The sequence below is a fragment of the Salvelinus sp. IW2-2015 genome, linkage group LG7 (assembly GCF_002910315.2).
Source record: "Salvelinus sp. IW2-2015 linkage group LG7, ASM291031v2, whole genome shotgun sequence".
Lineage (NCBI taxonomy): Eukaryota > Metazoa > Chordata > Actinopteri > Salmoniformes > Salmonidae > Salvelinus > Salvelinus sp. IW2-2015.
Window position 1 is genome coordinate 12,996,848 of NC_036847.1, and position 72,089 is coordinate 13,068,936.

Genomic DNA, 72,089 nt, shown 5'->3' on the forward strand with positions numbered 1-72,089 from the left:
AGCAGCAGATGATTTAACCTGTAAAGTGGCACTCAGGGAAAATCAGGCAAAACCTGAAAGGATATCTTAAAGGTGATGATGGAAAGGGTGTATTTGTTTGTGTGTGTATTTTAGCGAGGGAGAGAGAGAGAGAAACACCACACAAACACACACAACACTGTGATAATTCACTCCAGAAGAGCTGAAATGCTATTCAGTTCACTGTTAGGATAACGTTTCCCTATATACTGGTCCTGAAACGACCCCACACAAACAATGGCTGTGTGGCTGGCGGTCAGACTAGGCTATTTCATTCTCCTATTCACACACAACATTCACATTCATTTATTCATTTGCTGCTCTAGGGAATATCTGTTCAAATAATGAGTTTGCATTTACAGTAGTTACCGTTGTTTACAATTCACCCTTTGAGCTATAACCACAGAAATGTGTGATCTAAAATGAGATTATACTGCAGTTATTATATTATATCATATATATTATGTTATACTGTATTCTACAGCGGTGGTGTGTGTGTAGCTGTGTGCGTGTCTGGGTTGGGTAGGGTGGTCAGTGGGAGGTGGTGGTAAGCCCTAGCCAATTATCCAGGTGGATTAGGCACTGGAGTGGTGGGCTGTCCCACATGGCTGTCATCAGCAGGATCTGTACGTCAGGATTGGGCGTTGTGCTGTCTCAGTGTTAGCCTTTAAGAGGCTTGGAGAGACTGGGTTAGAACCTGGGATACCTCCGTCTCTATCTCTCTCCCTGACTCAGTTTCCCTTACCCTGTGAGGAAGAGTGGAGGTAGGATGCAAATAATGCTTAATATTTCGCTTTCTACTTCGTATTTATTGTAATGCTTCATTATTGGTATTGAGGAGTAGTTGAGAAAAAAGTATGGTCAATCTGAGGATTTTATTTTATTCTGTGTGAGTTTATTCTTCAATCTGATTATATTGTTAACTAAATGGTGTTGTACTGAGGAGAGGAGGGTTAGCATATTATGTGAAAAGGTGGTAAATAGTCTACAGGTCCTGCGTAGCTTCCAAAGCTGAGGAAGAAAGGATTTTCTCCAGTCTCAAACAGAAAACGGATAACAGCAATATGTTTAATTGCATACTTGAAACGGTTGTTAGCTTTTCTTTACTAGTACTTGCTCACCAAACATTAAGAAAAGGAGGAGCCAAAAAAATTATAATGGTTTAGTTGATCATTCAACAAAGCATCACATGTTTATGGTTCTGAAGAATGTTGGTAGACCAAACTGTTTCTGCAGGTATCCTGAAAGTTCTAAAGCAGTTGGATTGTGTGGAATAGAATGTTTTCAAAAATGTAAACCAAAAATGGTCTGTACAAACCAAGCAACAAGGAGTATGTTTAATAAGGTATGTTTTATGTTTGAAATAATGATTTGGTCATAGAAATATCCAAGTGCTATCTGACTAAAGGCTCTCAGTTCTTTTTCGTTGCTGTTGGAATAGGTTTAATGAGATGGAGTCTGAGCTGTATAATTTGATTTAAGCAGTAATACATGAGAGGTCATGTGTTATGACAATTGTATCATGGCTGTGACAGCCACGAGGCGAAGCCTAGTGGTTTAGCCGTAGACCACCACAGCCATGATAAAAATGTCATAACACATGGCCTCTCATATATTATTGCTTTTATACAACAGGTTACCAGCATTAAAAAMCAAGATTCTTTCCCAAACCATACAGTTTCTACAAAATGTGATGCTACATTCACTAACATTGGTTGTCAAGTGCAATTGTAGGCACTTTCTGGCCATTAGTTCTATTCGTATTGGCTGCCATGTAAAGCAAAATGACCCAAGCGCTGGTTGATAGTTCCAGAACATTGCAGGTTGCTATGGCAAGCAAAAATGGTTGCTATGGAGGCTCTTCCCCCTTGCTAGATAGCCAACTACACAGCTACCACACAATCACTGAAGCTGGAAAGACAGCAAACTAGCTGCATTTTGTTTCGTTTTACCAGTTTTTCTATAGAAAATTCTTTGTATCCATAAAAATTATGCTGATACATGATTTTGACTGGCTGAGAAAAGCTGCCCGTCTGTCTGGCCTCGACTCCCAACACATTCATTATTATGGGACGCAGTGGAGATCGAATTTCAATATTGCAACCATGTTACAAATGTTGGACATAATGTCTAGATGCTTTTTACAGTGGACAAGTTTATAAATTGCATGGCTTGGCAGATGAGACAGTGGATCTGTAAAGGTAGTAGTGTGTTGCTAGGTAATGACGTAACCAATGGCACTTCTTATGAATGTACTGGCCATGTGTATATTGTCTCATGAAATTGGTTGTTTGGATTCTGAATGCTAATTGGTTGATACAGTATACGGGAGTTAACATACCATGACATACCATGACGTGTTAATGTCATCATTCCACTGTCCTGTAGCCCAAGTATAAAATTCATAAAATATTTTGGTTTATAAAAGTCTGGGATTGTATAAACTTACCTGTCTGCCCATGACCAGTGCAACAATGTATCATTTTACAAATGCGATCTCTCCTGTTCCAAGAATATATCTGATGCGGGACTGGAGGCAAGGGAAATAATGGCTGTGAATGGTCATCGATGTGAGAGCTCACTCAATAGTTATTGGCTGCACCATGGAGAACAGAAAGTGCTGGAATACCATTTTAGCTGGCGACGATGTGAGTGGGGCGTCCCAACCAGCGCCAGTACCATGGACAGTTCTTCCGCTCGTGTGCCATCAACGGAAACATCACTATTAATATTACCAACTAGCTTGGTTAGGTCAGACTTGCCAACCCTAATAGTTGTTGCTTATGTAGGCCTTTATTAAATCATTATTTATTGAAGTTCTTGTCTCATCATCATTGAATCTCTGCTAGCTATCAAAATTCCAATGATTTGTTTAGCTTAGCAACGTCTAATGAATAGAATTATTAGAATTAATGACTGGGTCAAAACAGCCCTTAGTCGTGAGTTATTTAAGCATAAGGCACGAGGGGGTGTGGTATATGGCCAATATACCAAGGCTAAGGGCTGTTCTTAAGCACGACGCAACGRGGAGTGCCTGTATAGTCCTTAGCCATGGTTTATTGGCCATATACCACAAATCCTGAGGTGCCTTATTGCTATTACAAACGGGTTCTACTTCATACCTTTCAGACCAWCAGTACAGTTGAAAGTATGGATTATATTCATCGCGCTCCACGCAGGTCAAGTAATAATAACAACAAAGTCACAGCGTGGGAGGACATCAGACCACACACTGTTTCTTCTCGTAAAGTTACCTTAGCCGTTTTGCATAAGTTGAATGCTCCGCTGCTTCCGTTTTTCGGATTGCATCTTCCCATGTCCCGAGAGGGTAAGCTAAATTCTGMGTGAGTTGTGTGTACTGTCACCAACATCCTGTGACCTCTGGGTCAGAGCACGAAATTCGCTCCCCAAGGCTGTGTGACAGCTCCCTTTTATTGGAGGATATCGGGCGTCCTTGTCTTGTGCTGACTTAGCCCAACAGCAAGTGTGTGTGTTTGCCACAGTACTCCGGTGCTAACCTTGTCAAGATATCCTCCACTGCTGTGCTTGTTATCGAGGCCACCGGGCACTAGTCGTCCTTCGACTATTTAAAACTTGAACGGGTCACTTCCCTAAATACCCACATCTAGGAAGATTGTTAGCTTAGCCAGCTATATGACGTAAGATTCGGATTGCCTCCCGTAGGCATCCCTCTCCCCTGGTATTACTAGTATGCTACAAGCAAGCTAGCTAGCCAGTTTACTAACTCAACCTAGCTGCCACTGTGTGTCGTCAGCTAGCTTACCAACTTCATATAGCTGCCACTGTGTGTTGTCAACTTGGCTTACCAAATGACGGCCATTTGTGTGTGTTTCAGATAAATAAGRCTACATTTAAAAATGTTACCTCTCCTGCTCCAGCCCTGTGGTCATAGCTAGGCTCACTCAAAATTGTTTTTAAGGCTGCTGTACTGCTTCCGCCAGATTATTGTCGCTGTTGTATACAGTCTTCGGTTACTATTATATTAGTTAGTTTGATGAGTTTGCATGAGAAATATTTAATATTTAGAATTTATTGTCTTCACYTTCTGAGCTGAGAGAACAGCGCATCACCATGATGCTGGGCATGCATGGCTGCTCCTCTTGTGGAGCTGAACTACAACTTGAAGATGGTTTGGCGTTGTCCACCTGCGTGTGGCCTTTTCTGACCTCTGCGTTAACTGTGCCGTCCTGCCTGTGAAGGTAAGGCAAGCGCGGCTAGCCAGAGTTGAGTGCCTGGTTTTCAAAGATAATTTACCAGCGTCCGGCGTTGTTCGCAAGGTCCCACCCAGGGCCACCAAAAGAGGGAAAGCACACGAAACTGATGCCCCCCCCGTAAAAAAAATAAAAAAATAAGAGCCTCACTCGGAAGGTCGATTCCTTATCCTCTGAGATAGAGCAGCTACAAACGCTTTTGCATTCCTTCAAGCCCCCTGAGTTGGGTCCCTCTAGCACACCCTCCAGCATGGGMAATGCKACATAGGGCTCAGATAGCCGGGATGATGACCTGCTGTCCACTCGGGGATCCAGTGTTGTGGACCCATTAAGTCTCAAAGCTAAAGATGGGACAGAGGAGTCATTCTGAGGCTCTGATCACACGGAGTCAGAAGGAAGCTCTGCCTCACTATGCGCGGTCCTGCGTGCGGCCTTAGCTAGGCTAGATCTTGATGACCCTCAAGCCACAGCCCCTGCCGCTAACCTGTTCTTTAAGAAGTCCCCGGCAGCTACACCGTTCAGTGTGCCACGTTCACAGGCTTTTCTTACGGAGCTTCAGAGATGCTGGGTGACCCGCGGGCACTTGCCCACCACGGCAAGGACAGTAGGATGCTATCTGCCATATGCGACGCAAAACAACATGGGCTGGACCATATGCCTGATGTGGATGAATGCATAGGGGAGCTAATGCTCTCCGCAGATGAAGCCTTGAAAGATGACGCCCGCTGCCCAAGACCTCAGTGCAGGGCCACAGAGGTCCATATGGCCCTCATTGGGAAGTCATTCTCAGTGCTCATGCTAGCAAAGAACAGGATGCTCCAGCCAGAGCACGCAGACCTGGACCTCTGCAACCTGGATGACACATCTCTTCAAGCGTTTGCGTTCATGACCAGAGAGCTAGGCAGACTGCTGTCCACACTCGTTGTGACTCGTCGCCAGGTCTGGCTCGCCTAAGCCCCAATGTCTGATGACTCCAGACGCACGCTGAGAAAGCTCCCAGTGTTCCCCGGACTGCTTTTTGGCCCTGCGGCTGAGCGGGCCATCGAACATAGAAAACATATGACTTAGGCTACACCACTGTGGAACCCACAGGCCACAGGCATCACAGTCGTGGCAGAGGGAGGCGTGACGCACGTGAACCTCGCCGTTCTCACTTGGCACAGCCGTACACATACCCTTGGTCCTACCACCAGCCTAACACAGGTGCTCGCCAGCCCCAGACGGCGAGGCAGCCACCCCCCAACCCCCAAGAGGCCGGGGCCGTTGTCAGTGCCCCCACAAACAGGCGTGGAGGCAGAAACTGAATGGCGGGGCTCGGTCGTAAGCCGATTTACCCAGCAGCACCTGACCTACTGGGCATCCCACTCCTCAAACCCATGGGTGGGGATGACCCTCTCACAGGGGTACAGGCTGCATTTCCGACGCCAACCCCCACCATTCTCAGGGATCAGAATGACTTGAGTCACAGAACCCCTGAAAGCTTGCACCCTCAACCAGGAGATTAWAAGCATCAGAACAGCAAGATGGCTTTTACTCAACCTATTTCCTGGTTCCGAAGAAAGATGGAGGCTTCTGTCCAGTTCTGGATTTTAAATGGTTCAATGTTTTCCAAAAAATACTCCCCTTCCACATGTTGTGGACGGTCGACATTCTCCAGACCTTAGCCGTGGACAATGGTTCATGTCCCTGGACTTACTATCACATTCCGGTGTTACCGGAACACAGGCGTTTTCTGCGGTTCGCATTCCAGGGCCAGGCATACCAGTTTCCTGTATTACCCTTCGGTCTCTCCCTGGCTCCTCGTMTCTTCACAAGATGCGTGAGCGCAGCCTTGAGCTCCCTCCACCTACAAGGGATCAAGATCCTTCCTTACCTCAACAACTGGCTCATCTGCGCCGCCTTTCGCGAGTGTGCGGCCGAGGGSACAGCGCTGACTTTGAACCACGTTATTGGCATGGCTCTGAACTCCGCACATTCTTCTTCTTCTGCAACAATTTCAATTGATTGCATTGGTGAAGGTACGAACGTTCCAACAKCAGATGGGCATGCTCACGGAGGCCTCTGCGGTGACACCGTTAGGCCAGCTGTCTTTCAGTCCACTACAAGGGTGGTTCAACAACCTCCGCTTGGACCCCAAGTGGGACAYAAACACCAAAATACGGYTGACAAGGGCGTGCTACTCTACTCTACGGCRGTGGAGGAAGAGAGCCTACCTAACTACAGGTGTCCCTCTCGGATCAATTCCGGCAAGGCGGGAGGTAGTGACAACCGCCGCTTTGCTAACAGGCTGGGGAGCAGTGTGGCAACACAGGTCTGTATGGGGAGAGAGGTGCCCCCGCTGGAGGAAAGAGCATATCTACGTGCTAGAACTTCAGACAATTTACCTAGCATTGAATCACTTTCTGACGGTTCTCAAACACAAACATGTCCTGATACAATCAGAAAATACAGTGGCATGAGAAAGTATTCACACCCTTTGCATTTTTCCTATTTTGTTGCCTTATAACCTGGAATTAAAATAGATTTTTTGGGGGGGTTGTATCATGTGAGTTACACAACATGTCAACCAGTTTGAAGATGCAAAATATTTTCTTCTTGCGAGACAAGACAAAAATAAGACAAAAAAACGGAAAACTTGAGCGTACATAACTATTCACCCCCCAAAGTCAATACTTTGTATAGCCACCTTTTGCAGGAATTACAGCTGCAAGTCTTCTGGGGTATGTCTCTATAAGCTTGGCACATCTAGCCACTGGGATTTTTGCCCATTCTTCAAGGCAAAACTGCTCCAGCTTCTTCAAGTTGGTTGGGTTCCGCTGGTGTACAGCAATCTTTAAGTCATACCACAGATTCTCAATTGGCTTGAGGCCATTCCAAGACATTTAAATGTTTCCCCTTAAACCACTCAAGTATTGCTTTAGCAGTATGCTTAGGGTCATTGTCATGCTGGAAGGTGAACCTCCGTCCCGGTCTCAAATATCTGGAAGACTGAAACAGGTTTCCCTCAATAATTTCCCTCTATTTAGCGCCATCCATCATTCCTTCAATTCTGACCATTTTCCTAGTCCCTGCCYATGAAAAACATCCCCAAAGCATGATGCTGCCACCACCATGCTTCACTGTGGGGATGGTGTTCTCGGGGTGAGGTGTTGGGTTTGCACCAGACATAGCGTTTCCCTTGATGGCCAAAAGCTACATTTTTGTCTCAGCTGACCAGAGTACCTTCTTCCATATGTTTGGGGAGTCTCCCACATGCCTTTTGGCGAACACCAAACATGTTTGCTTATTTTGTTTTCTAAGCAATAGCTTTTTTCTGGCCACTCTTCCATAAAGCCCAGCTCTGTGGAGTGTACGGCTTAAAGTGGTCCTATGGACAGATACTCCAATCTCCGCTGTGGAGCTTTGCAGCTCCTTCAGGGTTATCTTTGGTCTCTTTGTTGCCTCTCTGATCAATGCCCTCCTTGCCTGGTCAMTGAGTTTTGGTGCGCGGCCCTCTCTTGGCAGGTTTGTTGTGGTGCCATTGTCACGATCTTGGAAATGAGCGGACCAAGGSGCAGCGTGAGTATAGTTCCACATATTTATTTCAGTGAAACTAACAAAACAAAATAACAAACTTAAAGACCGTGAGGACGTAGTGCCCAAAAACACTAACAAACAATCAATATTCCACAAACTCAGGTYGGAAAAATGCTACCTAAATATGATCCCCAATTAGAGGCAACGATTACCAGCTGCCTCTAATTGGGAACCAAAGCAAAACACCAACATAGAAATGTTAAACTAGAACACCCCCTCGTCACGCCCTGACCTACTACACCATAGAGAAACAAGGGCTTTCTATGGTCAGGTCATGACAGCCATATTCTTTACATTTTTTAATAATGGATTTAATGGTGCTCTGTGGGATGTTTAAAGTTTCAGATATTTTTTATAACCCAACCCTGATCTGTACTTCTCCACAACTCTTGTCCCTGACCTGTTTGGAGAGCTCCTTGGTCTTGCTTGGTGCTACCCCTTGCTTAGTGGTGTTGCAGACTCTGGGGCCTTTCAGAACAGGTGTATACATTCTGAGATCATGTGACAGATCATGTGACTCTTAGATTGCGCACAGCTGGACTTTATTTCACTAACTATGTGACTTCTGAAGMTAATTGGTTGCACCATATCTTATTTAGGGGCTTCATAGCGAAYGGGTGAATAAATATGTACGCACCACTTTTCCTGGGTTTTTTTTAGAATTTTTTGAAACAAGTTATTTTTTTCATTTCACTTCACCAATTTGGACTATTTTGTGTATATCCATTACATGAAATCCAAATAAAAATCCATTTAAATTACAGGTTGTAATGAAACAAAATAGGAAAAACGCCAAGGGGGATAAATACTTTTGCAAGGCACTGTACATCAACGGTGTTCCACATCAACCATCAATGGGGGAACAAGGTCTGTACAGTCCCTACAGGTGGCCCAACAACTCTTGATATGGGCCCTACCACATCTGGCCTTCCTACGAGCCATTCATCTCCCCAGCAAGGTGGACGAGGTAACAGACTTCTTGTCGCGACAGAAACCGCCCCGGGGGAATGGAGATTTCACCCACAAGTAGTGAAGATGATATGGCAGAGGTTTGGAACAGCACATGTGGACCTGTTCACCTCAGCGAAAACATCCTACTGCTCCCTCTGGTTCTCCAGGGCATGGACGCCTTAGCCCACACATGGCCAGGGCGTTCTGTATGCTTTCCCATCCGATCTTAGCAATGCTGCACAGGGTCTCTCAGGCTCATGCTGCTGCTTGTAGCCCCCAGATGGCCAGTGAGGCCCTGTTTTCCAACCCTCCTCAAGCTTCTGGAGGGAGTGCCATGGCAGCTGCCTCACAGACAGGACCTGCTTTCAAAGTTGGAATGCAGTATATGACATTCCAGCAAAGAGAAACTTCAGCTACGGGTGTGGCCTCTGAAGAGCCCGTCCCTCTACTGAATGGCTGCGATCCTGCTATTATCGGACGAAACCTCCTTTCGAGCATACGGAGGAGCCGGACATGAAATGGTTCTCTCTGAAAATGGCTTTCCTCTTAGCTATTTCATCAACGAAATGTGTGAGTGAGCTCCACACGGTCTCTATSAGCCCGGTCTGCCTACGATGGAAGGCAGATGACCTAGGTGTGACCTTATGGCCCTATCCAGCCTTTTTGCCTWAGGGGTTTATCACCCCTTCACATCAATCAAGCCATCGAACTGGTGGCCTACTGCCCTCCTCCTTTCCAGAATGCGGAGGAGGAGCGAGCAAATCTCTTGTGTCCAGTCCATTCCATCAAACACTATATGCAAGCCTCGGAACACTACAGAAAGTCAGAGCAGCTGTTTCTGTGCTTTGGTGGGAAGTTAATAGGCCTTGCATTATCCAAGCAGAGGCTTTCACACTGGGTTGTGGATGTCATCACCCAGGCCTACAAGGGAGTAGGGCTCCCTGTCCCAGAAGCTGTGATATGTCACTCGACCAGAAGTGTCCTGGGCTGCGACCAGAAGTGMCCTGGGCTGCGTTGAGAGGCATCCCCCAGAATGAGATATGCGCTGCTGCTATCTGGTCGTCGCCCTGCACGTTCTCAAGATTTTCAAAGTTCACATCGCATCCTTCCACACCATGGGCTCTGCCATTCTTCCAGTGGTACTGGTGCATTAATCAGAGGTTCGTAGTGCTATTCCTTGTGACCTTGTTGGTATGAGTCATCCATACTTTCAACCGTACTGACGGTCTGAAAGGTATGAAGTAGAATGGAAGTTCCGAATGTAACTATGGTCCTACGAATACCTGGAAGACCGTCAGTACTTTCCTGTCACTCGGAATCTTTTGGGCAAGAAGATCCTCTGAGAAAGTGTGTGGTTTGATGTACGGTTGTATATGAACCGCGGGGGCAGGTCCTCCCATGCTGTCACGTCACCATCGTGACTTTGTTGTTATTATTACTTGACCTGCGCGGAATGCGAGGGATATAATCCATACTTTCAACCATACTGACGGTCTTCCAGGTATTCGTAGAACCATAGTTACATTTGTAACTTCCGCTACTAACGTAATTAGAACAGTAAAAATAAATGTTTTGWCATACCCGTGGTATACGGTCTGATATAACCAAWRAGCATTCCGGGCTTGAACCACCCAGTTTATAATGCACTTTAATCCTTGGGTTCTCATGATTTATTGCTTAATTCTACAACAGYTGGATCTAATCCTGGATGCTTATCGCATTCTAGCCGGTGTATATTCCACAAGTTACCACCGGCAAAACTATGACGTTGAAATGCCTATTTACTCTGTTCCATCTCAATGCTCAATCCACTGTCTCATCAGCCCAGCCAGGCAATTTATAAACTTGATCTCCACTATAAAAAGCATCTTGACATTATCTCCCATTTATTTTTGATTTTCAAAAGCGGAGATTTGTATAAACCTAGCTGTCTATTTCAATATTGAAATTCGATCTCCAGGTGTCCCATAGTAATTCACTTRWCAGGAGTCGGYATGAMACAGACAGGCAGGAAACTTTTCTCAGCCAGTCGAAATAATAAAWCAGCTGGCATCATTTGTATGGATATATACAAAGAAATGTCAAMAGAAAACAGGTCAAACGAAACGAAATGCAGCTAGTTTGCTGTCTTTCCAGCTTCAATTTGAAGTGATTGTGTTAGATATGCTGTTGGCTAGCTCCTCTGAACAATAGTGTCCTGACAACAGAGTACATTTTCTATGCCAGGCGAAATTGTGCATCATTAGCTCATTGTTATGGATGTATCCAAATAAATGTCACTAGAAAACTGCTTAAACAAACGCAAATGCAGCTACCTTGCTGTTATTCTGGCTGCACTGTTTGARGTTACTGTAAGTTAGTTGGCTAGCTAGCAAGCAAGGGATAAGAACGTTGCTAGCCAGTATGGCAATGGAACATTTAGAACAAACGACTGGGTCGCGTCCATAGAAACAGAACAAAAAGACTGAATGACTGGGTCGCGTCTCTGGCAACCAAACTGATAGAACGAACGACCAGCCGGCTTGGGTAGCCACCCTAGATTTGTATCGGGACTATATCTTGTGGAAGGATGAAATAGTATGAATAAATTAATAAAAATAAAGATTTTGATGAAAATATGTCAATCATTATTTCAATATGTTGGTAACCCGTTGTATAAAAGTGTTAATACCCTCTAAGCCGGTGTTTGGAGGATATATTGGCACGGGACCCGTGCCAATATATCCTCAGAACACCAGCTTCTCGGGCATTGCCACTTAAGTATATCATGGGCAGGATAGGACATAACAATGGGAATTCCAAACCACCCGTTGTATAATAGCTAGTAAGCTCATAGTCCGTGTTGGTATTAGATAGAACGGCGCGGCCCCGCCCGCCTGTGAGGAAAACAACCTGTAGTTATCTAGGTTACCTCATTGGCTCACAGCAAAATCTTTTTCAAACGAAATGTTCTTGTTGTGTGCTTGTTTTAGTAAATRACAAAACTACATTTAAGAAAAGTACAACATGTCTTAAGATTGCATTTCAACATTGTCTGCTCCAGAGCGTTTTCACTACTTWGAATTTTTCTCATAACAGCACTAGCAGCCACGTGAGTGAGTGCCAGCTACCTACCTACCGGAACATTAAGCTAGCCAAGACCAGCAACACAAATTAACAGACTATACAGCTACAAGTAGTGAGTGGAGTTACAAACGGACTATACCTAACAAGTTAAATGGTAATTGCTGTGACATCTGTTGCACAGACAGCTTCTCCAACTCTCATTTAGGCCAGAATTGAGGGGGYAAAGTTGCTAAATCCTATTAAAACCCTTGGTGGTAAAACCAAGGCAGCCTGAAAAGTAGGCGGATTTGTCGTTTTTTACCAAAACTGGACAGGTCTGAAAACTCGCTAAATAGAGAAACAAAGTTGCTAAATTGGCAACACTGTGCTTAATGTCAATCACTCCTATGCCTAGGGTATAAGGGCACTGTGTTTCTGTTTTATGTTTTAGTGTTTGCATTGTTTAACAGTGTCATGTAAGCATAGGGCTATTGATGCAGAAACCTATTGTGGCTGTGGTCAGCTGTCTGAACCATGGACACACACATACACACTCAGCCCTTCACGAGTTAGGCATACATTTCAGTACTTCTCTCTGCTTTACCATCCCTTTTAATTTGTTTACTCGAAGTGGGGAAGTGGAGTAGAGGCGAGGTAAGGTGGGTTAAGAGATCGAGGGGTCAGACGATGCTCTGATGGGTGACCTTGGGTTTACCTGTTAGCCTGTGCTCTCTACCTTCTGTTCCACAGCACCATATGCAATCACTGGGTTTATTTGTATACATTATTACCCTCATATGGTACCATTGTTTAATCCGAGATATTATTCAAAGTGTTTCCACTGTCATTCATTGAGCAAATGAGAGTCAGTAGAGTACAGTATATAGGGAACAGTCACTGACTAGAAATGTCTTCATGTAAAATGGGGGATTTTGATTTACACATGGTTGAGTTATCAACTAATGTGAATTTCAACATGAAATCAGCAAAATATTGCACCCTGTCATTGGATTTAGGTTAAAAGTTATAAAAAATTATGAATTCCCTTAGAAATCAAATCAKATTTTATTTGTCTCATGCTTTGTAAACAAAAGGTATAGACTAACAGTGAAATGCTTACTTAGGGGCCCTTCCCAACAATGCAGAGAGAAATAATAGAAAAGTAAAACACGTAATATTAAATGTAATAGTAGATACACAATGAGTAACGATAACTTGGCTARATACAAGAGGTACCAGTATTGAGTCAATGTGCAGGGGTACGAGGTAATTAGGAGTAAAGGAGTAAAGTGACAGTTAATAAACAGAAGCAGCCGCATATGTGGCAAGTCAAAAAATATAATGCAAAAGGGGTCAATGCAGATAGTCCGGGTAGCTAATTGGTTAACTATTTAGAAGTTTTATGGCTTGGGAGGTAGAAGCTATTCAGGGTCCTGTTGGTTCCAGTGCATCGGCGCTGCTTACTGTGCGGTAGCAGAGAGAACAGTCTATGACTTTGACAATTTTTAGGGGCTTCCTCTGACACCGCCTGGAATAGAGGTCCTGGATGGCCTCCCTAGTGGCGCAGTGGTCTAAGGCACGGCATCGCAGTGCTAGCTGTGCCACTAGAGATTCTGGCTTTGAGTCCAGGCTCTGTCGCAGCCGGCCGCGACCGGGAGACCCATTGCGCGGCGCACAATTGGCCCTGCGTCGTCCAGGTTAGGCCGGCAGAGATGTCCTTGTCCCATCGCGCACTAGCYACTCCTGTGGCGGGCCAGGCGCAGTGCACGCTGACACGCTCGACCTACACCTCTCCCGAGTCCYTACGGGAGTTGCAGCGATGAGACAAGACTGTAACTACCAATTGGATACTACGAAATTGACGAGAAAACGAGGTAAAAATAAAATGTTAAAAAAAGAGGTCCTGGATGGCAGGGAGCTCGGCCCCATTGATGTACTGGGCTGTACGCACTACCCTCTGTAGCACCTTGCAGTCGGATGCCAAGCTGTTGCCATACCAAGCAGTGATGGACCAGTCAAGATGCTCTCAAAGGTGCAGTTGTTTAACTTTTTAAGGATCTGAGGGCCCATGCCAAATCTTTTCAGCCTCTTGAGGGGAAGAGGCATTGTTGTGCACTCTTCACAATTATGTTGGTGTGTGTGGACCAGTGGTGTAAAGTACTTAAGTCAAAAATATTTTAAAAGTACTACTTAAGAAGATTTTTGGGTTATCTGTACTTTATTATTTATATTTTTGACAACTTTTACTTTTTCTTCACTAKGTTCCTAAAGACAAAAAATAAATTATTTAAATTATTTATACTTTTACTTTTGATACTTAAGTATATTTAAAACCAAATACCTTTAAAAACTTTTTCTCAAGTACTATTTTACTGGGTGACTAACTTTTACTTGAGTCATTTTCTATGAAGGTATCTTTACTTTTACTCAAGTATGATAATACGGTACTTTTTCCACCACTGGTGTGGACAATGATAGATCCTTAGTGATGTGGACACTGAGGAACTTGAAGCTCTCGACCCGCTCCACTACAGCCCTATCGATGTGAATGGGGGCGTGCTCCCCTCCGTTTCCTTTAGTTCACAATCACCTCCTTTGTCTTGCTGACATTGAGGGAGAAGTTGTTTTTCTGGCATCACATTGTGTGTTCTCTGACAGTCTCCTCCCAATAGACTGGCTCATCGTCATCGGTGATCAGGTCAACCACCGTCGTCGGCAAACTTAATGATGGAATCGTGCAAGGCCGCGCAGTCGTAGGTAAACGGGGAGTACAAGAGGGGACTTAACAGTACACCTGAGGGGCCCCCATGTTGAGGGTCAGCATGGCGGATGTGTTGTTGCCTACCCTCACCACCTGTGGGGGGCCTGTCAGGATGTCCTTTGCTTAGTGATGAGCTTGGGGGGCACTATGGTGTTGAACGCTGAGTGTAGCCAATGAACAGAGTTCTCACATAGGTATTCCTCTTGTCCAGGTGGGCAGAGCAGTGTGGAGTGTAATAATCAAACTTTATTTGTCACATGCGCCGAATACAACAGGTGTAGACCTTAACGTGAAATGCTTACTTACAAGCCCTTAACCAACAGTGCAGTTCAAGAACAGTTAAGAAAATATTTACTAAATAAACTAAAGTAAAAACACAATATATTTTCATGAGGTATTCTACCTCAGGCGAGCAATACCTCGAGACTTTAATATTTAATATTAGACATTGCGCACCAGCAGTTATTGACAAATAGACACAGACCCCCGCCCCTCATCTTACCAGACTTCGCCACCCAGCTCTTTATTATCCGTGTCGTCGTTCAACCACGTCTCAMTGAAACATAAGATATTACCGTTATTTTTTTCTACCCTTTGTAATCCGTGATAGCAAGCTCTGCCAGATCCGACGAGCATCAGAGCCGGTGTAGTAGGATTAGACCTGTATTCGATCTTAGTCCTGCTTTGCCTGTTTGATCATTCGTCGGAGGGCATAGCGAAATTTCTTATCAGTGTCTGGATTAGTGTGGCGCTCCTTGAAAGCAGAAGCTCTAGCCTTTAGCTCAGTGAGGATGTTTCCTGTAATCCATTGCTTCTGGTTGGGATATGTACGTAAGGTCACTATGGAGACATAGTCATTGTTGTGCTTATTAATGAAGCCGGTGACTGATGAGGTAAACTCCMCAATGCCATCGGATAACAAAGAGACACACACCTCCTCCCTTGAGCTTACCTGATGTTGCCGTTCTGGCCTGCCGATGAATAGATAACATAGCTTGATGTATATTATCCATGCCCTTGTTCCACCACTGTACCGTTGATAGGATAGTCCTGAACAGCTCTCATCCAGTTTGTTGTCCAGTGATTGTACATACGCCAATAGAATGGAGGGTAGAGGCGGTTTATGTACTCACCAATGTAGTTCCGTCAGTGTGCCCGCAAGTTGGCCTCTCTTATGCAATTATTTCATTTTCTGTGTCTCTGGGATTAGGGCCTTTCCAGGGTGAGCAGTATGTCCTGCGCCTCCGACTCGTTGAAGTAGAAATCTTCATCCAAATCGAGGTTAGTGATCACTGTTTTGATGTCCAGAAGCTCTTTTCGGTCATAGCGGAAACATTATGTACCAGAAAAAACACTCAAAATAGCAGAATTGGTCAGTAGCCTGTACAACGAATGCTATCCAATGCAGCGCCATTACTCATATGTTGATGACTTTTGGCAAATTCAATCAGTTTTCTACGATGATTCAACGGCAACACATACAAAAATGTGTTGATATGACGTGGAAAAAGCATTGATTCAACCAGTTTTAGCCCACTGGGCTGTGTTTGTTGGGGGAAACCTGTGGTTCTGGACAGATAAGAGAAAGCAGTAATAGTTGTGCTAAAGCTACCAGCTAATCCCGTTAGTGTTTTGTTCTGGTCCTCTGGACCACTCCAGTGCCCTGGCACCATCACAGGAGGATAATAGTCAGTATAGTACAGTACCATGAGACCTGGCTAAACCCAACCAGAGACAGATGTCCTCTGTCAGCAGGCACTAGACAAAGGAATTGTATTAAATTAATGTGTTGTATTAGAATCATGATTTCTTTTATCCCAACATTTTCATATTTTCCAAAATATGTTCTGTTCTCTCCTCTRTTTAGGATGAAGTTTCCCAGAGGCTCCAGAATGGCACGTCCTGTCTATTCCCCGATATAGTGGACCTCTTGCAGAGCTGTGCTTTCCACATGCAGAGACTTTGACAGCTCAATGGCATAGGCACATACTGGGTACAGACAGTAGCCTACAGGAGAACAGCATCCTTATCTTTTAGCAGTCTCTCCCTCCCCCAAAATACTACCCTGTCTCCCAGGCCCCTCTCTCCCTCTCAAAGAGCCTCTCCCTGGGGCCATGCCCATCCTACTTAATGCCGACACCTCCTTCAGCTCCAAGCAGGAGCTCCTGGACCTCCAGAACGGCCCCATAGGCCCCTCCCTGGATACACCCAGCCCCTTGAACTCTCACGAGGATAGCCCAGTGGGCTCAGGCCCCGGCAGCCCTGCTGGAGAAGGCCCTGCTGGCCACCTCATCTTCACCAGGGCTTCTGCCCCTCTGCCTGGACAGCTTTACGGGGTTGAGGTGGCCACAGAGACCCCCCTGGGCCTCAAATTCATCCCCACGGACTCAGAAGGGCTGTGTGGCTGGGGGGCCCTGACGCCCCGAGCCATCCAGACCTTCAACACCCCTCGCTGGGTGCTCTTCTTCCTCTGTGTGGCTTCCTTCCTCCAGGGCATGATCATCAATGGCTTCATCAACACCGTGGTGACCTCCATAGAGAGGCGCTTTGACCTGCGTAGCTACCAGGCCGGGCTCATCGCCAGCTCCTACGACATCGCTGCCTGTGTGTGCCTGGCCTTCGTCAGTTACTTTGGTGGGACTGGGCACAAGCCTCGTTGGCTAGGCTGGGGGGTGCTAGTCATGGCGCTAGGCTCTCTGGTGTTCGCCCTGCCTCACTTCACCACTCCCCCATACCATGTCAGCATTCCTGAGCGGACAGGGGTGTGCACAGGAAACCGTACCAGCCCCTGCCATGATAGCGAGGGTGGGGGCCTGTCCAGCTACCGCTTTGTCTTCATGCTGGGCCAGTTCCTGCACGGGGTGGGAGCCACTCCCCTGTACACTCTGGGGGTCACCTACCTGGACGAGAACGTCAAGTCCAGCTATGCTCCAGTGTACATTGGTGAGTCACTAAGCACAACGCTGACTGTAGTACCATTGTTCTATCTAATCTTTTTAGGAATGTGTATTTTCTCAGGTGTACTTTTCAGATTTGATGTGGTGCATATATTTGTCATCCATCAGAGAATAGTTTTAATTGTGTTTAATAATGTTACAATATTTGATTTTAACGTAACTAAAAACAGGTCTAGACTCGCGTCATGCTACTCTTGAAGTGTGCTGCCAGTATTTGTGGCTGCTGTGATGACTGATATCCTGTGTGATCTATAACCCTGTGGTCACTTCTCCATTAGGTGTGTCCACAGAATGACCCACGCTGCACAGAAGCAGTAACCAGGATGCTGTGAGACTTGTCAGACAAGTTATAATGACAGAAAAGTAGTCAGGATGAGAGCAGAGCCTGCTTCACTGATGTAATAGGTGAATAGATTAGACCTTCGAGATGTCACACATCGGAGAAAGACTCAGTAAAAAATAGGTCTTAGATGTGAAAGTGAGGGTTGTATATCTAATGGCTCGGAAAGGCAGTATTTAACTCTAAAACAATAACAGACTGTTACATCCCTGTTGATTGAGCTTGATTGTAGGTGAAAGTTGTTGAAATTGGATGTGTGCGACGTTATGTCTCCACCTGAGGTTCAGCAGACAAGCCACAGAAACCCCCGCCACATCTGACGTTCCCTATTGACCTACCATCAAGGAGGATCAATGTCACACCCWGAATGAGGCCTACAGTTTTGACCCTTTCAGGCTCCCTTAGACTTCCCATCTTTCCATTCAGCAGTTTCACCACAGACATCAATAATATGCCCTTGAATTGGGCCTCTCCCCCSCTATCCTAATTTCAAAGGCAACAGAGGCAATCAAAGACATTCTCCACCTTGCTGACCCCAGTGAGGATTCAGTGAACGCACTCTGTTTCTGCGAGCTTATCTATCACAATAAAACAACACAGATGAAAACCAAACCATCAAAGCAGGAACAATTAGGTATTTTTACTCAGTTGAAAGGAAGTAGGAAGTCCCTAACTGACGCACGCAGCTCTCCTCTGGTCTCTGTTTCCTTAGGGATCTTCTATACAGCAGCCATCGTGGGTCCAGCAGCAGGGTACCTTCTAGGAGGACACTTTCTCAACATCTATACAGAGGTTCACATGACGTGAGTACCTCAGTTATTCTGTCTCCACCTACCATACACCTGGACTAACCTCAGGGAGTTAGCTACTTAACYTAGATCAGTTAGACCCATAGACTGTGTAAAAATGGTTCACCTTAAAATTGGAGATGGCAGCAGAGCAAAATCTTTCTACAGATAAAGAGTAGTGCCATCTAGTGGCCATTTGTAGTGTAACCTTTGCTCAAATCCCCCACAAAAAGCTCTCAACTTAATTATTGCCCCTAGCACACTCTTTCTCCCTCTTTGTCRCTTTCTCATCTTCTTCATTCCTTCTTCTGTGCCCCTTCCCTGTGTGTAGGACGGAGCTGACTCCAGAGAACCCTCTGTGGGTGGGGGCCTGGTGGATTGGCTTCCTAGCAGGAGGAGCAGCAGCGCTGGTCATCGCCCTGCCCATCCTGGGCTACCCACGCCAACTACCAGGTTACTTACCAATTTATTGTCACTTCACCAGCACCACAGAACACAGAACACTAAACAATCAGATCAGCAACTAACCCAATCTTTCCCATCAACATGAATATCTCTATTTTCCCCCTTCTCTCTCTAGGCTCTCAGAAGTATGTGGCCATGCGTGTGTCTGAGGCCCACCAGCTGAAAGATGGCAGTCAGGCCAGTGCATCAGACCCTCAGTTTGGGAAGTCAGTGAAGGACATGCCTAGGTAGGAGACCATACACTCTAGGGCACAAGAGGGACCGCCAGAAAGCCCTACACTCTTACTTCATAACTCTCACACAGATATAAGACTTATATACTATAGTGTAATCCCTTCATGCATAGCTACAGTGTTTATTATGTGTCCTGTACCCCACTTGGGCTCAGAAAGCCAGCTGGTTCTCCATGGCAACAGGGGATTACTGAGAGGAAACAGGACAGTGATTACATCGTATAACATGGTAGTAAAGTATTTATTTTCACTGTGGCTGTCTTTTCCAGGGTCAGGGATGGACCTTTAATTAAGAAGATAAYGTCTTACTAAAGAGATCTCTCTTGCGTGCTCTCTCTCACTCGCTCTCTCTCTCTCCAGGTCAGTGTTGCTCCTGCTGAAGAACCCTCCCTTCCTCTTCCTGTGTCTGGCGGGGGCCACGGAGGCCACCCTCATCGCTGGCATGTCCACCTTTGGCCCAAAGTTCCTGGAGTCTCAGTTCAGCTTGAGTGCATCTGAGGCAGCCACATGGTTCGGTGAGAGACTACTGAACCAGACAACTAACATTACCCCATACACAAACATGCACTTCTAGCACATTGTATATTTGAAACACCACCTACCCCCTCCACTATATTAGGACCCTACCTCATCTACTTCTCTTCTTTAAGTCACAGTACTACCATTTAGCTAGTTATGCTTCCATCCTCTTCCATCCTCATCCATCCTCGTCCCTCACATACACATGGGTATTAACCTTCCCTTTCCTRCCACCAGGCTACATGGTGGTGCCCGCGGGCGGAGGTGGCACCTTCCTGGGCGGCTACATRGTGAAGAAGCTGAACCTACGTTGCCGTGGCATCATCCGTTTCTGCATGGTGTGTGCCCTCGTCAGTCTACTGGCCATATTCATCTTCCTCATCCACTGTCCCAATGCCCCTATGGCCGGGGTGACTGCTCCCTACCGCAGCAACTTGCCACCGGGCRATCAGTACAACAAGAAGTACAATGAACAGTACTATGAGCAAGCCAACAACCTCCGCAACAGGTAAACCCAGACCAGGCGCAATGAACAGACAGACCAGCGGTGTCCTTTAGAAGGATTATTTGACATTATTTCTGTAATGTTACGTTATCATATGGTAAGGATATTTAGGTGAAAATCAGGACGAGCTCAATTGAATTATGAAAWTCTTAAGAGACTAAAAAAAGCATACAGAGTAGCCCACAGTAAACAACACCAATGACTCAACATTAAAGCAGCACACATTAACACTGAGTTGATTACACATGAGTTGATGCCCTCTGGCTGTGGAATACTAATAAACAGAGAGGAAGCAGAGGGATTGTACAACCCACCAGGGGAGGAGAGGAGGGTATGCTGTTTGACAAGTATTTTACAGTTTAAAACTTTTAGTTTGTCAGCTGCATGTCTATGCACAATGTGATAGACAAGACATTCCCCCTCAAGCAAATTAATATATTTAGCTAGTCAACAACTAGACCAGCTCCTTATTGTCCTATTCCAGTTCCYTTCCACGAAACGATCAACAGTTAGCCATGGTACAAGTCTGTTTAGGTTACATACCGACYAATAGTTTTGCAATGACACAGAGTTTAAGGAGTGGAGCCTTAGCTAAACAGACTGGTTTGCAGGCTAATTAACGTTAATAACACAGTAGAATAAATACTACTGCATACAGAGCAACACATATTAATCATGGATGTCATAGAAAATAACCATTCAACTCTATTTCTCTCTCCCTCTCTCAGCTCTTTGTTGGGGGGCAACCTGACGGTGGGGTGTAATGCAGATTGCCACTGTTTACGAGAGCTCTATAACCCAGTCTGTGGAGCCGACGGTGTGATGTATTACTCCCCTTGCCATGCAGGCTGCAGCACAATCAACCACACAGAGATCTCAACAGGCAGACAGGTAATGAACCAAACCTTCAGCAAAGATCTCACTTTGGTTAGAACTCTAATTGTAAAAATCGATGGGCAGGGTCTGTGTAACAGGTCTTTGTTAGATGAAGATGAATGAATGAAGATACATTACATAAATTAGTTCAATTAGATACATGAGTTAATGAAGATGAATGATAGCCAGTATACAGTTGAAGTCGGAAGTTTACATACACCGTAGCCAAATACATTTAAACTCAGGTTTTCACAATTCCTGACATTTAATCCTAGTAAAAATTCCCTGTCTTAGATCAACTTTGGAAGTATGCTTGGGGTCATTGTCCATTTGGAAGACCCATTTGCAACCTAGCTTTAACTTCCTGACTGATGTCTTAAATGTTGCTTCAATATATCCACATAATTTTCCTCCCTCATGATGCCATCTATTTTGTGAAGTGCACCAGTCCCTCCTGCAGCAAAGCACCCCCACAACATGATGCTGCTAACCCCGTGCTTCACGGTTGGGATGGTGTTCTTCGGCTTGCAAGCCTCCCCCTTTTTCCTCCAAACATAACGATGGTCATTATGGCCAAACAGTTCTATTTTTATTTCARCAGACCAGAGGACATTTCTCCAAAAGTATAATCTTTGTCCCCATGTGCAGTTTCAAACCGTAGTCTGTTTTTTTTATGGTGGTTTTGGAGCAGTGACTTCTTCCTTGCTGAGCGGCCTATCAGGTTATGTCGATATAGGACTCATTTTACTGTGGATATAGATACTTTTGTACCTGTTTCCTCCAGCATCTTCACAAGGTCCTTTGCTGTTGTTCTGGGATTGATTTGCACTTTTCGCACCAAAGTACGTTCATCTCTGGGAGACAGAACGCATCTCCTTCCTGAGTGGTATGACGGCTGCGTGGTCCCATGGTGTTTATACTTGCGTACGATTGTTTGTACAGATGAACGTGGTACCTTCAGGCGTTTGGAAATTGCRCCCAAGGATGAACCAGACTTGTGGAGGTCTACATTTCTTTTTCTGAGGTCTTGGCTGATTTCTTTTGATTTTCCCATGATTTCAAGCAAAGAGGCACTGGGTTTGAAGGTAGGCCTTGAAATACATCCACAGCTACACCTCCAATTGACTCAAATGATGTCAATTAGCCTATCAGAAGCTTCTAAAGCTGTAACATAATTTTCTGGAATTTTCCAAGCTGTTTAAAGGCACAGTCAACTTAGTGTATGTAAACTTCTGACCCACTGGAATTGTGATACAGTGAATTATAAGTGAAATAATCTGTCTGTTAACAATTGTTGGAAAGATTATCCGTGTCATGCACAAAGTAGATGTCCTAACCAACTTGTGTATGTAAACTTCCGACTTCAACTGTACGTGTTTACTCTGTCTGGTGTGTCCCTGTGCAGGTGTACTCGGGCTGCAGCTGTGTGGTGGGTGGGAATGTGACATCGGGGCAGGAGGGCCTGGCATTGGATGGGAAATGCACTAGCTCCTGTAGCCACATGCCAGCCTTCCTCACCTTCCTCTTCATCATCATCTCCTTCACCTTCCTGTGTAGTATACCAGCCCTCACTGCTACCCTCAGGTGGGTACGGATCAGACAGACTAAAGAGAGAGAGAGAGAACTCAGTGGTATAGTCCTGTTATAACAAGGCATGAGAGAGAAACCTGTGTGTGAACTCTGTCTCTAAACTGCTCTCCCCCTCCAGGTGTGTTCCAGACAACCAGAGGTCCTTTGGACTGGGGATCCAATGGATTGTGGTGCGAAGTCTAGGTACTGTATGCGCTTGCTGAATTTGATTTGATTTGATTAATGGCCTTGTAGCCTGACATTCCCAACAACAAGCATTATATGATGTGATATGTTCTTCCTGAAGGTGGGATCCCAGGCCCGATAGCATTTGGCTCTGTGATCGACATCTCATGCCTGCTGTGGGAGGACCAGTGTGGAGAGCAGGGCTCCTGCCATCTCTACCAGAACTCTGCCATGAGCCGCTACACCCTTATCGCTGGCATCATCTACAAGGTAACTCAAGGCCTACAAGTTGTCTGGGCTGTTATCTAAGCCTGTTGCAGGTGGAGGATTATGTTCAAGGATTTTCTTTATACTCGTAACCATATCAAATGTTTGTTTAACTGAGAGAGAATTCTATTCTCCCTACTTTAACTATAGTGCATGTCTCATTCCCTCCCTCCCTCTTTCTGTCAGGTTCTCGGCACGCTGTTCTTCCTGCTGGCCAGTGTTTTGTACAAGCCCCCTCCAGAGTCGCCCCAGAGCAGCTGTGAGAGCACCGACCATGGGCCGGGGGACAGCGGGGGCGAGACGGGGGACCTCCCCATCAAGGACCTTCCACCAGAGATCATCGCCAATGTACACACCAGGTTATGATGACTTCAGACCCCACCCACCCTGCACTACAGTGTGTATCACCCCACATCTCACCGCACGTGTATGTTGGTGTGTGTGGCGTACTACTGCTTCCCCCATCACTGCCAGCCTATGCCCGTCTCATAGCCACTCCCAACACATAGACACATCACCCCAGGGCATGTCTCACCTACTGACCCCACGTTCATCCCATCGGCCTGCCCTCCACTACCAGCCCACTGAACTTGGGGTGTGTGTTATGTGATGTGATGAAAGACTAGGGTCACAGATAGGGTCAGAGGTTAATCTGAGAAGTAGCTAAGAGGTTTCTCCTGATGGCTTTTGGGATTTAAACCAGTCCAAAATCACATTTTTAAATGAAGATTTTGTTTTGTTTCCCAGTAGGGTCTAAAGGATGTGACATAGGGGTTGTTTGTATAGCTTATGTCATGCCATGAGTATGAAGCATTCCTTCTGAGTGTTGAAAGAGGCATTTACACCCGTAAAACAACCCTGTTGTCTTGCCCTATCACAGATACATATTTTTTATCTACACCGAAACAGAATTGAAATACAAAGAAAAACAGAATTTTCATATCATATAAAAACTATAGACCAAGAGTATTTAAAGGCACTTATTGTTATTATAACTATACCTATTGAAAAAAATAACACACATATATTTTAACAAATGGAAGAGCACACACCTATTTATGACAGCCTTTAGCACATGTATGACATTGAATGACCTGTAGCAGGCTGCCATTTAACAGAAGTGAAGACAAAACCCAAGAGAGGCCATGAAGATGATGATGCTATATCATCCTGTCCACGTGTCATACAACAAGACAAACTATTTTGTATGAAGGGGTAATACCAAGACCCTTTTTCACAACCAGACACATTGCTGCACTTTAAAACTAATCAGCTCTGATGAATTTAGACAATGGTATTATATGAGAGTTATTCCGGCAGTGTATGCTGGTTGTAATAAATTGTAGGAACAATGCACTAATGGAATGAGTTGCCATAAAAACAAGAACAACAAGCCTCTTATCCAAACCTACAAGTGTGCCAAAGTAGCATTTCCCCAATCTCTCTTCTGTTTTGTGATCTAGATAATTTATGTATGATGGAAATTAAAAGCACAGATTGCTCAATGTCCAGACATATTTGTATAAAGAGGCTGTAGTTAATGATTTATACTGACAAACAATCTCCCCTAGAACTACCCTGTTCTATAAAGTGTTAAAATATAGTCTTTGTTGTTTAATGTAACAGTAATGACACTTTACAACTTGTGTTGGTAATTTGCATTTCTCATGTTTTTGTTTTACATGTATTCATTTGTTATGGACCCAAATGCCTCCAGATCAGCTCTCCCCCTTTCTCCAATTGGGGAGAGCGGGGCTTGACCGCCATTAGAGAGTATGTGTAATCACAAACATTCCTAGTCTTATTGTTATGCCTCCTCACTCCCTAGCACTTCGTAAAATTTGACTTTTGGATTTTGTTTTGGTACTTTTGTAAATGAAATGGAAACGTATGAATTTTATTAAAATGTTTCTTAAGATGTCATGTTTTTTTAAACAACAGGTGAACAACGGAATCATTTGTTTTGTTTAGATGTTTTATCAGTGTTTGAAAGTATTGGATGTGTCTGCTCACTTCAAACTCTCTCGCATGTACCACATACAGTACCAGTCAAAAGTTTGGACACAGCCACTCTTTACAGGGTTATTCTTTATTTTTACTATTTTCTACTTTGTAGAATAATAGTGAAGACATCAAAACTATGAAATAACACATATGGAATCATGTAGTAACCAAAAAAGTGTTATATTTTTTATTTTTCAAAGTAGCCACCCTTTGCCTTGATGACAACTTTGCACACTCTTGTCATTCTCTCAACCAGCTTCATGAGGTAGTCACCTGGAATACTTTTCAATTAACAGGTGTGCCTTGTTAAAAATTAATTTGTGGAATTTCTTTCCTTCTTAACGCATTTGAGCCAATCATTTGTGTTGTGACAAGGTAGAGGTGGTATACAGAAGATGGCCCTATTTGGTAAAAGACCAAGTCCATGTTATGGCAAGAACAGCTCAAATAAGCAAAGAGAAACGACAGTCCATCATTACTTTAAGACATGAAGGTCAGTCAATACGGAACATTTCAAGAACTTTGAAAGTTTCTTCAAGTGTTGTCGCAAAAACCATCAAGGGCTATGATGAAACTGGCTCTCATGAGGACCGCCACAGGAAAGGAAGACCCAGAGTGACCTCTGTTCAAGTAACAGACACATCTCAACATCAACTGTTCAGAGGAGACTGTGAATCAGGCCGTGGTCGAATTGCTGCAAAGAAATCACTACTAAAGCACACCAATAATAAGAAGAGACTTGCTTGTGCCAAAAAACACGAGGAATGGACATTAGAKCGGTGGAAATCTGTCCTTTGGTCTCATGAGTCCAAATTTGAGATTTTTGGTTCCAACTGCTGTGTCTTTGTGAGATGCAGAGTAGGTGAACGAATGATCTCCGCATGTGTCGTTCCCACCGTGATGCATAGAGGATGAGGTGTGATTGTGTGGGGGTGCTTTTCTGGTAACACTGTCGTGATTTATTTAGAATTAAAGGCGCACTTAACCAGCACGGCTACCACAGCATTCTGCAGCGATACGCCATCCCATCTGGTTTGCACTCAGTGGAACTATCATTTGTTTTTCAACAGGGGGGCTACTTTGAAAAATCTCAAATATAAAATATATTTTGATTTGTTTAACACTTATTTGCTTACTACATGATTCCATATGTGTTATTTCATAGTGTTGATGTCTTCACTACTATTCTTTATGGTAGAAAATAGTAAAAATAAAGATAAACCCTTGAATGAGTAGGTTTGTCTAAACTTTTGACTGGTACTGTATATACACATAACCAAACAAATGACAAATGCATGTGACATGTGACACAGTTCTCTCTTACTCTCTGTATCTCTGTATCTTCTTGTGTCTTCCTCAAACAAACAAACACATTCTCTCATCCTCTTACTCAGCCAGCAGAACCCACAACTATATGGGGACAGCCAAATATTTCAGCTTTTTTTAATTCCAGGGGATTCAATGAATATGACTGAAACAAGGTTTTTCTCCACAGCTCAAAACACAGACACGGGCACAGGGAACATTAAGCCAACAAACATGGGCACTTTTGTACCCAACACATTGATGGATTTAATAGTCACCGGGTTCTTCATAGAACAGTATTAAAGAAATGAGCAAGGTCACGCAAAAAGAGACAGGATTAAAAGACAAACTATGTAGGAGGATTGTGGGACAAATGATCAGTTTCCATGGATACTGGGTGAGTCATAACTCAGCAGCGCTGCTGTCTGTCTTGTCTGGTTTGTGTGCAGACATTACATTTATGACCCGTGGCAAATAAACGCAGGGACACATTAATGAACATTAAATACTCATAAAGATATCACGCTCAAATACACATACTTACAGAAAACCAAACACAGTATGAATCAATGTACTGACAGAAACAACAGTGGATTTTGTGACCATAATGATAATATATAAAAAATATATATATATATGATGACCCATTAGTAGCTATGATATCGAACATTATCAGTAGCCATTTTAATCTACATTGACGGATCTCATAACGGTACATCCATTAGGATCACCTTCTCTTTCCATGACATAGACTGACCAGGTGAATCCACGTGAAGGCTATGATCCCTTATTGATGTAACCTGTTAAATCCACTTCAATCAGTGTAGATGATGGGGAGGAGACAGGTTAAAGAAGGATTTTTAAGCCTTGAGACAACTGAGACATGGATTGTGTATGTGTGCCATTCAGAGGGTGAATGGGCAAGACAAAATATTTAAGTGCCTTTGAATGGGGTATGGTAGTAGGTGCCAGGTGCACCGGTTTGAGTGTGTCAAGAACTGGGTTTTTCACCCTCAACAGTATTCCCATGTGTATCAAGAATGGTCCACCACCCAAAGGACATTCAGCCAACTTGACACTGTGGGAAGCATTGGAGTCAACATGGGCCAGAATCCCTGTGGAACACTTTCGACACCTTGTAGACCATGCACTGACGAATTAAGGCTGTTCTGAGGGCAACAGGGGGCTCAACTCAATATTAGGAAGGTGTTCCTAATGTTTTGTGCACTCAGCGTATAGTGTTTTCAATAATAACTATTACCGATCATGAGCTTTTTAGTCCCACCCTTCAGATACTCTCAACCCATCCCACCTATCTCAGTAGACACGCCTCTTGATTTCCGCGTGACATATATTTTCCAACTGCGCTTACATGAGTTTTGAACCTTTCTAATTGCATAGTATCCACAGACTGTAAATTAAATATGATTATTTTACCTGAGAGTAATATTAAATCGTTGATTGGTTGGCAGTGGCTTTCCAAATCGCCCAACACTGCTATTTGTAAGGTTAATTTTAAATGAATGTACAGATTTTTCAGCCATTCCTGAACCTGTGACCAGAAACAAGCTACATGTTAGCAATACCCGAATAAATTACATAATGATTCTGTCTTTTCACAGCAAATCTGCATAGCTGAGATATTCTGTTGGTGGCAAAAATGTTGTATAATTGTAAGGCCTGGGTGTCGGAGTGTGGAGTCAACACGCAGAAAACAGCAGGTGCCAAATACAAAATGTTCTTTAATGAACACGGACCATATAGTCCACCCTATTAACACACTGGGTGTACTATCTAACCAACCCCAGACACGGGGAAAAGGAACACAGTCCAGAAAACACGTAGCACACAATCAACACCACTACTTACAAGCAAACAATCCCGCACAAAMAAACGTGCGGGCCGGCTGACTAATAAGCCCAACTAATTAACCCTAATACACCACAGGTGCACCCAATAACCACATAGGGAGGGGGAGAAAAAGATCAGTGGCAGCTAATAGGCCGGTGACGACGACCGCCGAACGCCACCCGCACGGGAAGGAGAGCCTGCCTCGGTCGAAGTCGTGACAATAATAATTGTCCTGAAATGAAACTGGTATATTTTTCTATTTATGGCAACTTTTTCAGCCTGTTTTGGTCTTTAATATACGACATAATAATATACCTTCCCTCTTTCCACTTGCCTCCTCCATTTTTGCGGTAATGCTACAATCAGTTGGTTGTAACTTTGGATGGAGCAGACATTCCCATATATTTTCGATAGCTGCTTGTGTGACATAACTCCACCATCAAATCACAAGTCACATGCGCTGAATACAATAGGTGTAGACTTTACCGTAAAATGCTTACTTACGAGCCTTTCCCGAACAATGCGGAGTAAAAAAGTATGACACATTTGCATAAAATAAAAAAGTTCATAATAACAAAATGGTGCAGCTATATAACTTCAAATTGAATTTGACACAGGTTTCGTAAACAACAGGTGTAGACTAACAGTGTAATGCTTACTTACGGGCCCTTTTCTAACAATACAGATTCAAAGACAATAAAAATTAAAAATAAAGTTTTTAAAAAATGAATAACAATAACGAGTAAAAAATGACATGGCTATATACTGTGAGAACCAGTACTGAGCCGATGTGCAGGGGTACGAGGTAATTGAGGTAGCTATGTATAGAGCCTTTGGAAAGTATTCAGACCCCTTTACTTTTTCCACATTCTGTTACGTTACAGCCTTAGTCTAAAATTGATAAAATTGTTTTTTTCCTCATCAATGTACACACAATACCCCATAATAACAAAGCAAATACATGTTTTTAGACATTTTTGCAAATGTATTCAAAGAAAAAACTGATATGACATTTACTTAACTATTCAGACTCTTTACTCAGTACTTTGTTGGAGTACCTTTGGCAGCGATTACAGCTTCAAGTCTTCTTGGGTATGACGCTACAAGCTTGGCACACCTGTATTTCGGGAGTTTCTCCCATTCTTCTCTGCAGATCCTCTTAAGCTCTGTCAGGTTGGGTGGGGAGTGTTGCAGCACAGCTATTTTCAGGTCTCCAGAAATATTAGACCGTGTTTAAGTCTGGGATCTGGCTGGGAAACTCAAGGACATTCAGAGACTTGTCCTGAAGCCACTCCTGCGTTGTCTTGGCTGTGTGCTTAGCGTCGTTGTCTTGTTGGAAGGTGAACCTTCGCTCCAGTCTGAGGTCCTGAGCACTCTGGAGCAGGTTTTCATCAAGGATCTCTCTGTACTTTGCTCCGTTCATCTTTCGCTCAATCCTGACTAGTCTCCCAGTCCCTGCCGCTGAAAAACATCCCCACAGCATAACCCTGCCACCACCATGCTTCACCGTAGGGATGGTGCCTGGTTTCCTCTAGAAGTGACACTTGGCATTCAGGCCAAAGAGTTCAATCTTGGTTTGATCAGACCAGAGAATCTTGTTTCTCATGGTCTGAGAATCTTTATGTGCATTTTGGCAAACTCCAAGTGGGCTGTCTTGTGCCTTTTACTGAGGAGTGGCTTCCGTCTGGCCACTCTACCATAAAGGCCTGAGTGGTGGAGTGTTGCAGAGATGGTTGTCCTTCTGGAAGGTTCTCCCATCTCCACAGGGGAACTCTAGAGCTGTGTCAGAGTGACCATCGGGTTCTTGGTCACCTCCCTGGCCTTCTCCCCCGATTGCTCAGTTTGGCCGGTTGCCCAGTTCTAAGAAGAGTCTTGGTGTTTCCAAACTTCTTCCATTTAAGAATGATGGAGGCCACTGTTTTATTGAGAACCTTCAATACTGCAGAAATGTGTTGGTACCCTTCCCCAGATCTCTGCCTCGACACAATCCTGTCTCAGAGCTCTACGGACAATTCCTTCGACCTCATGGCTTGGTTTTTGCTCTGACATGCACTGTCAACTGTGGGACCTTATATAGACAGGTGTGTGCCTTTCCAAATCATGTCCAATTAACTGAATTTATCACAGGTCAACTCCAATCAAGTCTTAGAAACATCTCAAGGATGATCAATGGAAAGAGGAAGCTCCTGAGCTAAATTTCGTGTCTCATAGCAAAGGGTCTGAATACTTATGTAAATAAGGTATTTCTGTTTTTCTAAAAACCCGTTTTCAATTTGTCATTATGGTGTATTGTGTGTAGATTGATGAGGATTTTCTTTTTATTTAATCCATTTTAGAATAAGACTAAAATAAGAAAATGTGGAAAAAATCAAGGCATAGGAATACTTTCCGAATGCACTGCCTACAGTGCCTTCATAAAGTATTCACACCCCTTGACTTTTTCCACATTTTGTTGTGTTACAAAATACTCTGTAATGTCAAAGTGGAATAAAAATTCTAACATTGTTTAAAAAAGAAGGAAAATTAAACACTAATATATCTTGATTAGCGAAGTATTCAATCCCCAGAGTCAATACATGTTAGAATCACCTGTTGCAGTGATTACAGCTGTGAGTCTTTCTGGGTAAGTCTCTAAGAGCTTTGCACACTCGGATTGTACAATATTTGCCCATTATTCTTTATTTTTTTAAATGTCAAGCTCTTTGAAGTTGGTTGTTGATCATTGCTAGACAGCCTTTTTCAGGTCTTGCCATAGATTTTGATGCCGATTTAAGTCAACACTGTAATTCAGGACCATTCAATGTTGTCTTGGTAAGCAACTCCAGTGTATATTTGGTCTTGTGTTTTAGGTAATGTCCTGCTGTAAGGTGAATTTGTCTTCCAGTGTCTTCAAGCAGACTGAACCAAGTTTTCCAGTAGGATTTTGCCTGTGCTTAGCTCTATTATGTTTATTTTTCTTTAAAAAAACAAATATTTTCCTTGTTGATGACAAGCATACCCATAACATGATGCAGCCACCACCATGCTGCTTGAAAATATGAAGAATGGTACTCAGTGATGTGTCGTGTTGGATTTACCCCAAATACAACTTTGTAATCAGGACAAAAAGTGCAATTCTTTGCCACATATTTTGCAGTATTACTTTAGTACATGTTTAGATGCATGTTTTGGAATATGTTTTATTCTGTACAAGCTTCCTTCTTTTCACTATGTCATTTATGTTAGTATTGTGGAGTAACTACAATGTTGTTGAGCTATCCTCAATTTTCTCCTATCACAACCATTAAACTCTGTACCTGTTTTAAAATCACCATTGGCCTAATGGTGAAGTCCCTGAGCGGTTTCCTTCCTCTCTGGCATCTGAGTTAGGAAGGACGCCTATATCTTTATAGTGACAGGGTGTATTGATACACCACACAAAGTGTAATTAATAACTTCACCATGCTCAAAGGGATATTCAATGTCTGTTCAATGTCTTTTATCTACCAATAGGTACCCTTCTTTGCGAACCATTGGAAAACCTCCCTGGTCTTTGTGGTTAAATCTGTGCTTAAAATTCACTCCTCGACTAAGGAACCTTGCAGATAATTGTATGTGTGGGGTACAGAGGTGGGGTCATTTATACAAAAAATCATTATTGCACACAGAGTCCATGCAATTTATTATGTGACGTGTTAAGCACATTTTTACTCCTGAACTTATTTAGACTTGCCATAACAAAGGGTTGAATACTTATTGACTCAAGACATTTCAGCTTTTAATTTTTAATTAATTTGTAAACATTTCTTAAAACTTAATTCCACTTTGACATTATGGGGTATTGTGTGTAGGCACAAAATCTCAATTTAATCCATTCTAAATTCAGGCTGTAACACAACAAAATGTAGAAAAAGTCAAGGAGTGTGAATAATTTTTGAAGACTGTAGGTAAGGGCTTGCTTAATCATTTCAGTCCCCCAAACTCATGTCATTATACAAAAAGTCACATTTAATTTTGCCTGGCTTAGCGTTCCAAATAAAGTGAACTATTTTTGGCTCATATGGTTTAAAAAACAAGGTGTCTGTGGGGGTAGTGCTATAAGTAAATAAGTAAACTGTGATATGACGAAAGAGTTAACCAGGGTGATTTTTCCATAAAGACAGGTGTTTACCTCTCCATGGTTGAAAGATTTTGTCTATTTTTGCTAACTTTCTATATCAATTTGTATTGGTAAATTCATTTATATCTTTTGGGAAATGAATACCAAGTATACCTACATCACCAACAGCCCATTTTATTGGTAAACTACAGGGTCATGTGAAAGTTGTGTCTTTTAATGGTCCAGTATGTAATATGGTACACTTATCATAATTGGGTTTTAATCCGGAGACTAGAGAAGGGATCTAGATCTTCAAAGAGACCATGCAGATATCCAGATTGGGGACTTAAGTTAAGAGGAAACTTGACACTTTTGTTTTTAATAATATGAATATTAATACAATCTCTTTACACGTACATTCATACTATATATTTGATTCATTCATCTCTTATTCCTCCTATCTCTCTTATCCTCCCCTTTCTTGAACTCGGGAATAAACAACTTGTCATCTAACCTGTGACACAGATCCTGCTGGTCGGCTGGAAGGAGAAAAGGAAAGGAGACCCCCAGGTCTGGGAGGTGGAAGGAGAGGTCAAACAGTAGCCCTCTTCTCCTGCAGCCTGTGAGGCCCACTGTGCAACAGGTCCAACATCAGTCTTGAGTATATATTGCCATGGAGCTGTCGCATAATGATAGAAGAAGGTTGCAGGGCTAAAGTGTGCTGCAACGCCAGTGAGAGCGATGGGCCTCTCATGTATTCAACCATGCCATACGCCCCAGTCAGGAGACACTCTGATCTGAACACCTTGCACTATCTGCTGCTCTGCTCCACTATGGAGATTTACCACAACACAGTGCCTTCAAGAGCTGAGGGGAGTTGGATGGAGAGGTTTACTGGGTTTACTGCGTGTGTGCGTGTACTGTAAGTGTGTGGTTGTGTGTAGAGGGAATGAATGCATGAGGAGGCTGCGTATGCAACAGTGTTTTAATGTGCCTCTAATCTATTATCATCTACTGTTGCTGTTGTGTCAAATCTTGAATGAAGAAGAACAATCTAAGATAACAGAGTGATGTGGTGTTGCATCGACATGTATGGAGTTTGCACTGCAAGGTTACCATGTACATTCCTATGAATATTGATTTTGTACCATCACCTTCTTTGTGATTTACTGTACCAATGCATTTACCATATCCAATTATGTTGGAAGTTAATGTAATGTCCTTACTGTATGTGTCCTCATGTACTATGAAATGTGTTATGAATTACTTTCCGACTAATTTGTGTATGAAGTATGTTGCATATCCACGTGTCAATGTGAATGATAACTGTTCAAGTTCAGGCTCAGTAGTTTTGAGTTGTTTCCCATAGTGACATTAAGTGCTGAGTGGGAATGTACTGTATCATTCATCTGTACCTACTGTAAGTAGCCAGATACACAGGTATACTGTGTAACAAAACATTCCTTATTAGGTCAAAAGTTGACCCCAAAGCAAAGGCAACAATCCCCCAATGACAGATACGCCTAATTGGGGCACTATTGTGAGACCAGTCACTGATCGAGACAGGAATATATGGGGGTTCCACAGACAGCATTCATCTTCCCTTTCCCATTGCACCCTTAATTTTGAGGGCATACTGTAGGCTTCTAGTTTATCAACACCATTGAATGCTGTGTTTACTGTGTGATACCCATGAATTATTCAGCATCACTATGCCATTTAAAACAGTACAGTAGGTTGAACATCTTGTGCTCCCTGTTTACCAGGGTTTGGGTCAATTCCCTTTCACTTCCAGTCAATTCAGAAAGTCAACCAAATTCCAATTCCAAATGTTCCTAATTGAAAAGTATTGAATAGAATTGGAATTTCAGTGTACTACTTCCTGAATTGACTGGAATTTAAATGGAACTGACCCCAACCCCTCTTTTTACCACAAGCCAGGTCAGAACAGTGAGTAACTCAACTACTCAGCCATTTAAGAAAAACACAAACATACAGAGCATACAACTCCATGTAAACTGTAAGCTTCATTGGGAATTGAGACGGTCACCTTATCATGGATCAAATGTGACCAGATACTGTTTGGTATTCGCATTTTCTAGTAGTTAGTGATGTTTTTTTGTGTATGTGAATCAGCTGTCATAAGGCCTTGCCTTTGTCCCCTGATAGGGGCTCTGAATGGGGACAAAAAGCACATTGGAGACATGGSTTATCAATGCAAGACTGAAAATGGGATTGTGCACGGAATTTAAATTGAGCTGTTTTTTTTAACAAATAAAAGTTTGAAAATTCCATGTGATTGAGTCTACTACTATTCATATGATCATTCAGTGGAGATAATGTTTTCCCGCAAATGGATCTGACTATGTTAACCACTAGGTGGAAACAGGTACCCATGATGACCCCAGCCTCCTGTTGCACCCAGTTCCCATCATCCTGCCATTGAAACCCTAAAACCCTGAAAACCTACAGTAATCTGAATAGGTGTAAAATTATTTCCTGTCAAAAAGCAACAGCGGTAAATCAAATACCGCGGGTAAATGTAATAACTTTTAGATTTTGTTTGTGTAATAAACCCAGTTAATGTAATAACTTGCCGGTAAACATAATACAATGTAAAAACATAACATTAACCAGTGGTTATTACATTAACCGGTGAGTAATAACGTTTTTTGCAGGACTGGATCATGACACTGTAGTTATGGGGGTTCCACAGACGGGAGACGGGACCATGACCTTGACACAGGACCGGACCATGACCATACTTTCTGCATAACAAAATAACTTCTTTCATTATCAAGCTGACACAGGGTGTTTCACATTTTCAGGGAACTGTCTAATCCAGGTGGTTTAAGTAAAATAATTATACTTTAGTCATTTCAAATATACTTTACAATGACAAAAATCGAATCGAAACTGTAGAAAGAATAATGGACCTACTGTCCCTTCAGAAAGTATTCACACCCCTTGACTTTTTCAAAATGTTGTTGTGTTACGGCTTGAATTTAAAATGGATTAAATTGAGATTGTGACACTGGCCCCATAATGTCAAAGTGGATTTGGGGGTGGGATGTTTTACAAATTTAGAAAAAAATTTAAGCTGAAATGTCTTAAGTCTAAGTATTCAACCCCTTTGTTATGTCAAGCCTAAATAAATACAAGAGTATACGTTTGGTTAGCAAGTCACATACTAAGTTGCATGGACTCACTCAGTGTGCAATTATAGTGTTTAACATGATTTTTCAATGACTACCCTATCTCTGTACCACACACATACAATTATCTTTAAGGTCCCTCAGTCGAGAACATTTCAAGCACAGGTTCAACCACAAAGACCAGGGAGGTTTTCTAATGCCTCGCAAAGAATGGCACCTATAGGTTAAAAAAAAAGCAGACACTGAATATCACTTTGAGCATGGTGAAGTTATCAACTACGCTTTGGATGGTGTATCAATAAACCCAGTCACTACAAAGATACAGGCGCTCTTCCGTATTTAGTTTCCGGAGAGGAAGGAAACCGCTCAGGGATTTGACCATGAGGCCAATGGTGATTTTTTTAAACAGTTATAGAGTTTAATGACTGTGATAGGAGGAGAAAACTGAGGATGGATCAACAACATTGTAGTTACTCCACGATACTAACCTAAATGACAGAGTGAAAAGAAGGAAGCCTGTACATAATAAAAATATTCTAAAACATGCATCCTGTTTGCTATACGACACTAAAGTAATACTGGAAAAGATCTGGCAAAGAAATTAACTTTTTGTCCTGAATAGAAAACGTTATGTTTGGGGCAAATCCAACACAACACATCACTGAGTACCAATCTTTTTAGGATACAAATAAATGGAATAAAGCTAAGCACAGGCATAATCCTAGCGGAAAACCTGGTTGTCTGCTTTCCAACAGACACTGGGAGACAAATTCACCTTACAGCAGGACAATAACGTAAATCACACGGCCAAATATACACTGTAGTTGCTTATCAAGATGACATTGAATGTTCCTGAGTCGCCTAGTTACAGTTTTGACTTAAATCGTCTTGAAAATCTATGGCAAGACTGTATAGCAATGATCAACAACCAACTTGAGAGCTTTTTGTTTTTTTAAATGGGCAAATATTGTATACAGTATATAATTAACTCAAATTGAAACACAACATGTAAAGTGTTGGTCCCATGTTTCATGAGATGAAATAAAAGATCCCAGAAATGTTCCATATGCACAAAAAGATTACTTCTCTCAAATGTTGTGCACAAATTTGTTTACATCCCTGTTAGTGAGCATTTCTCCTTTGCCAAGATAATCCATCCACCTGACAGGTGTGGCATATCAAGAAGCTGATTAAACAGCATGATCATTACAGGAGTGCACCATGTGCTGGGGACAATAAAGGCCACTCTAAAATGTGAAGTTTTGTCACACAACACAATGCCACAGATGTCTCAAGTTTTGAGTGAGCATGTAATTGGCATGCTGACTGCAGGAATGTCCAGAGCTGTTGCCAGAGAATTTAATGTTAATTTCTCTACCATAAGCCGCCTCCGACGTCATTTTAGAGAATTTGGCAGTACGTCCAACCGGCCTCAGAACTGCAGACCACGTGTAACCACACCAGCCCAGGACCTCCACATTCGGCCTTTTCACCTGTGGGATCATCTGAGATCAGCCACCCGGATAGCTGATGAAATTGAGAAGGATTTTTCTGTCTGTAATAAAAACCTTTGATGGGGAAAAACTCATTCTGATTGGCTGGTGTGGCCTCCCAGGCCCACCCATGTCTGCACCCCTGGCCAGTCATGTGAAATCCATAGATTAGGGCCTAATGAATTCATTTCAATTGACTGATTTCCTTATATGAACTGTAACTCAGTAAAATTGTTGAAATTGTTGCATGTTGCGTTTATATTTTTGTTCAGTATATATACGTTTTATTGTCACATACTTTATTGTCAGCATGCCAACAATTTTTATTGTCAGCATGCCAATTGCATGCTCCCCCTGGCAGTAGTGGTGCGTGGGTAAAATCACTGGGGAAGAAAAAAAGGCCATATTACAACCTGCAGTATGTGTTGTGATAACTTCGTTGTTTGCTTTATAACCTGTTCGTTCATATGCCTTGCGACCTTGATATTTAGGCCTAAGGCCGAGACAATAAGAAGACACAGTGGAATAATAATTTCAACCAAATCAAATCCAATTTTACAACCTGACTGGCACAGAGACTCATTCGGGATTTCTCCTTAGATGGGGGGCTGGTTTTGTGGCTGTTGGACTTCCTGAGCCAACGCTCACAGCGAGTCAAAATAGGTCCCCATGTGTCGGATATACGCAATACCAACACAGGCTCTCTTCAGGGATGTGTTTAGTCCCCACTCCTGTACATCTTGTACACTAATAGTTGTACTAGTTCCCATACTGACAGACACCTCGTTAAGTTCACTGATGACACTGCCTTGATCAGCCTGTTACATGATGACGAGGAACATCATGGCCTGGTCCTAGATGACTTTGTAGACTGGTGTGAGGAATCACACTTGGTCCTCAATACCAACAAGACCAAAGAGATGTGCATAGACTTCAGGAAGCGTACAACACCTACCTCTGCAACATCTATCAGAGGTCAGAATATAGAAATTGTAGAATAATACAAATATCTTGGTGTACTTTTGGACAATAAGCTTCAGTGGAGTAAATGTACAGACCTGATCTACAAAAAGAGCCAACAGAGACTGTACTTTCTCAAAAAGCTGGGATCTTTTAATGTAGACTGTACTATATTGACTCTGTTTTACAAATATTTTACTGAGAGTATTTTAACTTTTTGTATTGTTTGTTGGTTTGGCAATGCCACTGTCAGCCAGAGAAATATGTTGAGAAGGATTATTACCACAGCAAGCAAGGTACTTGGAGTCAAACTGTCAGGCCTGGATGAGATCTTTAAGGTCAGGGCCCTCCGAAAGGCTCACAAAATCATTTTAGACCCAAGCCACCCCCTGTACCTGTACTTTGAACTACTCCCCTCTGGGCGCAGGTATAGGGCACCCCTCAGCAGGAAAAACAGAACTAGACAATCATTTGTGCCAGGTGTGATATCCCTCCTAAATAGCTCGGGCTAATGTTCCTATCGACTCCATAAGGCCAGCGGGCTAGTCTTTAAAAAAATATATATATTTATTTATTTAGTATAATTATTATCATTTTTTTTTTATTGGTATGTAATTGTTATGAAAGTTGTATTGTCAATTTTGTTTTGTATTTAAACGCCACTTTAAATGTGTACATGACACTGCAACAAAATTTCCCCATGGGGACAATAAAGTCAGTAAGTAAGTTACAGTGAAATGCTTACTTACAAGACCTTATCCAACAATGCAGTTTTAAGAAAAATAGGTGTTAAGAAAAAAGGCATACACCCCCGCCCTTCTTCTTACCAGAAAGATGCTTGTTTCTGTCGGCGCGATGCGTGAAGAAACCAGTTGGCTGGTTTCCGTGAAACAAAGAACGTTACAGTCTCTGATGTCTCTCTGGAAGGCAACCCTTGCACAGATTTCGTCTACCTTGTTGTCAAGAGACTGGACATTGGCGAGTAGTATGCTCGGGAGCGGTGCGCGATGTGCCCGTCTACGGAGCCTGACCAGAAGACCGTTCCGTCTGCCCCTTCTACGGCGTCGTTGTTTTGGGTCGCCGGCTGGGATCTGATCCATTGTCCTGGGTGGTGGGCAAAACAGAGGATCCGCTTCAGGAAAGTCGTATTCCTGGTCGTAATGTTGGTGAGTTGACGTTGCTCTTATATCCAATAGTTCCTCCCGACTGTACGTAATTAAACCTAAGATTACCTGGACTAACAATGTAAGAAATAATACATTAAAAAACAAAATACTGCATAGTTTTCTAGGAACGCGAAGCGAGGCGACTATCTCTGTCGGCGCCGGAAGTTCATTCGTTGTCGGTGATCAGGCTGTTGTGTCATCGGCAAACTTAATGATGGTGTTGGAGTTGTGCCTGGCTATGCAGTCATGAGTGAACAGGGAGTACAGGAGGGGACTGCGCACGCACCGCTGAGGGCCCCCCGTGTTGAGGATTAGCATGGCGGATGTGTTGTTACCTACCCTTACCACCTGGAGGCGGCCCGTCAGGAAGTCCAGGATCCAGATGCAGAGGGAGGTGTTTATTCCCAGGGTCCTTAGCTTAGTGATGAGCTTGAGGGCACTATAGTGTTGAACGCTGAGCTGTAGTCAATGAATAGAATTCTCACATAGGTTTGAGTGAGTTTCTGGGATAATGGTGTTGATGGCGTGAGTTCTACGGGGTCAGTAGTCATTTAGGCAGGTTACCTTAGTGTTCTTGGGAACAGGGACTATGGTGGTCTACTTGACACATGTTGGTATTACAGACTCAGTCAGGGAGAGGTTGAAAATGTCAGTGCAGACACCTGCCAGTTGGTCAGCGCACGCTCTGGGTACACGTCCTGGTAATCCGTCTGGCCCTTCGGCCTTGTGAATGTTGACCTGTTTAAAGGTCTTACTCACATCGGCTACGGAGAGAGTGATCACACAGTCATCCGGAACAGCTGGTGCTCTCATGCCTGTTTCAGTGTTGCTTGCCTCGAAGCGAGCATAGAAGTAGTTTAGCTCGTCTGGTAGGCTGGTGCCACTGGGCAGCTCGCGGCTGTGCTTCCCTTTGTAGTCTGTAATAGTTTGCAAGCCCTGCCACATCAGACGAGCATCGGAGCCGGTGTAGTACAATTCAATCTTAGTCCTGTATTGACGCTTTGCCTGTTTGATGGTTCGTCGGAGGGCATAGCAGGATTTTTTATAAGCTTCCGGGTTAGATTCCTGCTCCTTGAAAGCGTCAGCTCTACCCTTTAGCTCAGTGCGGATGTTGCCTGTAATCCATGGCTTCTGGTTGGGGTGTGTACTTACAGTCACTGTGGAGACGATGTTATCGATGCACGTATTGATGAAGCCAGTGACTGATGTGGTGTACTCCTCAATGCCTACAGAAGAATCCCGGAACATATTCCATTCTGTGCTTAGCATCTGCTTCATCTGACCACTTGTTTATTGACAGAGTCACTGGTGCTTCCTGCTTTAGTTTTTGCTTGTAAGCAGGAATCAGGATGATAGAATTATGGTCAGATTTGCCAAATGCAGGGAGAGGGAGAGCTTTGTATGCATCTCTGTGTGTGGAGTAAAAGTGGTCTAGAGTTTTTTCCCCTCTGGTTGCACATTTAACATGCTGGTAGAAGTTAGGTATAACGGATTTAAGTTTCCCTGCATTAAAGTCCCCGGTTTGTGGTTGTAAATAGACAGCTACGAAGAATATAGATGAAAACTCTCTTGGTAAATAGCGTGGTCTACAGCTTATCATGAGATACTCTACCTCAGGCGAGCAAAACCTTGAGACTTGAGACGTCCTTACTCAGGCGGCTGTTCTATCCTGCAGATACAGTGTAAAACCCGCCAGCTGTATGTTATTCATGTCGTCGTTCAGCCATGACTCGGTGAAACATAAGATATTACAGTTTTTAATGTTCCGTTGGTAGGATATACGTGATCGTAGTTTGTCTATTTTATTATCCAAGGATTGTATGTTGGCTAATAGGACCGATGGTGAAGGCAGATTACCCACTCGCCATCGGATCCTTACAAGGCACCCCGACCTACGTCCCCGATATCTCTGTCTCTTTCTCCTGCGAATGACGGGGATGAGGGCCCTATCGGGTATCTGAAGTAAAGTACCACACCTTTGTTTCATCACAAAACCGGAGAGCAACCTCTGTCCAGTGAAGTCCACAAAGCATATTGCATGTAAAAACCAGTTACATGACCTACTGCATGGTTAAGCATTTAGAACCACAGAGAGTTACTGCAAGTCTCAAAGATAACAGGAGCTGCCTCCACTATTCCAGGACCATTTCAACTTCAACAATTCAATACCATCAAATCACCTATTCTTAGTCTAATACCGTGACAACTAAAAGATACGAAAAACAATTTAGTTCAATCAACATAAGCTAAATACGATGTGGCTGTCCATGGTTTTGATTTCTGTGTATGTGTGTGTGTGTGTGTGTGTGTGTGTGTGTGTGTGTGTGTGTGTGTGTGTGTGTGTGTGTGTGTGTGTGTGTGTGTGTGTGTGTGTGTGTGTGTGTGTGTGCGTGTACAAAAACATGATGACTCAACCTACTTGTAGAGAAATGCCAATGCCATCCTCTTCTCTTTCATGATGAAACGGTCTATTACTCTGTCATACAGTACACACTTTTATTTTTTGTTGTTCTAGGCTACCTGGCTAAAATGCTTGCTCACTAGCCTAACTTCCTTTCATGAGCAACGTTAGCTAGTTAACATTAGCCTCATACACCTAGCTATATATTGAACTTCCATCCTCTCAGGCCAGGGTCAAAATGTATGAATTTATGGTTGGATCAGAATCTGCTTATAGTCATTGGCCAGTACTCCATCCATGGCTAATTTAGGTAAGGGACCATTTTAGCTAGCTAGCTAGCCACTGGAGGACAACAACATAACGAGATGCAACAATTCAAGTTGTTTCTGTCAATGACGTAGTGCTCTCAATGTGATGTGATTGGAGTGAAGCCAAAACAAAATCAAGCAAGGCCAAAGGCTCGCTGGCTTATTTTGCATTCAATGCTATGGGCGGCAACAAGGGGCGCTGTTTCGCTCGCTCCGATGCTTTTTCTGGTCAAATACATTCAGCCTCCTGCGATTTTAAGGAAAATTATGAAACACAGAGAGACTAATACATATTTTTTACGTTTTTTTTTTCTTGGTTCATTTTTTGGGGAAGCCTGGCTTCCTTTGGTATCCATGAAATGCACGCCACTGAAATACATGCCAAGTGCAGTGAAATGTGTTGTTTTATAATACGGCACACCTGGAGCATATTAGGAATGTACAATCCAGGTGTTGAAAGCTCTTAGAGACTTACCCAACAACTCTCACAGCTGTAATCGCCGCCAAAGGAGATTCTAACATGTAATGACTCAGAGGGTTAAATACTTATCTAATAGAAATATTGTTTTATTTTTCATTAATACAAAAATTAAAAAAAGTTACATTTTCTTTACTTTGACATTAGAGTATTGTGTGTGGATCATTGACAAAAAAAGGACCTTGAGTGGCTCAGCCAAAGCCCAGACTTCTGTGAAAATCTGTGGAAAGACTTGAAGGTTGCTGTTCACTGGGTATTCTAACTTAACAGAGCTTGAGAAAATGTGCGAGGAAGAATGTGAAAAGATAATACAGACATACCCAAGATGACTCAAATCTGTAATTACTGCCAAAGGTGCTTCTACAAAGTGTTGACCAATGAGTGTGTATACTTCTGTAAATGAGGTATTTCTGTATATCATTATCAATAAATGTGCTACTATTTCTCAACATGTTTTTCACTTTGTTATTATGTAGTATTGTGTGTAGGTGGGTGAGAAAAAATATATTTTGAATTCAGGCTGTAACAACAACATGTGCAACAATTAAATGGGTACAGTATGAATACTTTCTGAAAGCACTGTACTTTGGCAGGAAGTCTGGAGTCAGACACTACATGTGACTCCTCTATCTGTGTAAGGAAGCTCTACAAATCTGCTGGACATTGCAGTGTTCTGGCTAGTAGGATCAAGGAACTGTTTGGAAAAGACCATCACTGGATGAGAGCCTGGATCTTTTTTAGGTATAAGGTCAGGGACATCTTTTGGAGGTAGTTAATTGACTTAAAATGGACCAACAATTTAACATGGTATTCTATCTTTTACTTGAATCTATTTTAATGTACACTAAGCTTTACTTTTCAATTTGTTTCCTTTAATTGAAGAGTGGCACATTATTTTAATTATCAGATATTTTCACTTTGACAACCAAAACAGAAGGGGTTTCGAACTGGTTCTGAAAGATGCCCATGGGGGTGTCCACTGAATGTTGGCAAAGCAACTAGAAAGGGGCCTAAAAGACACCCATCATGGATGCCCACTAGATTTGCCTCAGAAAAGACAAGCTAAAAGAAAAACCCCACAAGTACTTAGGATAGGGAGATACAAAAAATACAGACCAAACTTAACAGGGGACAACTCCATGCAAATTCAGGCTGTGTTGGCTACCTAAAGTGGAAGAGCTAACGTGAGGGGTAACTCTCTCAACATCTCTTTTCCAACTGATACACTGGGCCAGCAGGTCTTAACTACATGCTGGGCCAGTACAGGTGAAACACAAATCTGCCACTCTGCCCCTGAACAAGGCAATTAACCTCTAATTGTTCCAGGGTCGCTGTCAATAATGGCTGATCCCCTGGCTGTAACCCCACTCTCCGAGGGTGTCTCAGGGGGAGTGGGATATGCAAAAACACATTTCCATTTCACACCTCACACTTGTACAGGTTACCCACTTGTACATACAGTGAAACAGGAACCCCTAATAATAATAATTATTATTATCCTCACTAACAAGATAACTCTCTCTCTCTCAGGTGAAACCCATCCTGACTAATGAGGTGACTCCTCAGCTAACATTCTAACCAACCTCGAAAAAGAGAGAAACCCCAAAACCTGTAACAATGGGTATATTTAAATTGAGTTTTGGGATTTACTTAGAATGTGCACTGTACTGTACTTTAGCTGCTGAAGTGACCTCAGTGTTCACTACAACATGCCCAGGCAGTCAGACACTAGTGACATGCCTGTTTACTTATTTGCTCCTATTTATCTATCTCACAAACACTCTACAAGTATGGTGAGTCAATATGTTTTTTCTACTTTCACGAACGCGAACGCGCGCGCGCAACACACACACCACACACACACCACACCACACACACACACACACACACACACACACACAACACACACACACACACACACACCACACAACACACACACACACACACACACACACACACACACACACACACACACACACACATTACTTTACACACACAGCATTGTTTATCACCAAATTGAAACAGTATTTGCATGTTTGTGTTTCCTCCCCCACACTGGTCAGACAGATCTAATCAACTACACCAATTGGCTTAGCAAAGAACAACAGTATGTGAGCTGCATGCAAAAATAGGCACATTCGTATTGGGTTCTAATCTTTTATTAACCACTCCTTTCAATGGAAACAACTTGAACTGCAGGGCAATAAATCATGAGAAAAGAATCAGTGCATTCATTTTATATTCAAACCTGCACTCACAGCACTATGTGAAATGTGGTGGCAAGGTCACACAATACCAGGGCTGGGGTTCATTCCACAAATTCAATTCTAATTCAATTCCTTCTCCCTGTAAATTCCATTTAATTCAATTCAAAATCCAGGTCAGTCTTTTATTCCAGAGATAATACAATTCCAATGTTATGTAAATTCCAAGAATTCAATTCACAATTCAATATTATCCTCGACAATTCCACAAATTCCAATTCTAATTTAATTCCCTTAGCTTTTCAGGCTGATCATGTCACTGTTCAGATAGCCTAGCTATACTGGAAATATGGAAATAAAAGTTCAAATGATTTAAAACAAATACTGCAGTCCATTTTTGAAACTAAGTGCATTCAGACCATTAACTGGGAAATGTACAAATATTGAATTCCAATTATATTCCAAATATAATTTTTGTGCAATTCCAATTCAAACAGTCTAATTCAATTCCAATTACATAACTTGAAGATTGTTGAAATTTGGAAATTGGAATTTCAAATTAAATTGGAATTGACGCCAACCCTGCACAATACTATAGCCTACTGATTGCAGGGGTTACTATAAGTGCATCCTGGATTCTCCACCAGTCCAAACACACCTATAGCTAGGTTTCCATCCAATTGGCGATAGATATTCATGCGAATATTCTAAGATCTGCATTAAAACAATATGCGCATTTTGCCTCCAGAGATGTTTCCATCAAATTGTTACAGATAAAAGGCTGTGCGTGATTACGTAGTGCACATAAAACACCTTTCACGGTTAAATTCCCATGTATCAAATCAAAAACTCCACTGATGGTTTTCTCTCCAAAAAAAATCAGGTACATAGCGAGTGTGCCCACTCTGGTATTGGAGCACATGTATAGCCTACATTAGATTATGTCAAACGGCAGCCAAGCATCAGTTATCATGTCACCAGAATAAGACCCTCGATATTTATTGGAAAGGCGCATCAAGCTCATCACCGTGGACTTTCACCAGCCTGTGAAGTTCATCATCATTTATTTAATCTGTAGCCTAATAAACTGCATGCTTTCCCGACGAGTCGTAGTGGGAGGACCACACATGTCATTGCGTGACTCCAAATTTAATTCAATATGATGGTTATTTTATCAATATTTGCACATAAAAGCATGTCTACCGACATGTATCGCATAATTAATTTTACTGACACAAAAACATTCCACCTTGTTTAGCATATTTTGTTTTGTCGACATTTGGAAAGTTTACTGAGATTTATTCTTTCCATCAGGCCTGTCATTAAATGTTTTATCCAACATGTGGATGGTTAGTGTGAACTTTCTTTTTTCTTCTTATATTTTCTCCTTCTCTCTGGTGTCCACTCCACATCATACACTTAGCTAGAGTTTACTGATAAGATTGACAGACAAGAAGAGTAGAGAGTAGTAGCTTTATGCCTGGCTGTCTCTCTTTCTTTCGCTCTGTCTGTCTCACTGTTCACTGACTCACTCAGTTTCAATTCAACTTCAATTTGCTTTATTGGCATAATGTATTGATACATATTGCCAAAGCACAATGTTACTCATTCGCTCTGTACATCCCTGCTCTCTCTTTCTTTCTTTTTATCTCCCTCTTGCTCATACTCTTATCTCTCTGAGTAAATTGCGCAGGGCTTATCATTTTTCAAATGAAGGCAATTATCCATTTCAATTCTGACAGCCCAGAACACGGGAAGGGAAGCGCACTCCTGAGATGACAGTGACATATGCAGTGGGCTTAATTACAATCAAACAGAGCAGGAGGCTTAGAGAAGGGATTTGGCCTTTAACCAAAGTTACACTCACTCCGTACAAAACCATGTCACGTCACTGCCACTCAAAAATATCAATCAATCAATCAATCAAATGTATTTATAAAGCCTTTCTTACATCTGTTGATGTCACAACGTGCTGTACAGGAACCCAGCTTAAAACCCCAAACAACTAGCAATGCAGGTGTAGAAGCACAGTGGCTAGGAAAAACTCCCTAGAAAGGCCAGAACCTAGGAAGAAACCTAGAGAGGAACCAGGCTATGAGGGGTGACCAGTCTTCTTCTGGCTGTGTCGGGTGGAGATTATAACAGAACATGCCCAAGATGTTCAAATGTTCATACTCACCTTTCCATCTACCACACGATACAAAACAACACATAACAATAACCAAAAAACCTCACCACTTCTACAAACGTAGTTCCAAAACATCTTCCCCAGCTATACAGACAGCCTCCCCCCCCCCCCAAACACCATATGTCCTGAAACATCTCCACACTTTTTATGATTTTATAGAACTCAGGCGCACAGAGACCATCCCATTAAATAATAGTAAAGGGTCTGTTATCCCCCCACCTTTGACCCTGTTCCTCCTTGTTATCCAAATAGCCAACTTTTCCTGAGCAAACAGAAAAATCAACAAAACACATTTGGCCTTTTCCTTATTTGGATACCTGTACCCCATTATAAACATCCCAACAGTAAAAACCACCCCCAAACTCTCACACAGACATTCCAACAGAGACATTAATGGCATTAAAACCTATCTAGCCCCGGGGTTCCGCTAGCGGAACCCCCCCCACATTCCACTGAAAAGGCAGCGCGCGAAATTCAAAAAATATTCCAATACAGCAAATGAAAGATAAACATCTTCTGAATCCAGCCAACATGTCCGATTTTTTTAATGTTTTACAGCGAAAACACCACGTATATTTATGTTAGCTCACCACCAAATACAAAAAAGCACAGACATTTCTTTCACAGCACAGGTAGCTTGCACAAAACCCCCAAATAGAGATAGGATTAGTCACTAACCAAGAAACAACTTCATCAGATGACAGTCTTATAACATGTTATACAATAAATCTATGTTTTGTTCGAAAAATGTGCGTATTTCAGTATAATCATAGTTTTACATTGCAGCTACAATCACAAATATCACCAAAGCAGCTAGAACAATTACAGAGACCAACGTGAAATACCTAAATACTCATCATAAAATATTTATGAAAAATACATGGTGTACAGCAAATGAAAGACAAACATCTTGTGAATCCAGCCAATATTTCAGATTTTTTAAGTGTTTTACAGCGAAAACACAATATAGCATTATATTGCTTACTACAATAGCCAACCACACAACCGCATTCATTCACCGCAAAGGTAGCGATAGTGAAAAAAACAGCAAAAGATATACATTTATTCACTAACCTTGACTAACTTCATCAGATGACAGTCCTATAACTCATATTAAACAATACATTACAGTGGGGAAACAAGTATTTGATACACTGCCGATTTTGCAGGTTTTCCTACTTACAAAGCATGTAGAGGTCTGTAATTTTTATCATAGGTACACTTCAACTGTGAGAGACGGAATCTAAAACAAAAATCAAGAAAATCACATTGTATGATTTTAAGTAATTAATTTGCATTTTATTGCATGACATAAGTATTTGATAATCAGAAAGCAGAACTTAATATTTGGTACAGAACCTTTGTTTGCATTACAGAGATCATACGTTTCCTGTAGTTCTTGACTAGGTTTGCACACACTGCAGCAGGGATTTTGGCCCACTCCTCCCTACAAATCTTCTCCAGATCCTTCAGGTTTCGGGGCTGTCCGCTGGCATACGGAGTTTCAGCTCCCTCCAAAGATTTTCTATTGGGTTCAGGTCTGGAGACTGGCTAGGCCACTCCAGGACCTTGAGATGCTTCTTACGGAGCCACTCCTTAGTTGCCATGGCTGTGTGCTTCGTGTCGTTGTCATGCTGGAAGACCCAGCCACGACCCATCTTCAATGCTCTTACTGAGGGAAGGAGGTTGTTGGCAAGATCTCGCGATACATGGCCCATCCATCCTCCCTCAATACGGTGCAGTCGTCCTGTCCCTTTGCAGAAAAGCATCCCAAAGAATGATGTTTCCACCTCCATGCTTCACGGTTGGGATGGTGTTCTTGGGGTTGTACTCATACTTCTTCTTCCTCCAAAAACGGCGAGTGGAGTTAGACCAAAAAGCTTATTTTTGTCTCATCAGACCACATGACCTTCTCCCATTCCTCCTCTGGATCATCCAGATGGTCATTGGCAACTTCAGACAGGCCTGGACATGCACTGGCTTAAGCAGGGGGACCTTGCGTGCGCTGCAGGATTTTAATCCTTGACGGCGTAGTGTGTTCTAATGGTTTTCTTGAGACTGTGGTCCCAGCTCTCTTCAGGTCATTGACCAGGTCCTGCCGTGTAGTTCTGGGCTGATCCCTCACCTTCCTCATGATCATTGATGCCCCACGAGGTGAAATCTTGCATGGAGCCCCAGACGAGGGTGATTGACCGCGATCTTGAACTTCTTCCATTTTCTAATAATTGCGCAACAGTTGTTGCCTTCTCACCAAGCTGCTTGCCTATTGTCCTGTAGCCATCCCAGCCTTGTGCAGGTCTACAATTTTATCCCTGATGTCCTTACACAGCTCTCTGGTCTTGGCCATTGTGGAGAGGTTGGAATCTGTTTGATTGAGTGTGTGGACAGGTGTCTTTTATACAGGTAACGAGTTCAAACAGGTGCAGTTAATACAGGTAATGAGTGGAGAACAGGAGGGCTTCTTAAAGAAAACTAACAGGTCTGTGAGAGCCGATTCTTACTGGTTGGAGGTGATCAAATACTTATGTCATGCAATAAAATGCAAATTAATTATTTAAAAATCATACAATGTGATTTTCTGGATTTTTGTTTTAGATTCCGTCTCTCACGTTGAAGTGTACCTATGATAACAATTACAGACCTCTACATGCTTTGTAAGTTAGGAAAACCTGCAAAATCGGCAGTGTATCAAATACTTGTTCTCCCCACTGTATATGTTTTGTTTCGAAAATGTGCATATTTAGCGGTACAAATCGTGGTTTTACAATGTGAATACGTAGCCAAACTGCACAAAATTATCCGGATAATTTCTGACACTCACCTAATCTATCAAAGAACTATCAAAACTTTACTAAAAAATACATGTTGTACAGCAAATGAAAGATACACTAGTTCTTAATGCAATCGCGTGTTAGAATTCTAAAAATAACTTTAGTACGACATACAGCTTACGTTATAGCGAGACAGCGCCTGCCATGAGGGCGGAAAATAGTACTAAACATTTTCCACAGAAATACGAAATAACATCATAAATGGTTCCTACTTTTGCTGAGCTTCCATCAGACTCTGTACAAGGGTCCTTGTCCAGAATAATCGTTGTTTGGTTTTAGAATGTCCTTTTCTCTCCTGTCGATTAGCAACCAAAGCTAGCCAAGTGGCGCGAAGCTGTCCATCTCACAAACGCAGAGAGGAAACCGCCAAAACTCCCGATAAACTTTCAATAATCTGATAAAACTATATTGAAAAAACATACTTTACGATGATATTATCACATGTATCAATAAAATCAAGCCGGAGATATTAGCCGTCTATAACGAAGCTTTTCAGAGGCAATCCCAGGGTTCTTCGCGCCTTGCTGAACAAAGGAAATTTGGGGTCACGTCATTCCAAGAGCTCTTGTTCGACTCAAGATCAAGCCTAGACACCCATTCCACTCTCACTCCTCTGACATCTAGTGGAAGGCGTATGAAGTGCATGTATACTCCATAGATTTCAAGCAAATGAATAGGAAGGCCCTGGAACAGAGCCTCGATTTCAGATTTTCACTTCCTGAACAGGCAATTTGCTGCAAAATGAGTTCTGTTTTACTCACAGATATAATTCAAACGGTTTTAGAAACTTGAGAGTGTTTTCTATCCAATAGTAATAATAATATGCATATTGTACGAGCAAGAATTGAGTACGAGGCAGTTTAATTTGGGAACGATTTTTTACAAAGTGAAAATAGCGCCCCCCTATCCCAAAGAAGTTTTAACTGGCGCACACAGAAAACACATGAATCACAGTTTCTCTCATACCACAGAAAGGACACTCCTGCCCGACTCCCGGTTCAACCCGTGCCAATCAGAAACATGAACACTTGCTTCCGGAACGAAACAACGTGCTTAACGACTGAAAACGTGCCTGAAAACCTGCCGAGAGTACACGAAAAACGCAAGCAAACTTACCAAAACGACTCAGCTCTTTCCTGATTTGATCATCCGTAATAAACGGAGGCAAATTTGCAACTACCTCCCTTGTCGAAGGGGTAGAAAGAGGTGAAATTGGCACCAACACACCCCTTACAAATATTCCACTAGCAATTAGCCTACCAACCAAATTTTCTCTTTTCATGAATTCAACGACAGCTTTGTTCATTCTGGAAGCATAATGTATAAATTCAGCTCCTACCTGTTCCCCGTCTGCGAGCAGAACCTCCTCCACCTTAACTCCGTTCTCAGGAACACACCTGAATCCATGCCGTAACCACAGCGTCTCCTCCGCGCTAGGCTGAGAAGCCATCGCGCACAACACACCTTCCAAACCCCAGGAAACTAACTCTGTCCTCTTCCACCCTAACTTTGAAAAAAACTGGGGATACCACTAAAACAAATAGTGCATTAACCCACCAACATAGAAAATAAAAATTGAAAGAAAAGACCAAGACAGAATCCAGAAAAAAAGTTAGGACAGAGCCCTCCACACCAAACACGTGAACTCCAAAAAACTCCCAGCCTGCACTGCGAGCGAGAGCGAGCGAGAGAGCGAGAGAGAGAGAATTAGAAAGAGCAGACTTAAATTCACACAGGACACCGGATAAGACAAGAGAAATACTCCAGATATAACACCCAACACAAACTATTGCAGCATAAATACTGGAGGCTGAGACAGGAGGGATCGGGAGACACTGTGGCCAGGGATCGGGAGACACATGGCCAAACTGGCGGGATATAACCCCACAGCCCCCACACCACTAGAGGGATATCTTCAACCACCAACTTACCATCCTGAGACAAGGCCGAGTACAGCCCACGGCACGAACCCGGGGGGGGGCGCCAACCCGGACAGGAAGATCACGTCAGTGACTCAACCCACTCAAGTGGCGCACTCCTCCTAGGGACGGCATGGAAGAGCACCAGTAAGCCAGTGACTCAGCCCCTGTAATAGGGTTTGAGGCAGAGAATCCCAGTGGAGAGAGTGGAACCGGCCAGGCAGAAACAGCAAGGGCGGTTCGTTGCTGCAGTGCCTTTCCGTTCACCTTCACGCTCCTGGTTCACGCTCCTGGGCCAGACTACACTCAATCATAGGACCTACTGAAGAGATGAATCTTCAATAAAGACTTAAAGGTCGAGACCGAGTCTGCGTCTCTCACATGGATAGGCAGACCATTCCATAAAAATGGAGCTCTATAGGAGAAAGCCCTGCCTCCAGCTGTTTGCTTAGAAATTCTAGGGACAATTAGGAGGCCTGCGTCTTGTGACCGTAGCGTACGTGTATCTTATTGCCTTGCACTAATTTTAGTTTGGTTTCATATTAGGGCATGGAAACTGTAGAGCCACACCAATAGTTCAAAAATACAGGCATGTTCTCGACTAAGACAGGTGATTGCATGTAGGACCATAGCAACAGTCCATAGATACATTTTACAGAAATAACCAGTCATGTCCACTCCCCAGACAGGTGCATGTCTAATGGTGTCTAATGACCTAGAGCACATAGAGAGTGCACTAGTCTTGCGGACTATCCTGAAATGTATAATGGCCACACATGTTCTGGAAAATTATCAATTGTATGTACGGCAGGACCAAATCGGAAAGATAGGTAGGAGCAAGCCCATGTAATGCTTTGTAGGTTAGCAGTAAAACCTTGAAATCAGCCCTAGCCTTCACCGGACGTCAGTGTAGAGAGGCTAGCACTGGAATAATATATTGGTTCTAGTCAAGATTCTAGCAGCTGTGTTTAGCCCTAACTGAAGTTTATTTAGTGCTTTATCCGGGTAGCCGGAAAGTAGAGCATTGCAGTAGTCTAACCTAGAAGTCATAAAAGCATGGATACATTTTTCTGCATCATTTTTGGACAGAAAGTTTCTGATTTTTGCAATGTTACGTAGATGGAAAAAAGCTGTCCTTGAAACAGTCTTGATATGTTCGTCAAAAGAGAGATCAGGGCCCAGAGTAACGCCGAGGTCCTTCACAGTTTTATTTGAGACGACTGTACAACCAAGATTAATTCTCAGTTTCAACAGAATATCTCTTTGTTTCTTGGGACCTAGAACTAGCATCTCTGTTTTGTCAGAGTTTAAAAGTAGAACATTTGCCGCCATCCACTTCCTTATGTCTGAAACATACTTGTCCGTGTAGACCAATTTGGGTTTCCAATCTCTCCAAAAGAATGTGGTGATCGATGGTATCAAAAGCAGCACTAAGGTCTAGGAGCACGAGGACAGATGTAGAGCCTCAGTCTGACGCCACTAAAAGGTAATTTACCACCTTCACAAGTGCAGTCTTAGTCCTATGATGGGGTCTAAAACCAGACTGAAGCGTTTCGTATACATTTTTTGTCTTCAGGAAGGTCGTGAGTTGCTGCGCAACAGCTTTCTTAAAAAACAATTTGGCATCCACTTCTTTGTTTTTAGACCCAGCAGGAGTGTTCTCTCTCTCCCTACGTAAAGACTGTAAACTGGGCTTCCAAACACGCTGGAGTGTTTGTCTAATCGACTGAGGAGACACTGTGGAGCTGTGATGGCCAGCTTTCCTAAGAGTCACATCATTTAGCATGCATATCACAGCTCCTGCTCAGTGAAGGCATACGACTTCACACCCACAATGACTTTCCCATTTATTTTGAATGATGGACCTGTGTGTTTTACACATGTGCCAAATAATCTTCACTGAGAATGCATCTGTTCTGTGTGACTGAGTGTGTTCACGTGTGTGCGTGTGTTCGTACACGTGTGTGCGCACGTGCACGTCTGAAGTCACTCAGCTCTGAGTCATCACAGAATCACATTGCCATGCCAAGACTAACATTATGCAGCCGCATGCGTCTTAGCGTTTAAAACCATAACCCTTATTGTGTTTTATGATTACACATCATTAAAATATACTATCATGCCACAACAAAATGCAGTATTCATCGCACTCATTTCCCAAATATTGCTCAGGCACAGCTGACATGGTCTCTCGTGTGCCAGGGACTAAATATGCAATATAAGATTACGCTAAAGAGCAGCAGGCTATTACTCTGGCCTGATCTGTAACTGAATCAGTATGTCAACTGAATAGCTGTGCACATACACCCCTCCCAACCAGCGCCACCCACCATACACACATGAATATACTTCCAATCAACCATCTTGCCAAGTAGCAAAAGCCCTCTATTTTCCCTCAATCTGATTGATATACAGTTCCTTCAGAAAGTATTCACACCTCTTGACTTTTTCCACATTTTGTTGTGCTACTGTTACAACTTAAAATTGATTTAATTTAGATTTTTTTTGTGACTAACCTACACACAATACAACCTACACACAATACTCCATAATGTCAAAGTGGAATTGTGTTTTCGACATTTTTACAAATTAATAAAATATTTAATGCTGAAATGTCTTGAGTCAGTAAGTATTGTTATGACAAGCCTAAATAAGTTCAGGAGTAAAAATGTGCTGAACAAGTCACATAATAAGTTGCATGGTCTCACTCTGTATGCAATAATAGTGTTAAAAATGATTTTTTTATGACTACCTCATCTCTGTACCCCACACATACAATTTTCAGTAAGGTCCCTCAGTCAACCAGTGAATATCATACACAGATTCAACAACAAAGATGAGAGAGGTTTTCCAAAGCCTGCTCAGGGATTTCACCATGAGGCCAATGGTGACATTAAAACAGTTATAGTTTAATGGCTGTGATAGGAGAAAACTGAGGGTGGATCAAGAACATTGTAGTTACTTCACAATAGTAACCTAACCTAATTGACAGAAAATGGTCCCGTGTGGCTCAGTTGGTAGAGCATGGCGCTTGCAACGCCAGGGTTGTGGGGTCATTCCCCACGGGGGGACCAGGATGAATATGTATGAACTTTCCAATTTGTAAGTCGCTCTGGATAAGAGCGTCTGCTAAATGACTTAAATGTAAATGTAAAATATTCCAAAACATGCATCCTGTTTGCAACAAGAAACTAAAGTAATACGGCAAAAAATCTAAAGTAATACTGCAAAAAGAAATTAATTGGCAAAGCAATTAACATTTTGTCCTGAATACAAAGTGTTATGTTTAGGAGAAATCCAATAAAACCCATTACTGAGTACCACAAAGCATAGTGATGGCTGCATCATGTTATGGGTATGCTTGTAATTGTTTGCTTGTAATTGTTAAGGACTAGGGAGTTTTTCAGGATAATAAAGAAACGGAATGTAACTAAGCACAGGCAAAATCCTAAAGGAAAACCTGGTTCAGTCTGCTTTCCACCAGACACTGGGAGACTAATTCATCTTTCAGCAGGACAATAACCTAAAACACATGGCCAAATCTACAATAGAGTTGCTCACCAAGAAGACAGTGAATGTTCCTGAGGGGCCGAGATACTGTTTGGAAATACATCTAAAGCAAGATCTGAAAATGGTTGTCAAGCAATGATCAACAACCCATTTGACAGAGCTTGAAGAATTTGGAAAATAATAATAGCCAAATGTTGCAAAGCTCTTAGAGACTTGCCCAGAAAGACTCAGCTGTAATTGACGAATACTTATCTAATCAAGATATATTAGTGTTTTATTTTTCATAATTGTTTTTACATAATAATTATGACAATTCAAATAGGAATTTAGCCTCTAGGAAACAAGCAAACAAATAAACATGCAACATGACCTTTTGCTAGGGGTCCCTGGGGGTGTGTGTGTGCGTGTGCATGCATGTGTTAGTTGGGGAGGGTTGTTTGTTTACCGATCCCTTTTAACGAGGACATGTGTCAGAGCCCCTCCATCACCATGGTCATGGGCGGAGGAGTGTGGTGGTACCACAGTGAGGGGCTGGGTGATTATCCCCACCAGGGAGCCAGGAACGGGGCTGAAGCTGGGATTTAAAGCTGGGCTGCCTGCACACACAGTCCTGTCCTCTAAACATCCAGAGTTAAATTAGAGATGTTGTCAACCCTGCCTACGCTAACCCAGTTCCTAGCTATACATTTCTCAAGGTTTTATTTACTCCGATTTTCTCTCTCTCTCTCTCTCTCTCTCTCTCTCTCTCTCTCTCTCTCTCTCTCTCTCTCGCTCTCTCTGAGCCACCCATTTTCTGGATTAGTTGACTTCAAAGGTATCTGAGGAATTTTGAGTCTGCATATAGAAAACAATTGACAAATCTCTATTGACTTAATGATGAGAAACAGTCACAAGTTCATTACAACATGCAACCATGTGAAGAATGACACTTCACTTTTATCCTTCATCATCCTTCTGTGGCTTTCACTTCTCTCTTTTGCTCTTTGTGCAGCTGGGAATTAACAATGACAGCTCTAGGCATCTCTGGCACAGTTGACATTTCTCATTTTCTCCTCCCTTCACTTTACACCCAAATTAAGTCATTTGTTTGTAATTATTTATTGTCCTGTCCATTTCACACTGTAAACAGCTCCAAACACTGCAGGGAAGAGAGAGGAGATGATGAAGGCACACAGTGAGCCATTGTATATTGAATGAATATCCTGCAGACGATGCCTCTCACTTGTTGCACAGCTGTTGTATGTATGAGTACCCATATTTGCATCACTAACTCTGCAGGCATTTATCTAATTAGGAGAGAAAAATTGGGGTAGTGTCCTTCAGCCTACTACCTCATCATTCTGGGCAGTTTATTGCATAAATCGTGCATGCACTGGATTGCAATCGTGGTGTAGTAAAATAATCCAGTCCAGTTTAATGAATTACAGTGTAGAGTAATCCAAGTATAGGCTATGAAACAATGTAAATGGAGAAAAAGGCTAAAATGTGGTCAGCGGCAGATCAAAATAGTGGAACGAAATCTCTGGGTGAACGGAGGAGTTGTCAATGGTGCTGTCATTCAATATCCTTTATTTACCTTGTTTGTAATGAGCACAGGAGTTTTGGCGTATGACAATTTCAGCTTTAGCTAACCATGCTAAAATTTCATTAGAAATGAGGTGTTTTTGTTGTAACAGTATTGTTATAGGCCTGATATGCTATTCAGCTACGTTATTAAAAAAAGAACTAATCGTTAGTGTAGTCTAACGGACCCTGTGTCCCAACCAAGAGTCACTATAGGCTAAAGATCCCAAGCAGGGCTACAGCAACTTCCAGAGAGAGTCAGGCTTTACGGTGGCCACTCTGGTTTGGGTATCCTCAGCAGAATGGTGTTGCTGTAAACAAAGTGGTCACATATCATTCTGGATTCCACTGCCGCACGAGCAGGTTGGTGGAGTTTTATGAACATCAAGGTAGACAGGTGAAATTAGTTTCTCAACGTTCTGAAGTTGTCAAGTTTCCAATGGGCCTCTGCAGTGCACACATGTAGCCTACAGTTCTTCATCCTTCACCAGAGAGAAGACAGGGAAGAAACCACTATTTACCTACTATTTACCCCCTCCTCCCCCCGCAGAAAAATCGCAGCACCCCCAAACAACTTCCCGCAGCTATGTGTGTATGTGTATGTGTGCGTGTGTATGGGAGTGTGTATGGCGTGCTTGAGTGTGTGTGTCTGAGTATGGAGGTTGTTGCCATTAATAACATGTGTCAACCTTGCAAGTCCTTGTTGAAAGATTCACAGCTGAAAGATTTTCTTTATAATAACTCAGTTTATCTCAATTCCAGTCGAGTTTTAGAGCCAAGCATAGTACAATTACTGCTGCAAGTAAGGTTGTAGGTGATATTCTAGATGCTCAGGACTTATGGAAGGCCTTCGACACTGTTGACCATGCCCTGCTGTTGTATAGACTAAAAAAGGTTTTGATACATTGGACTGGTTCCAAAACTACCTTTCTGACAGAACACAGTGTGTAGCTCAGTATGGTATGAAATCTGTTTTGAAGGCTTACAAAAGGAGTTCCCCAGGGCTCAATTTTAGGTCCGATCCTTTTTAAACTGTATATAAATGATATAGGGAAGACTGTTGACTCTGTGTCATCAGCATACAGATGGAGATTTGCAATAATTTATTCTAGCTCATTTAATATTGAGAAGGCTTTTCCGGACTTACAGTTTACTTACAGTTATTCAAAGCTAGCTTTTCCAATTGAAACTTGTGCTTAATGAAAGGAAAGCAACGTTCATGGTTTTCTCTTCCCTGAAAGTAAACAGATGACGTCACTTGCAGATTTTAACTATAAAAGGCCAGCAAATTGATAGCGTCACCTCCTATAAGTATTTTGGGATGTGGTTAGATGAAAAGCTGAATTTTAAACAGCACATTGATAACTTTACCAAGAAACTGAGGTAGAGATTGGGTTTCTATTTCAGGAACATATCTTGCTTTTCAATGTTAGTCAGAAAGGATCTTGTTCAAACTTTTTTTTAAATCAGTGCTGGATTATGGTGATATTGTCTATATGCAGGCCTCAGCAAGTACCTTGAAAACTCTGGACACAGTGTATCATGGTGCTTTAAGATTACCAATGCTAGATCACTAACCCATCACTGTGATCTGTATGTTATGGTGCAATGGACCTGTCTCTCCACCAGGAGGCTAAAGCACTGGTACACTTTTGTGTACAAAGCATTGATGGGACAACTCACTTTGTATCTCTGTTCCTTACTGACCAGATCAGTCACTCAATACAGTCTTGGTTCACAGTCGCTGCTGTCCTTGTCTGTTCCTAAGCTTAGAACTGAGATGGGGAAACATAATGCCCCTTTATCCTGGAACATGCTTCAAAAGAAAATAATGTTAGGGGAGTTAGTGTTCTGGCCTGTTTTTAAGACTCTGATCGACAACACTGTTTGTGATAACAGCAGTTGTTTCTAATCTTCAATTGTATCTTTGACTCGTGACACTGTCTTTTGTGTGTATTTTGTATTTTTCTGTAATATTTTATGGACACGCTGCTATTTCCCTGTTTTGCCTTTTGGCCAGGTCGCCCTTGCAAAATAGATTTTTAACCTCAATGGGTTTTACCTGGTTAAATAAAGGTTAAATAAATAAATAAAAATGTTAAAAGTCCTCATAAACCAAAGACACAGCGTGAACAGTTGAATGGCTCCAGGAGCTATGTACATGACATGGACTAACACAGTGGGTGTAACTGTTTATTCAGCACCACTTGGGGCCAAAATTACAATTCAGCACCATGGACAGCGCTACCCTCAACACAGCCTGCTAGAAGCAGGGAATCCTTCACCGCTTAGGGAAAGAGTGGCATTGGGGAAAGGGGCTGGAGAGACTATTGTAGCTACTAACATTCCCAGTTCCCTCCCTCCTTTCCTCACCCCTTCCCTCCTCCTTTCCCTCTTCCCCTCCCTCACCCCCTTCCCTTGTCCATTCGCTCCACCCTTTCCATCCACCCTTACCTGAGCCACTTCAGAAATGTTTACCTTTTCGAAACCTAACCTTTTTAAACTGAAATGAGTACTTCCAGATGTACTGATAAGCGGTGGTAGTCACATTTGTAGTCTGCCACAGGGTAGCTGTATTGTTCACCTTGCTGGTTGAATCCTCAAAACACATCTGCCCCATGGGAACGGCTTGAAGTGTGATCGTGTCTGACAGGTTTGCTTTACTTCCCTCCTAGATGCCTTCTTCCAATTTCCAGGTTGCCATGTAAGATGTGTGTCTTTTACCTTGTTCTAAGATCAGCAGATTTGACCGCCTTGAGATTAGGATAATCCACACCTGCTTTAATATTTTCAAGAGCAACACTGAAGGCAAAAAGGTCAAATGTCCACATGTACAGTATATCTGGGTGCAGGCCTTGCTGGGATTTTAGATAAGAGTTGGCGACACACATATGATACTGCCTCCCAACACATTGACATCGTCTCCACATCCCTCTACAGCAAACAAGTAAGTGACAGAGCAGACTTAGAGCATGCTGATTGGATGGCAACCAGAAGCACAATAATTCCCTTGTGAGTTTCTCAGACAGTGTGGCTGTCTTCAAAGATGTGTGTTTCTCTCCTGCCATGACAATATCCATCCTCAGCCTCGCCCGTCATCACATCTGCATTCCGCCCCACCAGGCCTCCATGCACCGGCATCGCCGCTCATCAGGCAGCCCAGCGGAATATGACCTTTATCCAATCAACAGGGTCAGAACCAGTGAGACAGTTTTAGAGATGGAGCAGGCCGAGTGCTTGTCTGCCTGTCAGCCATTAACCAATCCTGACAGGTTTATGTCTGAGTGGAGCGTGGGCGGCCCGAGACGGTAAACACACGCAGGCTGCTGCCTGTTCATTTTGAGAGGGGTCATTAACGTCCTCAGCACCTCAATATTAATAAATCATATCACTACACCACAGATACCACAGAATCTGATAGACAATGGAGATGAGTGACACAAAACAGCTTCCACAATACTGATGTCCAGACAGAGACTAGAGGGAAAGAAATAGAGGGAGAGAGTCATGATAGGAGGAAAGAGGGAGAGAAAGAAATTATGGGAGGGCAGAGGAGAGATGTGTTGTAGATAAATGTGCAATGATCTGGAGCGGTATAGAAAAGAGGGGAGGATTTGAGCAAAGAGAAGAAGATCAATAGTGAGTGGTTTTTAGAGACACACTGAGAATCACTCCAAACTGGGAGATATTACAACAAGCCTAGACAGACAAATACCCCTAAGGTTATTGATGCTTAGAGAAGAGATCTCATATCAACCACAGAGTCCTGAGGAGAATTGACTTATGCTGTTAAGATCAATTCAGTGAAAGCACTAATGCCATCTCAATATGATGCTATAATTACAGTGCCTTGCTAACGTCTTCACATTTGATTGTGATACAAATTGGGATTAAAATGTACTTGTCTTTTTTTTGTCAATAATCTACACAAAATACTCTGTAATGTCAAAGTGGAAGAATTTAGTTATACATTTTTTAAAGATTAATAAAACAATAACAACTAAAATATAGTAAATGTGTAAGAATTCAGCTCCCTGAGTCAATACATGTTAGAAACACCTTTGACATGAATTACAGCTGTGAGTCTTCTTGGGTAAGTCTCTAAGAGCTTTCCACACCTGGAATGTGCAATATATGCCCATTTATTATTTTCACAAGACTTCAAGCTCTGTCAAGATGTTGGGGATCATGGATAGACAGCAATTTTCAAGTCTTGCCAAAGATTTCAAGCAGATTTAATTAAAAACTATAACTTAGCCACTCAGGAACATTCACTGACTCCAGCATAGATTTGGCTTTGTGTTGTAGGTTATTTTCCTGCTGGAAGGTGAATTCCTCTCCCAGTCTCTGGTGTAAACCAGAGTGGAGCAGGTTTTCCTCTAGGATTTTGCCTGGCTCCATCCCATTTATTGTTATCCTAAAAAATGACCCAGTATTTACAGATGTCAAGCATACCCATACAATGATGCAGCCACCACCATGCTTGAAAATAAGGAGGCAGTTACTCCGTGTTGTGTTGTGTTGGATTTGCCCCAAACATAAGGCTTTGCAGCATTTAGGCCAAAACATGCATTAATTTGCTGGCTTTTTTGGCAGTATTATAGTATTATTCTGTATATTTGTATTCTTCTTTTACTCTGTCATTTGGGTCATTATTGTGGAGTCACTACAATGTTGTTGCTCCAGCCTCAGTTTTCTCCCATCACAGCCACTGAACTCTGTAGCTGTGTTAAAATCCCCAATGGCCTCATGGTAACATCCCTGAGCAGTTTCATTCCTGTTCTGCAGCTCAGTTCAGAAGGATGACTGTATCTTTGATGTGGTGGTTTAATACATACTCCACAGCATCATTATTAACTTGACCATGCCCAAAAGAGATATTCAATGACTGATTTGTTATTGTTAGCCATCTACCAATCGCTGCCCTTCTTTATGACTCTTTCAAAAAGCTCCCTGTAGTTGAATCTGTACTTGAAATCCAATACTTGACTGAGGGACCTTAGAGATGTTGTATGTATGGGGGATTCAAAAATCATGTTAACCCCTATTATTATTTTACACACAGTGAGTCCATGCAACTTATTATGGGATTTGTTAAGCCAAATTTTACAAAAAGTTGGTGAATACTTATGCAGCGATGTACGCTGAGAGTCGGGAAGCAAGTTCAGGGAGTGAATACATTAAATCAATAAATGAACAAAACAAGAAACAAACAGCGCGCCGACATGAAACAGGAACAATGACGACTGGGGAAGAAACCAAAGGGAGTGACATATAAAGGGCAAGTAATCAAGGAGGTGATGGAGTCCAGGTGAGTGTCATAATGCTCTGTTGCGTGTAACGATGGTGACAGGTGTGCGCCATAACGAGCAGCCTGGTGACCTAGAGGCCGGAGAGGGAGCACACGTGACAGTACCCCCTCCCCGATGCGCGGCTCCAGCCGCAGAATTCCAACTACAGGGACGATCCCGGGGATCAGGAGTGGACAGCTCGCCTCCGCTGAGGCATGGGAACCTGTTCACCCCAAGTTCTCATTTACAACTGTGACCTGGCCAAGATAAAGCAAAAAAGTGCGACACAAACAACACAGAGTTACACATGGAATAAACAAACGTACAGTCAATAACACAATAGGAAAAATACATGAATATACAGTGTGTGCAAATGAGGTAAGATTAGGGAGGTAAGGCAATAAATAGGCCGTAGTGGCGAAGTAATTACAATTTAGCAATTTAACACTGGAGTGATAGATGTGCAGAAGATGAATGTGCAAGTAGAGATACTGTGGTGCAAAGGAGCAAAAATAAATAAATAAGTAAATAACAATATGGGGAGGAGGTAGTTGGATGGGCTATGTACAGATGCAGTGATGGAGTGATGCAGCTGCTCTGACAGCTGATGCTTAAAGTTAGTGAGGGAGATGTGAGTCTCCAACTTCAGTGATTTTTGCAATTCGCTCCAGTCATTGGCAGCAGAGAACTGGAAGGAAAGGCGGCCAAAAGAGGAATTGGCTTTGGGGGTTATATACCTGCTGGAGCGCGTGCTACGGGTGGGTGTTGCTATGGTGACCAGTGAGCTGAGATAAGGCGGAGCTTTACCTAGCAAAGACTTATAGATGACCTGGAGCCAGTGGGTTTGGCGACGAATATGAAGTGAGGGCCAGCCAACGAGAGCACACAGGTCGCAGTGGTGGGTAGAATATGAGGCTTTGGTGACAAAACTAATGGCACTGTGATAGACTGCATCCAATTTCCTGAGTAGAGTGTTGGAGGCTACTTTATAAATGACATCGCCGAAGTCAAGGATCGGTAGGATAGTCAGTTTTACGAGGGTATGTTTGGCAGCATGATTGAAGGATGCTTTGTTGCGAAATAGGAAGCCGATTCCAGAGTTGTTTTGGATTGGAGATGCTTAATGAGTCTGGAAGGAGAGTTTACAGTCTAACCAGACACCTAGGTATTTGTAGTTGTCCACATATTCTAAGTCAGAACCGTCCAGAACCGAGTAGTGATGCTGGAAGGGTGGGAAGGTGTGTGCAGCCATCGGTTGAAGAGCATGCATTTAGTTTTGCTTGCATTTAAGATTAGTTGGAGGCCACTGAAGGAGAGTTGTATGGCATTGAAGCTCGTCTGGAGGTTAGTTAACACAGTGTCCAAAGAAGGGCCAGAAGTATACAGAATGGTGGCGTCTGCGTAGAGGTGAATCAGAGAATCACCAGCAGCAAGAGCGACATCATTGATGTATACAGAGAAAATAGTCGGCACGAGATTTGAACCCTGTGGCACCCCCATAGAGACTGCCAGAGGTCCGGACAACAGGCCCTCCGATTTGACACACTGAACTCTGTCTGAGAAGTAGTTGGTGAATCAGGCGAGGCAGTCGTTTGAGAAACCAAGGCTGTTGAGTCTGCCGATAAGAATGTGGTGATTGACAGAGTCAAAATCCTTGGCAGTATTGTCTTTTATCGATTGCGGTTATTGATATCGTTTAGGACCTTGAGTGTGGCTGGGGTGCACCCATGACCAGCTCGGAAACCAGATTGCATAACGGAGAAGGTACGGTAGGATTCGAAATGGTCAGTGATCTGTTTGTTGACTTGGCTTTCGAAGACCTTAGAAAGGCAGGGTAGAAAATATTTAGGTGTGTAACAGTTTGGGTCTAGAGTGTCTCCCCATCTGAAGAGGGGGATGACCGCGGCAGCTTTCCAATCTTTGGGGATCTCAGATGATATGAAAGAGAGGTTTAACAGGCTAGTAATAGGGGTTGCAAAATTTACGGCGGATAATTTTAGCAAGAGAGGGTCCAGATTGTCTAGCCCAGCTGATTTGTAGGGGTCCAGATTTTGCAACTCTTTCAGAACATCAGCTATCTGGATTTGGGTGAAGGAGAAATAGGGGAGGTTTGGGCAAGTTGCTGTGGGGGGTGCAGGGCTGTTGACCGGGGTAGGGGTAGCCAGGTGGAAAGCAAGGCCAGCCGTAGAAAAATGCTTATTGAAATTCTCAATTATCGTGGATTTATCGGTGGTGAGTGTTTCCTAGCCTCAGTGCAGTGGGCAGCTGGGTGGAGGTGCTCTTATTTTCCATGGACTTTACAGTGTCCCAGAACTTTTGGAGTTCGTGCTACAGGATGCAATTTTCTGTTTGAAAAAGCTAGCCTTTGCATATTGGTTCCTAACTTCCCTGAAAAGTTGCATATCGCGGGGGCTATTCGATGCTAATGCAGTATGCCCCAGGATGTTTTTGTGCTGGTAAAGGGCAGTCAGGTCTGGAGTGAACCATGGGCTATATCTGTTCCTGGTTCTACATTTTTTGAATTTGGCATGCTTATTTAAGATGGTGAGGAAAGCACTTTTAAAGAATAACCAGGCATCTTCTACTGACAGAATGAGATCAATATCCTTGCAGGTTACCCGGGCCAGGTCGATTGAAGTGTTTTAGGGAGCGTTTGACAGTGATGAGGGGTGTTCGTTTGACCGCAGACCCATTACGGACGCAGGCAATGAGGCAGTGATCGCTGAGATCCTGGTTGAAGACAGCAGAGGTGTATTTAGAGGGCTAGGTTGGTCAGGATGATATCTATGAGGATGCCAGTGTTTACGGATTTGGGGTTGTACCTGGTAGGTTCATTGATATTTTGTGTGAGATTGAGGGCATCTAGCTTAGAATGTAGGACGGCCGGGGTGTTAAGCATGTCCCAGTTTAGGTCACCTAACAGTACGAGTTCTGAAGATACATGGGGGGCAATCAATTCACATATGGTGTCCAGGGCACAGCTGGGGGCAGAAGGTGTTCTATAACAAGCGGCAACGGTGAGAGACGTTCCTGGAAACGTTGATTTTTAGAAGTAGAAGCTCGAATTGTTTGGGCGCAGACCTGGATAGTAATACAGAACTCTGCAGGCTGTCTCTGCAGTAGTTTGAAACTCCGCCCCCTTTGGCAGTTCTATCTTGTCGGAAAGTGTTATAGTTAGGGATGGAAATTTCTGGATTTTTGGTGGCCTTCCTATGCCAGGATTCAGGCACGGCTAGGACATCCAGGTTGGCAGAGTGTGCTAAAGCAATGAGTAAAACAAACTTAGGGGGAGGCTTCTAATGTTATGCATGAAATGCATGCATGAAACCAAGGCTTCTACGGTTACAGAATTCAACAAATGAGAGCGTCTGGGGAATGGGAGTGGAGCTAGGTAGTGCAGGGCCTGGATTAACCTCTACATCACCAGAGGAAGAGTAGGATAAGGGTATGCCTAAAGGCTTTAAGGACTGGTCGTCTAGTGCATTCGGAACAGAGTGTAAAAGGAACAGGTTTCTGCGTGGAAGAATAGATTCAAGGCATAATGTACATGTATGGTAGGATGTGAATACAGTGGAGGTAAACCTAGGCATTGCGTGACGATGAGAGAGGTTTTGTCTCGATAGACATCATTTAGACCAGGTGAGGTCACCGCATGTGTGGGAGTTGTAACAAAAAGGTTAGCAAAGGCATATTGAGCAGGGCTGGAGTCTCTACAGTGAAAAAAGACAATAATCACTAACCAAAACAGCAATGGACCAGACATATTTACATTAGTGAGAGGCATACATTGCAGAGTGATCATAGGGACCAGTGGGAGGCTAGGCGAGCTGGAGACACGGCGATTCAGACAGCTAGTGGGCCGGAGGCTAGCAGGCTAGCAGAAGGGCCTTAGGGGGGACATCGCGATGGAAGAAAGTCTGTTGTAGCTCCCTCGGACGGTTACGTCGGCAGACCAGTCGTATTGGATTGGCAGGGCTCCGTGTAGGCAGTAAAAGGGTCCAGGCCAATTGGCAAAATAGTTATTGTAGCCCAAGAAATTGGCTGATGGTCCTCTTCAGCTAGCAGCCCGATATGCTCTAGACAGCTAGTGGGCCGTGGCTAGCAGGCTAGCTGGTGGGCCTTCAGGGGACGTCGTGATGGAGGAGCCTGTTGATACCCCTCGGGCGGATTACCTCAGTAGACCAGTCGTGGTGGAATCGGCGGGGCTCCATGTCGGCAGTAAAAGGGGTCCAGGCCAATTGGCAAAATATTTATTGTAGCCCAAGGAGTGGCTGATGGACCTCTTAAGCTAGCCGGGGGCTGGGCCTAGCACGAGGCTAGTTCCAGGCTCACTGGTGCTTGCTTCGGGACAGAGACATTAGCCAGGGGGGTAACCACTCGGAGCAGCTAGCTTCTTTTGGGGGTTCCCGTTCTGAAGTATAGAAAATAGCAGATCCATACCACATTGGGTGAGGCGGGTTGCAGGAGAGTATGTTGAAACTGAGGTTAAAATATTTAAAAAGATATACGAAGGAAAAAAAAGATATATACTTTGGACACAACAAGACGAAGACAAAGACGTCTGAACTGCTTCGCCATCTTGGTTCAACTAAATAATTGTTTCTACCGCAGTTTTTTTTATGATATCATGAAGAACTGAAAAAGTGTTGCTAGTGCTCTCAACTTTGCTGCCCTGAAGTTAACAAGTGCTATCGACAAAGATCAGTGGGAAAAAATTGTGATGGACTACTTTCTGGATGATGATGTACACACACATTCATGAATTTATATAGAACTATTATACTTTCCCTCACACGTTACAATATTGCATGCTGACGACAACGCCCGCGTCGCGTGCGCGAGCATTGCAAAATAAATATACACATACATGTTATGCGAGCATTGCTCCCACACTGCTCGCGCCCGTCAACGAGCGTCTGCGTAGCCAGGCGTTAAAATAGAACTTAGTTCTATTTGTGACGATTGACACACTGCAAGTCCTGCCTCTCCCATCTCCTCATTGGTTTTTAGAGCATATACCCTCCTGAGTGATTGAAGATGAACTGAAGTCCACACTCCGTCCAGTTGGTGGTGGTAATACACCTTAAAGTTGGTTTCCAACCGCCGTATAAAGTCCAAAGAAGAAGAAGAAGCCTGAAGGAGGAGCGATTACTTGAAACAAACTCGGTTTACCCTTTTTATCTGTGGATTAATTGTCAGAGTAGAGGACCTTGTGCATTTCCGGTAAAATAACAACCCAATGTTTATATCCCAGGACGAATTAGATAGCAACAGCTAGCTAGCTAAATTGCCTTAAATGTTTAATGCTTTTCGACCTGTCCCCAAATTAAAATAGTTGGTTCAGTGTTTGTTTTGATATTTCAACCTGCGTGTCCTGATCGCGTCTGGTGTGGATGGACAAAATCAACATGCGTGTGATGGCGCACGCACGGTGTGGTCAGCATGTTAAGCCCCGCATGCCTCATTGTTGTCACCTCTGACCTTCCTCCTCTCTAACCATACCTGTTCCTGGACTCTGGATCTAAGTCTGACTGGATCAGTAGGCTTTGATCCAATTATCTGATCAAGCAGATAATCAATCTCATCTGTTCCAGTCTGGGTAAATCAAAGCCAGCGTGAAAGTGATCTTTCCTGAGCCACAGCGCACACACACATATGCAACACACACACACACACCGCACGCACACACGTACACACGCGCGCATACACACACACACACACACACACACACACACACACACACACACACACACACACACACACACACACACACACACACACACACACACACACACACACACACACACACACCACTACACACACACACACACACACACACCAATAAGTGGTCATTGTTCTGTATCAAAATATGTCTGACAATGTCTACAACCCTGTCTGAATATACATTTTAAGATTACATTTTTGTGAATCAGCACTCACTATGTATCTGATCTGAGATAGTGAAGGAAAAGCAGTTCTGACTGCTCATGTAATCGCAGGCAAATAAAGGCAGCCTTCACTAAACTGAACAATGAATGGCTCTAGTAAACAGTGCAAATTATGTATGATTGTGAAGAGCTTTAGTTAGACCTGGACTGCAGTGCAGTTGATTACAATCAGTGAATTTCAAATGAATTTCTAAGAAGGTCTGTCAGAATGTATGCTATACATCGTTATTTATAGCACACTTCCTGACAGACCTTTCTGTGAATACATGTGAAACTCTAGCATTAAAGGGGCAATCTGCAGTTGTTACATCCATTTAAAAAAATCTTATAAATGAATGATGTACCCATTGATTCTTGAAGAACAGAACTTATAAATCCCTCATGAGCTTAGTTCAACTGTTGTACCCTGTCAGAACCCAAAATATAAGCTTGTTTTACACCAATGTTTGTAAACAAAGTAAATGTAAACAAACACTACATAGCCTCATAACATGGTTAAAACTATACTTTTTACATCATGGATGGTCAGCTCTTTCTTTGAATTTGAGAGCAGTTGCATTTCTCCAGCCCCATCCCTCAGCTTTTTACCAAAACAACAAGCTTTGTTATTCTTTCAACTGCTGATTGCTGGTTTAATGATCATAAGAATGTACAGGCTATTTTACATCATGTATTTTACGTGCTGTGCATGTACAGTGTGTTTATTACTTACTTGATTCGATTTATATTGCACTTATCCAGCTGTTTATCCAGCTGCTTAAAGAACCTTCCATTGTAAGTGCATCTGTATGTCTACTTAGCCTATGTGTGACCATGTGTGCAGACAGCAGAAAGAGTCAACCCATGTGCCAAATCAGCTCAGTCATGACTCACGCCCCTGCGGCTACTAAAGGAGGGCCTTTGGACCGATGTAACGGATCCAGTGCCAAGCTGTGTGTGTTGTGGCTATCCCCCTGCCTGCTTGGTCTTGTCACACACCGCACACAGAGAGATGATGGAAGGCATGCAGTGAGTACCTTATTCAGCCGGACATCAGCACATGGTTCACTGTCTTGTTAGAACAGTATCGATCAAGCCTGAAACGCTAACACTGGCCTGGCCGTCGGCCATGGAAGTATGTAGCTCACTGAATGATCTGTAATATGTCATTACATTCAGGGCTTCGATCAATCAGACATGCACTGCAGTGTTCCAATGGTAGGAACCAAACCTTTTATCCTGTAGTCAAACCAATGCTTCAGGGTACTGTAAAGGGCAGGTTGACTCATAGCATCTATGGGTTGACTTCTCTCACTGGTGCAGGTTCTAGTTTTCATATTAAGATACTCTATGTGTATGGACACCGGGCAGTCTGTGTAACAGTCTGTACACTAGCTCACCTGTACGTGACCTGGTTTCCTGGACATGAGTGGCATGGCCCCTTACTGCCATGGACAATGGATCATATCAGAATCGATAAGCCAGTAAACCCTGCCAGTCAACACGTCCCTATTGTCAACAACAACTTTTCCTGTCCCTGGCCTGAATCGTTTTCCATCATGCATTCAGCACAAAAGAAAGACGAACTGCATGTTCTTTACGTATTTGAGAGAATACTATTCAGTATGTATGGTGTAAGTGCTCATTTCCCAGTATATTGTCTTTGTACCTCTGGTTCATTGCCAAGGGTTGGGAAAACCTTTAAAGACAATGTATGAGCTATTCAGAGCATCCATCAAAATAATATACACGGAGTACAAAACATTAGGAACAACGTCATAATATTGAGTTGCACTCCCTTTTTCCCTGAGAACAGCCTCAATTCGTCAGAGCATGGACTCTACAAGGTGTCGAAAGTGTTCCACAGGGATGCTGGCCCATGTTGACTCCAATGCTTCCCAGTTGTGTCAAGTTGTCTGGATGTTCTTTGGGTGGTGGTACATTATTGATACACACAGGAAACTGTTGAGCGTGAAAAACTCAGCAGCATTTCAGTTCTTGAAACACACAAACCGGTGCGCCTGGCTCCTACTACCATACCCCTTTCGAAGGCACTTAAATATTTTGTCTTTCCCAGTCACCCACTGAATCGCACACATACACAATTCATGTCTCAAGGCTTAAAAATCCTTCTTTAACATGTCTCCTCCCCTTCATCTACACTGATTGAAGTGGATTTAACAAGTGACATCAATAAGGGATCATGGCTTTCACCTGGATTCACCTGGTCAGTCATGGAAAGAGCATGTGTTCCTAATGTTTTGTGCAGTGACATGCGGTCAGGGTAGGCAGGGAAGGCAGTGCCTACCCTGTGAAAATGAATGAAAAATACTGCATGATCAAATCGATTTCTGAACTATTACTTCCCAAATGTGCAGGGATCTGGTAAAAAATGTGCAAGGAGGCCAGGGGAAAGGCAGTCTGGCTGAGTGCCTTTCTCCTGCTCTTCAGACTACAAACTCAAGGCATTGACATGACTAGCACATGTGTGTTTCTATCTTATACTGCCAGCTAACAAAGGCAGAGCGCTTCGCTACCTTTCATGTGTCAATATGTCCCATTAATTTCCATTGCATTCAAATAATAAACGTTTGTGCGTATTGGCATGAAAAAAATTATGGGATAGGCAGGAGCATAGACAGAGCTCGGCCCTGCCTATGGACATTACACATTTGTTTTACTGCTAGCTAAAGTAAGCTGATCAGCTGATCATAACTAACATATTGCGTCTGAAATAGTTTTAGAAGTTGGATTTTCCAGCAAAACAGAGGGTGATAAGGGATGGAAGACCCACACCTGAGCTTAAGGACCTACAGTACATCAAATGAAGGGACAGAAAATAACACGATCATTTCACTCTGAGTGGTATCATCGGAAAGACTGGCTCTGTGGCTGCGCTGCTAGCAGCCGACTCTACTGCTTCCCCTGCCTGCTGTTCTGCACCAGTGACAGTGTGTGGACAAGAGCTGGTTACTGCAACTTGAATAACTTGCCTATAGCACTCAACAAGCATGAGAAATCTGTGTCTCACATCCAAAGCTTACGGATAGATCTGGCATTGAATGAACAACGGAGATTGCACATCAGCATGCACAATGCTAAGGTAAAAGAGAACCGTGAGATTTTGAAAGATCTAGCTACATCGTGCATTTTGTTGGCATTTCATGGTAACAATGAGATTGCCAGCTCATCAAACAGTCCCAAGGGCAACTATGTGGAACTATTACATGCCTTGCTGAAAAAAAGGAACAGTTAGCAACCCATTTAGAAACGCCACCGTGTTTGCTTTTTGCACATGGCCTATGATGGAATTTTCAATGAAACTGACGCGCTCTTCCGTGTTCTGCAGAACAAAGTGATGGATATTGCTTTCTGAGGTACCCATATCAGCGAAGCAATGAAAGCATTGGAACAGAAACAACAAGACTTTGATAGTTTCTATGAGCGATTCGAGCAGAAATGCAAGGAACTGGGCCTGGCAGAAAGAGAAACTCGTAGTAAACAGCCGATCAGAGTATAGGGGGGCGAATCTACTACAACATACTAGACAATATCATTGTTCAGAGGAGAGCCAGGTTTGACCATTTTGGTGAACTTGACAAATCACATGGACAGCTCCTCAGCTTTTTTGTTACAGCATGACCTGACACAGACTGTCCCCAAGGCGACAAAGTTACTGCACCTGGTCCTCACTATACCAGCCACAACAGTATCTGAAACAAATAAAGACATACTGTCGAATCGGGACTGATCAAGGACGACTCTCATCCCTTGCCAACATCTCCATCACATCGAAACCGAGAGACTTTTAAAACTGAGAGCCAACAGGGAAAGTGCTTACCCTGCCTCAGACCTCACCACACTTCACTGAGCCCTACCATGCTCTGATCTATAGGGATGTCTTCAGGGATCATGTCAGGAAGTAACTCCTTGTTAGTAACTCCGGTAATAACTCCGACATATGTCTGGGTTGATTAATTAACACTTGGCTCTATGTAAACACATTAGACTTGACTCCATCAGTTCAGCTGTGGTACTCCCCAGACATTCTCATTCCAGGAGAGAAAAACAGGTTCAATTTATCTTTCTTGTCTCTCGTGTCTCTGCCTCCTCCCCTCCCACCTTCAGCATCATTGAGGACACGCTCTTCCCATATGCACCTGATGATA

General features: G+C 43.0%; 1 protein-coding gene across 2 annotated transcripts; it reads left to right on the forward strand.

The window, feature by feature from the left end:
• The first annotated feature begins 717 nt into the window (after positions 1–717).
• On the forward strand, positions 718–25,206 carry slco4a1 (solute carrier organic anion transporter family, member 4A1). 2 transcript variants are annotated; one of them, XM_070444439.1, is made up of 13 exons: positions 718–782; positions 15,794–15,864; positions 16,451–17,526; positions 18,593–18,683; positions 19,000–19,121; positions 19,249–19,360; positions 19,727–19,881; positions 20,123–20,393; positions 21,119–21,281; positions 22,672–22,850; positions 22,975–23,039; positions 23,143–23,291; positions 23,475–25,206. In XM_070444439.1, exons 3-13 carry the CDS (start codon positions 16,698–16,700, stop codon positions 23,652–23,654), a joined length of 2,316 nt encoding a protein of 771 aa, XP_070300540.1. In that variant the 5' UTR covers positions 718–782; positions 15,794–15,864; positions 16,451–16,697; the 3' UTR covers positions 23,655–25,206. The 2 variants fall into 2 exon arrangements, with proteins under 2 accessions (XP_070300540.1, XP_023846795.1); XM_023991027.1 differs by lacking the exon at positions 15,794–15,864 and having other exon boundaries at positions 720–782.
• The last annotated feature ends 46,883 nt before the right edge of the window (positions 25,207–72,089 follow it).